Here is a 68297-nt window from a genome sequence, read left to right as displayed (position 1 = left end):
TCGAATTAAAATCTCCAAATAAGCAAATGGTATCATATTTTCTTGAAAACATGTTCAGTTCATTTTGAATTTCACAAAAAGGATCTTCTATAGAAAAATCAGAGTACTCTGGGGGAATATACACAATTCCACAGACTATATCGTTGTCTGTATTACATAGGGATTTTGATATTATAAACCACAAAGTCAATTTACTATCGGTTTCCTTAATAACTATATGCTTAGAAATATCATTTCGAACAAGTAGAGCGAGTCCCCCACTTTTGCGGCGACTCATTGTAGATTTCCTATTTTTCATAAAAATCTCGTAACCTGGAATATCAATAAAATCTAGATCATCACATTTCGTTTCCTGCAAACCTGTAATACAATATTTGTTTATAAGTTCAATAAACTCGGGACATTTTAATTTAGATTTTAACCCGCATACATTTAATGATAGAATATTGAATAAATCGAATTCTGATTCATTTGAAACGTCATGACCGCTACGTACTAGCATTGAAAAAGAGTTTTGCTCATTAGAGTTATTTCTCGTATTTACTACGTGTAAGTCACTGTTCAAAAAAGTATAATATGCCGTAGGGTAATAAGTAGGACATTCACACTGTCTGGCCAAACAAAAGTTCAAGTATTGTAAATTACTGCAATAAAAGTGCAACAACTAAATCCCATAATAGCTAGAAATCACGCATTGTGAAAAAACATCAGTATTTAGGCTATTAAACGAAGAACAATCCATACTATTTCTATACAGTTCAAGTATACAATTGTGATAATACGCCACAGCATTTAGACAATTTAGTAAAGTCCAATTATAGTTAATCCCGTTATATACATTGTACAATGCATAGAAATAATTTATGAATGAATTATGTAGTAGGCAGTTGTACAGATTATAGTGATAATAAAAGTAATATCCATTCCCTAACGTGACCATAACGTCACGTACATTACGAACCTTACCAAAAATAATAACTCTAACTACAAATAACATTTCAGATTATTATTTGATAATCGCCATATACGAAGCACTTGCGAGGCGCAACATGAAAAATACACAATTTTAACCATATTATTACAACAATTCATAATATTCAATACATTTATACATATAAATATATGTTTGGCATTAAACATATGCCTAGTAGACATTTACGGATTAAGTCTACGTGGACTGTGGACACCTAAGGCGATAGATTTTTCAAGGGGACCGTCTCAACATAGTTTAATTATATTATGCGTGATATGAAAAAGAGTTTATAACGGCAATAGGGTTTGAGTTATTATATCATCACTATGCGGTAGGTGATATAAAATTTGGATGTGCCTGTTTTTAGCTCGACTTTTCGAAGAAAAAGTAGAGCTATTGCATTCGCTCCGGCGTCGGCGTCGGCGTCGGCGTCGGCGTCTCCGTTGGTTAAAGTTTTTTGATAAAGTCAAATATCTGTTACTGTCAAAGCTATTGACTTAAAACTTAAAATACGTATTAACTATCAAAGTCTACACAAGGAAGAACAATCCCCATAACTCTGATTGAATTTTACAGAATTATGCCCCTTTCTAATTCAGCATTTTTGGTTATAGTTTTTGATAAAGTCAAATATCTCTGTTACTATCAAAGCTATTAACTTGAAACTTATAATAGTTATTAACTATCAAAGTCTACACCAGGAGAAATAATCCCTATAACTCTGATTGAATTTTGATAGAATTATGCCCCTTTTAACTTAGAATTTATGGTTAAAGTTTTGGATAAAGTCAAATATCTCTGTTACTATCAAAGCTATTGAATTGAAACTTAAAATACTTATTTACTATCGAAGTCCACACCAGGAAAAACAATCTGTGTTACTCTGATTTGAATTTTGACAGAATTATTTACCTTTTTAACTTAGAATTTTTGGTTAAAGTTCTTGATAAAGTCAAATATATCTGTTACTTCCAAAGCTATTGACCTGAAACTTAAAATACTTATTTACTATCAAAGTCTACACCGGGAGAAACAATCCCTATAGTTATTAACTATCGAAGTCTACACCAGGAAAAATAATCCCCATAACTCTGATTTGAATTTTGACAGAATAATGCCCCCTTTTAAATTAGAATTTTTGGTTAAAGTTTTTGATAAAGTCAAATGTCTCTGTTACTATCAAAGCTATTGACTTTAAACTTAAAATAGTTATTTACTATCGAAGTCTACACCAAGAAAAACAATCTTCATAACTGTGATTTGAATTTTGACAGAGTTATGTCCCTTTTTAACTTAGAATTTTTGGTAAAAGTTTTTGATATTTTTTTTTTGATTTAACGTCGCACCGACACATGATAGGTCATATGGCGACTTTCCAGCTTTAATGGTGGTGGAAGACCCCAGGTGCCCCATCACGAGCGGTCACCTGGGTAGAACCACCGACCTTCCATAAGCCAGCTTCCTCACATGAAGAATTCAACGCCCCGAGTGAGGGTCGAACCCACATCGATGACGGGCAAGTGATTTGAAGTCAGCAACCTTAACCACTCGGCCACGGAGACCCCCAAAGGTTTTGATAAAGTCAAATATCAGAGGATTGGAGCAAAATTTAAAGAACTTTACTGTTGAAGTTCTACGGAAAAAATGACAACAAAGGGAAGAAATTCCCCGAAAAAATCTTAGTCCACTAAAATTATTAACAGGTACAGATGTGTCAAAATACACCTTAACTTTGCAGGTACCATCCATGTTGTACCAAAGAAAAGTGGTCTCGGTTTTTACCTACGGCTAATAATAAAAAAGTTACAAAATAACCTATTTCTAATAACATGAAAAGGAAGTAATTCAATAAAAAATATTGTAAGGGAACAAAAAAAAAAGAATCTGCCAAATAAAAACAAGAGCACCGCAATGCAAAGCAACATAAACACAAAACAAAGTCATGTGACCTTTAACCTCTAAGTGTGACCTTTACCTTGAAGCGAGCTATGTGCTCTGCACGTCGTCTCAATGTGGTGAACATTTGTGCCAAGTTTTTTTTTAAATCCTTCAAGCAGTTTAAGAGTTACACATTGCACTCGAAACAAAGTTATATGACCTTTGACCCCTAAGATGGACACACAGACAGACAGACGGTCAGACGAACACCAAAATACGTTCCTTCGGGCGTATAATAACAACAAAGGAATGGAGACGCAAGATATTACATTTTCTACAGTTTTCACAATGTTTTACCTGCTGACCTACATTTTGATCCCAGCAGTTAAGATTTATTTTCATTTCGGACGACGACGACGATAGAATACGGATACACTGCGAACAGATAAGCTCATCTTTTCAACTTTGTCGCAGATGCGCAACTTATAATACTGAAGAACCTTACGGGAAAGTGTTATGACGCTAGATCAAATACTTTTTGCGATATGCATAACAAAACACCTCTCTGGCGAACAGACAGACGGACAGACAAATCTAAATCTTATCCTGTGCGGTAACATAATAAGCCAGACCTTACCATCATTATTGGAATGTTTTCCTACCACACATAAATTAAAATTATCATGTTGAGATGGTCCCCATGAAAAATCGATCGTCTTAGGTGTTCACAGTCCACGTAGACTTAATTCGTAAATGTCTAATAACAACATGAAAGCTTATTTCTCTCACAATGTAACTTGTATATATCGATTTACTAATCATTAGTTCATCTATCCTTACTTCACACTGCCAATAACGTCAAAACATTACTTAAATATAAAATTTAACGTGTGAACAGTTACGCTTTGCAAAGCTGAATGACCACTTTTCATAAATTATTACCGTTAATCAATGCGCTATGTATTATAGCGCATAATCAACTGTCCGTGACTATCTTACACATAAGGGAAAATAGTTTTCTTTTAATTCGTAAACTCAAACTCAGAAAACTATATTTCCCTAACGTGACCATAACGTCACGTACATTACGAACCTTACCAAAAATAATAACTCTAACTACAAATAACATTTCAGATTATTATTTGATAATCGTCATATACGAAGCACTTGCGAGGCGCAACGTGAAGATTAAAGAACGGGATTATAAATTAAATATATGTGATTATATTCTAACACATATGCAAACCGTTACTATTATATTATACAGTAAACAAAACAGAACGGAAATATTTCAATTGCCTTGCAATATTAACTGACTATATACTTTTTATAAGGAAGGACTTATATTTACAATCCCAGTGCTCTAGACACTGACAGTCTTTCCTTCAAAGAGTCCTTAATATATCTGTCCTTTGCACTGTCGCTCAACCAACGACCGTGCCTTTTAAATATTCTGTCTTTAATGCCATTTTGTGCCGCAGCAGTAGCCCCTCCTGATCTCAATGAGTGTAGACAATATTTCTTGATATTAGAAACATGAGGCGTCAATGCCAGTTTAAACTGATCCCGCAGATTTGAATAAGACATCTTTTTATTACACTCTCTACTGATATATCCGCCTTTTACTTTAGATAGATTACAAAACAAATAATCCGTTTCTTTTAAACATGCCCATTGTATCAATTTTTCTACATTTACAACAGGGCACAGTGCAGTACCGGTTCGGGATATCACAATCCAAGCTCCATCTCTGTATTTATCAGTTTTACTGGTTTCCATGAAAATACCCATGTACTCTTTGTCAAAAACAATATCAGATACTAAAATATCTAAAAGCTCAGAGCTTCTCAAAAATCCTGCAAACGCGATCAAACATGCGCTAATTATTCGCTGATTTTTAGCGTTGTTTTCTTCATAAAGACTTTTATGCAAATCAAACAAAATCGAAATGGTAATTGGTTCTTTTTTGATAACAGGTTTAGCAAGAATTCTTTTTCCAGCTTCCAATACATTTTGGACTAGCTTTGATTCTGTCGGTGACTTAAGATCATATAAATCGTGGAACCATTTGATTCCGTAAAAAGCAGCAATAACAGAACTTGAACCATTGGCACTTTGAATAATTGAACACAAATATAATGATACTGATAAAGGTTTAGCCGGCAAAATATCCCCTCTTCCCAAACCATTACAATAACCCCATTTTCTCCAACGATCAAAACTGTTTTTATACTTTTGACATGTATTTTCGGCTCTAGATTTCTGCAATAATTCCAGAAGAAGGTCCATCTTGCCCGGCAATACCTCAGGTAATTCTTCGATTTCGTCTTTATGGGCCTGGAAAAATAGATGTAAACAAAAGAACCGAAATTATTCAAAATCAATTATAGAATTATGCTTCGAATAAAATAACTCTTACATTAAACTGTTTGAATTTCGTTGTCAAAACAATTTATACAGTCATCTTAACACAGCCGATGAGACCACCTTTTTATGATTTAAAAACAGACACAGTTATCTCATCACAGGCTTTGCCTCCCTTTTTTAAATATGAACAGACGCAGTCGTCTTATAACAGCCGGTGATGTCACCTTTTTATGAATTTAAAACAGAGGCATTAGTCTCATAACAGCCGGTGATGCCACATTTTTATGAATTTAAAGAGACGCAGCCGGTGTTGCCACCTTTTTATGAACTTAAACAGGCGCAGCCGGTGATGCCACCTTTTTATGAATTTAAACAGACGCAGCTGGTGATGCCATCTTTTACTGAATTTAAATAGGCGCAGTCGTCTCATAACCGCCGGTGATGCCACCTTTTTATGAATTTAAATAGCGACAGTAATCTAATGACAGACGGTGATGCCACCTTTTTATGAATTTAAACAGACGTAATAGTCTCATAACAGCCGGTGATGCCACCTTTTTATGAATTTAAACAGACGCAGTCGTCTCATAACAGCCGTTGATGTCACCTTTTTATTAATTTAAACAGAGGCAATTTAGTCTAATGACAGTCATTGATGCCACCTTATAAATTAAACAAACACTGTCGTCTTAAAACGCACAAATGTTGCCACTATTTTCTACACTTAGTTTAATAAATCAAAATTACAAAAAAACAACAACTCATTATTAGCTCAGCATAAATATCTTTGTATTTATATAAACCATTTCAACATTAGCAATATGATAGGATATGTTTACTATCAGTTACTACAAATTTGGGTAGGACAACTCGTACAGTATCAATGTGAATTATCATTACTCGATTACCCCCCCTCTAAAGTCAATATAGAGTGCCAGCATTCTAAAAGCCAAATCAGTATTACCAAAAATACCTGATCCATTTTTACATTTAATATAACACTCTTTTCTCACTGGCAAATCAAACCATGCCAAAATATTTGGAATAAAATTCCAGTTTGGACATATCAATGGCCAAAATATCGCTGATCTCCAAAGAGGTAATACGATAACGCCGTATCCTCTATCCACTTCGATTTTTCTAATCACATTGTATAACACAGATATTGGGGAAACAAACAAGCCTGCATAATCACCCCATGGCTCTGCAAAAGCATCTATTCCCTGACAAGACTCATTCCAAAATCTTGAATAAAAAATTGGAAGCTTGGCATTATGAGGCGAAGCAAACCAATCAACCTGCAACCTTAGATGAAAATGATCTTGAATCAAGGTCAACAAATCTAAAGAAATACCCCAATCATCGTAATCAACGATTCGAGACAAATAGTCCGCTCTCTCATTTGAAGTTCGGGGTATCCATTCCATTTCCAAAGAAATAGTATTCCTGAGGCATAAACTAAAAATATCTAAAGCTACACTTTGTAAATCCCTCTTCATTGAACCTTTTTTCACAATCGAGGTAACACCTTGGTTGTCAGAATACCATTTTACTTTTTGACTTGCTAAAATATGAGAAATTGCATGTAATACCCTATATACAGCGACCAACTCTCTCCATGTGGATAATTTTAACCTTTCTTCTTCATTCCACATACCATGAGATGTTCCATTGATTGTATTTACCTCATAACCTGCATAACCCGAGCTACTACCGTCTGAAAAAACAATCTTTGAGCACTTTGTGGACTCAAACATATCCCGTTTATTTAGATAAGTCAAGTTCGACTCCCAAAACCTTAACTGAGTTATACTTTCATCGGACAATGCTATATACGAATCCCAATAAGGCGCCTTGAGAATGTCAATACTTAATGCACGTGTCATTATCTGAGACACGTGACCTGTGACAATGGACATTGATATCAATTGACCAACTATACTAGCCAATTTCCTAGCAGTCACTTTTCTATGAACTTTAATAGACAGCAAAATCTCTGAAATTGTTCGGAAAGCTTTATCTAACCTCCGTTTAGGAATACAAATGATTCCCGAATCAGAATCCAGAACAGTTCCTAGGAATTCTAACTGTTGAACAGGTTCCCATATAGACTTTAAAGCATTTGGAATAAAACCAGATAATAACAAATCTGCTTTTATTTGATTGCCAACATTTCTAGTAATTTCTATTATCTTATCACAAGCATATCAATCGTCGAAAACATTAAAACAGATTTTCCCTCACCTCGCCATTTTGAAATTAAGGGTCTTGTAATTTTGGTAAAAATATAACAAGCGCTTGAAAGCCCAAATGGTAAAACCAAAAATTTATAAAACGTTTGTATTCCGCTCTTATTAGTCCAGGAAAACCCAAGATATTCTGTGTGTGGCCTAAAAATCTCAATAAAATGATACGCTGATATAAGGTCAAACTTAATCATGCTGTGGCCCTTGTATAAAAACGACAAAGCTGTTTTTATATCTTCGAATCTAACAGATTGCTTCCAAATATGCGAATTTACGTTTCTCAAATCTAAGATGAGCCTTTTCTTATCACTGTTTTGTACAGAAACAGTTAATGGGTTCACAATATACGACTGAACATCACATTTTTCAATCAAACGTCTATCAAGTAAATCTGATAAGGCTTCTTCAACAAAATCTGCCTCTAATAAAGAAGATTTATTGTTTTTGCAATGTGTTTTTGGGGGCATTGAAAATATAGGTATTTTGTATCCATTTTGGATAACATCTAATATAAAGTCATTAGAACCAATGTCTTTCCAAAACTGGATATTTTCTCTTAACCTACCTCGAACTATAATGTGTTTTTGCCCCTGCTCGTACTCGTAATAATCGTGAGTAAATCTATCATAGTCAAATAAATACTCATCTTTTAACAAAGTCCCAACACTCTCATTCTGATTTCCCTCCGAACTGGATCCCGGCTGCACCGACTTATTTCTGCACTCGTGGACAGTACCTCCTGATGTGACCACTGTCTCCACAGGCAAAACATGGACCCGGGGCTGCACCTCTTCCGACTGCCGATCGAAAGCCGGGAGCGTTGCCGACACTGCCGTTGAAGCCTCCGTAACTTCCGTAGCCACGAAAAAGACCTCTCCCATTAGAATGTCCTGTGCTCGAGCCTGCGATGGCTGAGCTCCCCAATGTAAAACGGCTGCTGCCAGACCGACCAATACCAGACCAACCATTGCTAGAATCTCTCTTTCTCTTGAGTGCACGACTCTCTGTCTTAATGATTTTACTCTCGTCCTCCGAGTCACTTGCAATGGGATTTGCTTCATATTGTTTAACCGTCTCCCAACCTCCACTCGATGAATCAGCCAACCTTATTTATTTATTTCTTCGTTTTAACTTTTTTTGAAGTTCATCACACAGTTCCTTAGAATATTCCAATTTGTTATTGTTTATACTCCAAGCAACTTGCCCTACTGTGTCCACCAAATCTTCATTAAACTCGAATTGAATCTTATTTCCGTTGTACTTCCACACAATGTCTTTCGCCTTTTTTAACTTTTTTACTTCGCTAGAAACAGAATCTGAATTGCCCTGAACTTCCTCTCTTAAACTCTGAACTTCAATTCTTTGCTGTCTAATTTCATTCATTAAATCCTTCATAGTTGGATCAGCATTATTTTGCTCGTTTCTATCAGCCATTGCCAGTAAAAAGTATACATGTACATGTAATCGTATAAAATTTAACGTGTGAACAGTTACGCCTCGCAAAGCTGAATGACCGCTTTTCATAAATTATTACCGTTAATCAATGCGCTATGTATTATAGCGCATAATCAACTGTCCGTGACTATCTTACACATAAGGGAAAATAGTTTTCTTTTAATTCGTAAACTCAAACTCAGAAAACTATATTTCAATATAGATACACTAGTACAGTCATACGATAAAGTCACAGGTGGGTGCCCACCAGTCCGACTGTTTTGAATACACAATTGATCAACACTAGTTATTTTTGTCACTGGTCACATTTGAGGCTCCAACTGGGGTCACTGAAATCTCACTTGGAATAGAGTGCTGACTATCAGCCCAACAGATATCAATTTCATCTGGTTGAATTGCGTGTCCGCGGTCATTTAAGACATCATGGTTTTCTGCCCAATGAACGTTCGACTGGTTATCGTCGGTATTTTGTCTCTTTTATTCAGTGTCATTTTCAAGCGGGGAACGTTCTTTACGTTTATGTGAAGTTCTGTCAACGTCTGTGGGCGCAAGTACGTCGAACCTGTTTGGCGTTTCAAAGTTTAGGGTTCTACCATTGTAAGGTATGTGGTCTCTCTCGGGGTATGAACGTCCGATGGGGTGTGATCCGTTTTGTGTAAGCGGTGGCGGTGGATTATCGTTATACACTGGGGGTCCTGGATATGCTGGGGCATTGGGACGGACGTAACATTTACGGCCGTTTTTATCGGAGTATTCTCCCGTATTGATATTGTATTGTTTATTGTTAACAAACAGTCTGTCTCTGACAAGCGACACTTTCTCCCCTTGTCTAGACAATTGACGGACGATAGGATATAGTTTTTTCCTGCGCTCTTCGATTTCTCGTGGAAAATGCTCATCTATTTTAACACCCTTTTTTTACGTGTTAAGTGTAATACCTGCTTTGCGCACTGTATTTCTATCACTAGGTCTCTCAAAACGAGCTATAATAGGGCGTGGTCTGTTTGTCTCTCTCGCTCTTAGCGGATTTCCAACACGATAAACTCTTTCAAATTTGAGATTTTCCTGAGACAACGGAGTTTCATCCTGAATAGCCATGCAATCAATGAGTTTTTCAGTTAGAGTTTCTGTGAGAGTTTCTGCAACATCCTCTTTAAGGGGCTTACCTTTTTCATCAGTACGGGCCTCCTCGTTTACTCCAAATATAATGAGGTCATTCTCCATGGCCCGTGACTGTAGGTCTAAGCAACGTTGTTTCAGTTCAGAATTGAGTGTAAACAGTGTTTGGATTTGTGTATTCAGGCTAGAATTTTGTGTTTTTAAAATGCTAATATCCTGATCGGTTTGTTCCTTTGTACGGATAATTTGGTTATATTGAGCACTGTTGAACTGACAGGATTTTTCAATTTCATGCACTTTGTGAGTCAACATGGAGTTAGAGTCTTGAATATTTACCATCTGCGATTTAAGGTAAGCCATATCACGTTCCATTGGACCAATTTTAGAAACATTCGATTCAATAGATTTAAGTCTAGAGTTCATTTTCTGGAAAAGTCCAATCATGTTATTGTCTTGGCCCTGGGTTGAGTAACCGGAAAACGGTAACGGAGGACGGTATAACTCAGGCGATTGCTGTCCAGGTAATACAGGTATTCCAAAAGGTGGAAAGAAGCCAGTCGGGCCCGTATAGGGCGGAATGGTTGTTACCTGATTAGAGTCACTTTGTTGTTCTTTTCTCCTAGCACCGCCATTATTTCCTTTGTTTTGGTTATCCTTTTCGTTTGCACTCATTTTATAAAGTATATCAGCTTAAACACACTTGTAACCTCAAAACGTATCTATATCCCAAACTTTTTAATTAAAGTCCATCAAATTAATCCAGTTTAAACCACAAAAATTACTAAACTTTATTTATTTTATTTGGAAATTCAAAATTGTCAGCCATCTTGATTTAGCCTCGTTTTAGTCTCCTGGCCGCGGACGTTTTGACATGGAAGTTTTTGCCTAGGATGTTTTGGTCAGGAAAATTTTCTGGATGGGATGTTTTGGCCAAAAATAAATTGTGATTCCATAACATGCAAAATATGGTCTGGAGATTATTCTAAAGAATGGTATAGTATAATTGAGCAAATTAAACTGATAATAAAACCAAGTCATATTATTGCAATTGAAATCATCAAGTGAAACAACAAGCAAAATAAAATTTCTGTCTGATCAATACATGCAAGTGTGAAAATAAATTAATTAATTGCCGTGATTAAAGCAACCGGGAATAAATCTTCACAAAATCAATTTGTTATATTATATTTTCTTAAAATGATCAAACCCGAACTATATATCAAAATGACATGAAATTAAAGCTATTGAATATATCAAGTGAAAAAAAACAACATCAAGCAAAATAAATTTCTTTGTGATAAATACATGCAAGTGTGACAATAAATAAATTAATTGCAGTGATAAAAGCAACTGGAAGTAAATCTTCACAAAAAATTGTTAAATTGTTTTCTCTTAAAATGATTTCTAACAACCTTAATGATCAATAATACTATAACATATTAATATCCAAACCATATTTTGCATGTTATGGAAATAAAATTTTAATTTTGGCCAAAACGTCCTATCTCAAAAATTTGCCTGGCAAAACATCCTAGGCCAAATCGTCCGGGCCAAAACGTCCGCTGGCCTGAATTCGTTTTAAATAAGTTACATTTCGAAAAAGAAAAATAGTCATTTTAAGGTCAGTTTGGATGGGTCCGCCTCTAGGCTTTGAAACAGCTTCGCAAAGACCTTTCTACTCAAGAATGAAATAGAGTGCAATTCCATGAAAGTGAAAATATGCGGAATATGTGTATGTTCTATATTCCATATATACCTATTCGTTCGGGGATGCGCCAGTCGCTGATTGTTTTACAGTCTAAATAATGTAGAGGTAATATTTCATTCGTTGACTGGAAAAATGCCATATTATTTTGTCCTCTTTACAGTAATGCTCGATGGGGAGATATGTCAGATGCTAAACAGCAAACCATCCTCTTCTGTAAACAATAATGCTTGCTAGGTGGTGACACTGTAAAATTGCAATTTATCCTTACTTTTTCTACATGATTTTGTCTGAATTAATTGCATAATCATGCTGAATTAGAATATGAATTGAATTTTTACCCTAATATTTTAATTCTTTTGTAAGGTAACTGAGCTATCGCCGGGTGAGAAAGCAAGATGACCTGCAACTTATACTAAATTACATTCTGCTCAGATAACTAGATTCTTATTTCCTGTTTTCAATTCCAATATTTTATAATAGGGTTTTCCTTAATTTCACTTTAGATATAAACGATGGAGTATTTGTCATAGTTTTCATAGCAAATCAGCTAAAAAATCTACATATTTCCAATCTTTACTTATTGATAGATTATTAGAAAATTTCATGCTGTCTTAGTTACCATAACAGCTACATTTCCATATATATTGCAAGATTTCTCATGTCATGGTCCGGAATTTAACACAGGGAAACTTTTGTTAATAATTTATTTTTCAATGATATCTAAAAATATTTTAAAAAATGATCATACTATCGCTGTACGAGAGCTTTCAAATGATGTATAATTTACGTCTGCAAGCCACAGATCAAAGAGTAGTATTGCTGGAGGCGTGGTAAAATTTGAATGACAGCAGTTTGAATTTTCTGAGCTTTGTTTTCAAAAGAAGCTCTGCTTTTTAGGAAACGTATTAGTTTGTTATAAAAAAATATGGTCAATTCTATTTTTTACGACTTAAAAATGTGTAAGTTTATATACCTTCCAAATATAATAGAGAAAACAAAAAGCGAATTACTTTCCATAAAAGGTCACGATACATTAAAGATACTAGTTTCAGCCCTTCTAACGACCACTTTTTCAACTCTGGCACTAGCGAATGTTTAATCCCATATTAGTTACGTCATCGCTTATCCCTACATTCTTACGCACTTTTACTAAAGATAATAGGTAAGGGTAGATTTCTCGGAAGCACAGAGCACCCAAAACACAGTCCCAGAGTCACGCATTTACATAGTAAACCCACAACAAAAAGAAGCTGTAATGGAAAATATTTCAGACTGGTTGCTTCAAACATCCAACAAGTACATATTAATTTATGCTAAATATTGATGGCGATGAAGGAAATGGCAAGGGGCGAAATGGGGGGTGGGGTGGGGGTGGGGGGGGGGTGAGGGGAGGAATCCGAAGGGGAAAGTTGAACAAGGACGAACACACAAGGGAACGACATGCTCTTTAAAAACAGTCGCACAACAGCACAGACACCCATGCACCAAAGACAAACACACAACTACGATCAACTGAATTACATAGTAAAAACGAACAAGCAACACATAAGAAAACAGTAGGACACCGTTATAGACTCGCAAGCATACAAACGCACCCACACAAGAAGGAAAAAAACAATCAAGTACCGTCTTGGGATTCGGCTGGCAAAACACGAAAACTTACTAAAAGTAAAGAGGGAGGGGATGCAAAAAGTAGCGTAAGTGCAAGGGAAAGGAGGGGGCAATAGGGGAGTAGGGCGGAGGAAAAACGCTTACAACAAACAAGAAAACATACGCAACAGACAATACAAGACAGACAAAACAACCAGTTGAAAATAGGGGCACCGCCTTGGAAATGTCAGTAACCTAAATAAAGGACATTTGGGGTTTAAACGCGTTTAGGGCATGCCAACCTCGCACTTACCCTATTTTCAAGAAGTTAAACAACACAATGTAAATAAAATCCCCGCTGAGAAAGGCTCTAACATTAGTGCAAAAGTAACAGATAAATAAAGCAAAACATAAAATTAAGGTAAATTTTAGGTACAATTACAACAATGTACTCAACAACTTGTCTGAAGTCAGAGCAACAAGAGCCTAACTTTTAAGGGCACGACTAAAACCGGGTGCGTATATTTGCAAAGTATTAGCTTAACCTTCGCCACAATTCCATATTCAACTTATCGTCAGCTGAAACATTTTATGTCACCATCCCACTCGGAACGAGGTAGCATATAATGACTGACAATCCGTCCTCTTGGATTCCAGTTGATAACTTTAGAATGCTATGACGTTAAAACCTCAAACAAACCATTAAGTTGGTAGGCAGGTTGGTCGTAACTGGCAGATTACCTTTATTGATTTTGAGGTCAGTTGCTCAAAGCTCAAGGTCGCAGTGACCCTGAGCTGAAAATCGGTTTCAAATGAGCAGCTGAAGATTGGTTTGGCCTACAGTCGTCAAACTTTATAGGGTCAATGTCAGTGGTCACTTAAGGAGATGAACCTAATTGTTTTGGGTCTCAATAGTTCAAAGGCCAGCTAATCCAATGTGATGAAATTATATAAATAAGGTCTATTTGTAACATGCCACAGAGGCTTACCAATATCTCTATTCTCAACATTTTTCCAATGACCTCTTGTTAAAGATGTTCATCTATATCTAAATATTTTAACTCAGTATTATCTCAAACCACAGCTACCTCCAAGTTTGTATACTACTAGAGAGATAAGTCATTTCTCACATCGCTTAAGACTTAGCCTTACATTTTGAAAAATAAATCAAACAACACCAAATCATAAAAAGAAAACTTTTGTTTCACATGAAAACTGAAAGCATATAAAACATGTATATTACACTACACAACAACTGTCATTTTACTGATATCTACATTGAATTCCCGAAAAGGGCTGCATAAGGGAACCACACTTTCGGACAGTTCAGTGCTTTAAAAACTCGCCAATTTTCAAAGAACTGTTACATATCTTCGTTATGATGCATTTGCAATAATGTTCCAGTGCTGAAATTTCACATAATTAGGTTGAAACTAGTTTTCAGCAATTGTTTATTTTTATTTCTTTGCAAATGACATTCATTCTTAAAGGGGACAATTTTTTCAGAATATTTTAAGTATCCATCGTACGGGACAATACGGCAGAACATGTAATGGTCAGGTAGATTGTTGGTAAAGACGTTGTCCGTGTGTTTTGAAGATACACTCCTAAACCTTAAAGCTGAAAAATCGAAACTTTTGTTAAACTTTCCTCCTGTCCCGATATTCACGTGCTGACTAAGTCGTTATAAAATTATACAATACGGCTTAACTCCAAGGTTAAGTCACAACTTAACTTTTGAAAATTGACCAAAAGTATATCTAATGTAGTCAAGCGGAATCATTTGAACAGTTCCAGAGCGATCTATACAAGAATATTTCTCGCAAAGTTTGATGAATATTCACTCAGGAGTTCATGGGCAGATGTTGTTTGAGGGTTTTGATACATTTTGACAATGATGTAAAGTGAAACCATTCAAAGAAGCTTGATTAATGTTACAGACCACGTGTATAATGTCGTCTGCTGTCCGAATGCTGTCTAGAAGCTTGATTGATGCTACATACCACGTGTATAATGTCGTCTGCTGTCCGAATGCTGTCTAGAAGCTTGGTTGATGCTACAGACCACGTGTATAATGTCGTCTGCTGTCCGAATGCTGTCTAGAAGAATCTTGAGGGTGGTCTTATCAAAATTACACAGACCATGTCTGAGTAAAACACGCAATAATATTGACTAAGGACGATGAACAACGGACTTCGGACCATACACATTTACTAAAAGCTCCGTTTAACGTCATTTTACTACTATTGTTTATAATGTTATATTGTCAACTCTCTTTAATAAGTAAGACTTTGAACTTAATTGTCACATCATGTTCAGGAAGGAGGTCATTAACAATTCGTAAAAAAGTGACTATTAGTATTCCTCTCGTGATGAATTTGTGTTGTTTATCCTAACCATAGGATTAAATGAAAATGATCTGAAACTTGGACAAGCTATCAATGCCGCGGATTCAAGAAAGTACATATTTATCTTATTGAGCTTAAAATTGCGTTGAAGTTGACTTTAAATTAATTATTTTACTTCAGATAATAAACATTGGAATATGTGTTTTATTTGAAAAGGATGAGTAAATCCTTAAAATAAACGTACACTTAATAAATTTTGTAGTCTCTATTTTACTTCCTGATCTAAACATACTCGGAATGAAGATAAAGTTTATCATTTTCTTTTTTGAAGCCAGACAATCAAAACGGTGGTAAAGGTGGTGAAATGGCGTTGTTAACTGTAATTGCAATAGCACTGTTACATTCAAAGACACTTCTAGTTCAAGGTGATAGTGATAATGATACGGAAAATGTTTTGGATATTGTAAAAAGGCAGCTTAATTGGAATTCAAACGGTTACATAGTTTCAAGTCGAGGCTCAACCATAAAAATTGATTACTTGCAACCTCATGCTAGAAATGTTAAGGTACTGGACAATAGAAATTACATGGCCTTCACGTTATATATGAGAAACGGCCAGCCGGAAGCACCAAATACTGGAATATTTCATTTCATTGACTCGGATATAACTGATCAAAATATGAATAAGTGCAGTAGAAAGACAATGCATGCTGGCGCTTATTATCATTTCTACAGCAAATGTCCCGAAAACGAAAAAGATATGGTGGCATCGGGATATTGTTATCAAGGATCAAATAGCCGTGGTCTGGTGTATAATTCACACACATTCAACAATCCTGCAATGACATATGTAGATGGACAATACTACCTAAACAATGATCCACAAGTTGTTAATTCATATGAACAGTCACTTATACGAGCATGCTTTAGTTCCTGGAAATCGAGTGGATTCAAAGTAAATTCTTGGAAATGTCCAACCAGTGGAATTCCTCTTGCGTCAGGCCTTACAAGTCATTCCAGAGATAGAGCCAAACGTTCTGCGGAGCAATGTAATGACTGTGAATGTACTCCTGTAAATGATTCGCCCATTGCCATGAGTTTGTATGTTTTCGCTTGAAAAATGTCAACATTAACTGAGTACTAGTTTTGTAACTACTTCCACATACTTTGTACTGAAATGTGTATTGTTTCTCTATTTTTCAGTGATACATGTGTTTTTGAAATAATCATCAAATTGAACTTGATCTGGTAAATGGTCGGAACTACTTCATAGAATAATATCATTATGTGAACAGATTTGTACTGATTATATACAATGTTTGAAAGAAAGTTCCCAGTCTTAGAAGTGTTTGTACAATGCAAATCCGTCGAGAGGTTTCCCAAACGCTATGGTGTACACCTTGTATTTTGCCTGCTCAAGAGTTGTTATAATATTTGCTCAGAACGTTAGTCAAACGTTTACAAGATGAATACATTACTTGAAAGTAACCATTGTTACAAAATAGTATTGACTCTTGCTATTAATAACAAATGTACAGAAGTGCGTGATAATATTATTACTAATTACTTTCTATCTTCTACTTTGACAATTTTCATCCATATTTATGTTCGTGAAAACCAGGCCCCAATTTCACGAAAAAAACTTAAGTAATTGCTTAGCTAAGTCTGTTATTTCAAATGTTTGTTTTTGCCCATTATGCGTCTTTAATGTTGACTTTTTAATCTATATCAGACCCGTACATGACTATTTCATAGATCAAAACACAACAATTCTGAATTTTACAGAAAATGAAGTATAAAAATAAGAAATATACTTAAGCAAATACTTAAATTCGTTATATCGTGCTTAAATAAAAATATCATATTTGCGTGACTGAAATAAGTACTGCAGACAAATACTACTAACCATAGTTTAATTTAGCTATAAATACATTGGTATAGAAAAAACCAACATTAAATAACAATAGCTTAAGCAATAGCATGATTTTAAAACAACAAACTTAACTAAGTAATTACTTAAGTTTTTTCGTGAAATTGGGGCAAGAAACTGATAAATTTGTGCAATAAGTTTAAATTCTGTCTGATAATTTACTATATACATATTAGTCTGCCAATATTTTGGGAAAATGTGACTTCTGATGGCATTTTTTGTTAATGCTCGGATATTAGTATAAAAGTGTTCCTTAGGATCGAACATGAAATTTAAAAGGGGCTGTCGCCTTCTTGGGTTCCTAATTACAGTATAATGGGGTCAAAGGTCAAATAAGTGCATTTACAAATAAACTATACCGCTGTGCTGTCGTTTTATTTTCATATACCACCAAAATTGGTTTAAATATTGTGTCTCAATGCCCTTTAGTATTTTGTAAAATAAAACTAATGATAACATATATATGATATATATATAATATATATAATATTAATATATAGAATAATATATAATCTTGGAAAAGTGGCATACGATGGCAAAGTGTGTTTTACTTGACATGTTTGCTTATCTATCATGTGGACGAACTGGAGAAACATTTTAAGAACTGTCGTATATAAGGATTATTTCAATGTAATTTCAAGGTCACAGATATGTCAAGTCAAAATTGAACTTTTAAAAATGACTTCTAAGTTATTAAAGGTAGCAAAATGGTGCGTATATTAATAATATACTCAACAACTTTTCTAATTCCACACCTGTGTTTTCCGTCATCGCCAAATTTTGACAGATTTGAATGAATGTTTTACACAATGTTAAATGATTATAATATCATAATGTAATGTAATGTCATAATATAACATAAAAAGATGTAAATTCGTTTAACTGTATGGGTAACAATAAGGTAACCCTAAAATTAAAAGTCACATAATTAGTAAATTCCAAATCACAGTAGAACACTTTGATCCTATTAATTCAATGAAATTCAAATTATTATATTCTGAAAGTTCAACTCTGATTGTAACGGAACATCCGTCAATATTTTCAATATGAATATGTTAATTTTTTATCAGGTTTGTGACGTCATTAATGACATCTCATTAATGACAAAATTGTTTAATCCCGCAGATGGCAGTACTTGCCGCATACAGACCAGCACCAAGTTCCATTCATTCTGTGACATTTTCCTAGAAGGGGGGAGGGGATACCTTATTTGAACTGTCATGGCACAACAAATGTACGTACAAGTGATATCGCTTTTATTTAACTGAACAGGACATTAAGCAATTTGTCCAATTTTAATTCAAATCAGTCAAAATTTGGCAGAGATATAAACAAAAGTCAGGTGTGGAATTAGAAAACTTGTTGAGCAAATGATTATAAAATGCATTTCAGGCAGCAATGAAATTTGAATTAAACCATATTTGAACTGACCATATAGAGAATATTTACATATTGTACACCTTTGAGAAATGGGTGCGAAAGAGAAAATATGATAGGTTTTGAAGAAGAAGACTACAGCGGAAAATGAATTACATATAAATGTATAAAATTCTCACGTAAATAGTTAAAATCACTTTACTGTCAGGTATACAAACAAGTATTTTTAGCTCAATCAGTAGAGTTTGATCCCCGGGAGAGGTGAATGCCGATTTAATAATAGACATTGTCAGGAGTAATTTCGTCCTCCACGTCTGAATCATATGGAGAAGTTGGCAGTTACTTGCCGGGAAAGGGCTTCTACTTGTACAGACTCCAAGCCCCGTGTTCAAAAACATTTTCAGTCTCAGCTGAGTTTGATAAGGAATTTTTATTTGTCATTTTCATCTAAAAGGCATGTTCTAAACTTAATTTTAAGTTATTAACAATTTTGAAATGTCTATTCAGTATTGATGGTCAATGCCAGGTGGTATTCAACCTTGAAGTTTCAGTAAAATTGTTATTGAAATTTAAAACTCCAACTCAGTTGAGACCGATAAATGTTTTGTGAACAGGGGGTCAGAACACTGTTCATGTTAACTGAACGCCGTTAAATGACTTAAATACTGTTGAAAAGAACATATATGATATTATGTGGAGTCCAGCCCGTAAAGAAAGGATTTCAAATCTAGTGATTATTCATTATATGATATATATCTATGTTAATTTGTCCACGCGGTGATGGTTAAATAGGACCATTGAAGAAGAATAACTGAAATATTGGTCACAACGTATGTGTACACAGTACATTACTTGTATAATAATAATCTAAACAGAGAAAATCTGTAGGATTTCAACTGGTTAATCTGTACACTGTTCCCTTAATTTGTTGTAATTTAGTTCTTTTTTATAATTGGTCAGGCAGTTATCATCATAGTTTATGTATTTGCAATTAAGTAGCACATTTCAAGATCTAAATTTTCTATTACCAAAGCTCTTAATGCGATATTTGCATCATTTTATTCTGAAAATTTAGCACGCTATTTCTGTTTCGATCCTTATTATCTTTGGTTTTGCATCTACACTCTCTCTTCCTGTTCAAAACAAAGTTGAAAACGAATCAGACCAGATAAGTTTGCTCTACCCAGTTCTATCACGAACCAATCACTCAGATGCCTACAGGTGTTGTTACAGGAAAACAAACATGCTTTACCCTTATACTCATTCATAAAGATCATACTAATAACATTTGATACACTATCAAATTCACTGACTATTATCAAGCCGTTTTGAATTTATTACATCCATAGAACCAATATAAACAAACAGTTACAAAATTGTAGACTGAAAACTCTTGAAGAGGGGTTACCAGTTCTTTTAATAGCCTAATGTTAATGTGCAAAGAAATATTTTTTAGCTGATTAAAAAATGATAAGTACCATTTTCATGCTATGATGGAATGTAAAAATGAAAAGAAAACACAAAAGACACACACGCACAAAACAGAATATTTGCGGTTATATAATATTTATATTTACACTTTGATATCGCTTGATTTTTATACATAACTAGTATTTCTAAACGCCCACACATTTATGAAATTGCCACAGCACATGCGTAAACCACTGAAATAGAGTTTTGATTTACAGCACAGACATTTTAGATAATGCTTGAGAGAAGTTGCACATTTCATACTATGTCACAAACAGACTTAATCAAACCGTGTTTGCTATTTTTACGTCCTTGAGTTCTTTGCTTCCGAAGGAATCTTTAGATCTGTCAACAGTTAGTACAGTTAAACTATATTTGCTAGAGCTCGCCGGGACAAGCAAAATGTGTTCGAGATATCAAAAGTACAAGCTAACGTGAAGTATACATAATATAGACCTGACGTTGAGTTCGAGCCAAAGGAAGTAATTGGATAATCCGAATTCGAGCAAATGAAGTTTGACTGTACTAGTCTTTATAAAATACGCACAATAGATTTTTCCCGCATGCACTGTTCATACACACAGTCATACAGTAACCAACCAGCCTTTATGGAAAGTTTTAGCCTGAAAACGGAAATTTTAGAAACATGCGAAAGATTATTCTCATAAATGAACAAAATATCAAAGCGTTCGAAAAGTTAAGCTTATACTATGGAAATAACTTTAGTCGTTTTGAATTTTTCCAGTCTCAAATGCAATAAATCTATTTGAAGAAATCTATTTTACTTCTCAGATATCATAATTATCACCAAAAAATACAAGTTTGTATTAGAATGTAGCAAAAATTGCGAAAATCTTAAGTTTACAATAAAAATGCACTTATTGACCTTTGACCTTGTGCTGTGACCTTACTATGACCCTAAGAAGGCGACAGCCCCCATGAAATGTTTCTAATTTTTATGAAGTTAACAATGAACATGGCTGTCGGGCATTAACAAAAAATGCCATCAAAGGCAATTTCTAGGCTTCTTTTTTGGATATATAGGCAGACTGGATAGACAATCAAAATCTACACCTCTTCATCCTTACGAGAGATAATTGCTCGTTTGATAAATATAAGATAAACATTTATTTTTGTGACTTAAAATGAAAATAAATTATATCATTTTATTGAAATTGTAATACTTACATGTTATTTAAACGGGTTTTTTTGTTGGTTTTTTTTTTGGTAAACCGTGTAAATTCCATTAATGTATTTTGATATTGCAATATGAATTGTTTAGTTTTTGTAAAGTTTTGTGTCACATCGACAATATGCTATATCGTAATTTGGTGCCGTTTAAGGACGGATTACACCAAACCGGAAGTGACTACTCAGTGTTACATGTGAAGTAGTCCAAAATGTAGTTCCATGCTATGGATGAAATCTGGTATAATGAGTGACATGAGGAGGTGACAGTTAAATTTTTGGATTATGTTTATTGCTTATAGTATTGAGAATAGATCTAGACCATTTTCATTGTAAATTTCTTGGAATAAGTTTTATTCTTTGCGAAAAATGTCTACCTACGCGTAATTGCTAAACGGCTGTTTTCATGGGGGCATTTTTAGAGGGTGATGTTTCTCAGAAGAGATTATTTTTCTTATATACAACATAACATGTCAATATTTTCCTATTTTTGATAAGAAGACATGTTATACTAAATGACCATATATGGTTTTTATATCATTGAAATGCTCTAAAGTGCTGAAAATGAGGTCTGAATGTTTTGTTATTAATATGAAATAAATAAGGAATTGAATTGGTAGAATGTAACCTATAAGTTGTGCAGGGGTAAAAATTGAAACTTGTTTAGATGTGGCTGTAAATAGGCTTGTTTGGCCAGATTATGATAGAAAATGACAATTTCAGTGCAATTTAGCAGAGAAAAAGAAGAAAAACTAAAACTATTTCAAAATCACTGTTTTGGGTGTATTTTTCAAAAAATGCATATTTATTGACTAAATATTGGTAAGTTTTAGGTGTCAGGGGTGAGTTTGGGTATATTTTACAGTAACAGTGTGTGATTTGAGTGCAGTTTATGGTAAAACTTGATAAAATTTGGCAAAAATAAGCTCAAGCAAGGAAAAGTGGTCAAATATGATGTCGCGACAGCTTTTTTCCAGGAAATTTGGCGCGCTCGCATACGTTACTGAAAAAGCCATAAAACCTTGAAAATTGATTGTATCAAACTGAAACTGGTATTTTTATCATGCATTTAGGTTACTGGTACAATTTAAGTGAAAATAACACATTTTGAGTATGAAAAATTTTCCTTTAAGGACGGATTACACCAAACCGGAAGTGACTACTCAGTGTTACATGTGAAGTAGTCCAAAATGTAGTTCCATGCTATGGATGAAATCTGGTATAATGAGTGACATGAGGAGGTGACAGTTAAATTTTTGACTTATGTTTATTGCTTATAGTATTGAGAATAGATCTAGACCATTTTCGCTGTAAATTTCTTGGAATAAGTTTTATTCTTTGCGAAAAATGTCTACCTACGCGTAATTGCTAAACGGCTGTTTTCATGGGGGCATTTTTAGAGGGTGATGTTTCTCAGAAGAGATTATTTTTCTTATATACAACATAACATGTCAATATTTTCCTATTTTTGATAAGAAGACATGTTATACTAAATGACCATATATGGTTTTTATATCATTGAAATGCTCTAAAGTGCTGAAAATGAGGTCTGAATGTTTTGTTATTAATATGAAATAAATAAGGAATTGAATTGGTAGAATGTAACCTATAAGTTGTGCAGGGGTAAAAATGAAACTTGTTTAGATGTGGCTGTAAATAGGCTTGTTTGGCCAGATATGATAGAAAATGACAATTCGTGCAATTTAGCAGAGAAAAGAAAAAACTAAAACTATTTCAAAATCACTGTTTTGGGTGTAATTTTTCAAAAAAGCAATTTATTGACTAAATATTGGTAAGTTTTAGGTGTCAGGGGTGAGTTTGGGTATATTTTACAGTAACAGTGTGTGATTTGAGTGCAGTTATGGTAAAACTTGATAAAATTTGGCAAAAATAAGCTCAAGCAAGGAAAAGTGGTCAAATATGATGTCGCGACAGCTTTTTTCCAGGAAATTTGGCGCGCTCGCATACGTTACTGAAAAGCCATAAAACCTTGAAAATTGATTGTATCAAACTGAAACTGGTATTTTTATCATGCATTTAGGTTACTGGTACAATTTAAGTGAAAATAACACATTTTGAGTATGAAAAATTTTCCTTTAAGGACGGATTACACCAAACCGGAAGTGACTACTCAGTGTTACATGTGAAGTAGTCCAAAATGTAGTTCCAGCTATGGATGAAATCTGGTATAATGAGTGACATGAGGAGGTGACAGTTAAATTTTTGACTTATGTTTATTGCTTATAGTATTGAGAATAGATCTAGACATTTTCGCTGTAAATTTCTTGGAATAAGTTTTATTCTTTGCGAAAAATGTCTACTACGCGTAATGCTAAACGGCTGTTTTCATGGGGGCATTTTTAGAGGGTGATGTTTCTCAGAAGAGATTTTTTTTCTATATACAACATAACATGTCAATATTTTCCTATTTTTGATAAGAAGACATGTTATACTAAATGACCATATATGGTTTTTATATCATTGAAATGCTCTAAAGTGCTGAAAATGAGGTCTGAATGTTTTGTTATTAATATGAAATAAATAAGGAATTGAACTGGTAGAATGTAACCTTAAGTCTTTTATGGTGGAGGATGACCCCCAGGTACCGACCCCTAGCATTCATTATTTCTTGGAATGGATGGGTACATACGTAGAAGCACCGACCTTCCACGAGGCAGCTAGATAGCTTCCTAGCATGAAAGGGCTCTACCTCACGAACAATTTTTCAACCCTTGCAGCGGTGAGGATTGACTGTGATTAAAGTTGGCGACCTTAAGAGGTCATTAGATCACGCCTGGGAAACAACAGAGCTACCACGTAAATTTTTGGCTTTTTCATAAGCATTTTATCGAATCATCAAAAATCGGGGAATGGTAGGCGATGTAGATTTAAGTTTACAAACAACTTAAATTGATTTGTTGCCGAGGCGCTATTTACCAACAAGCTGATTTAGGGGTGAACTAACACATTTTGTCATGACAGCACTGTCGTTATCACATGTTTACCTTTTAACTGATAACAAGAAGCCAAGAGAGTTGACGTGAGATAGCCCTATAGTACATTTGGAGTTGAAATTTACACTTAAATTCGTTGGGGAGTAGAAATATTTACTTTCTGTTGCGAGAGACAACCCTGTCGTGAAGTGAAAGAGATAGTCATGTCTCCAAGGAGATAGCTCTGTTTTAAAAGTTACTACGACTCATTAACGTTCCTTAACTTTCTAGGACACTAGCCATTTCCAGTTATGAAATACAGTTCAGTTATATTCCTTTTATATTCACTCACTATATGTAATATATCTTGCTATATACTTTCTTAGATTTATTTGTTTGCCGTTTTCCATTAGTCTTTCAGTTATATAACCTGTCCAGTGTACCTGGATTTGTACCAGCACTTACTTGTTCTCCAACTACCGACTTCTCCACATGAATCATGGTATCAATGTTGGAAACGAATGATTTCAGCCACAATGTCAAATCGTCATTGAGAACATAAGCCTCGTCCGGGAATCGAACTCACGGCTCTACGATCCACAGATCTGCGTCCTCCCTACTAAGCTATGCGGACGGGCTATATTTTCTTAGAATGTATATGTGCTCCTCGTTCTCTGAAATGAATTCAATAAGAAAAAATTTATACACGAAATTAGCTTGTGGAACAATGTGTTGGTTAGTTCCTGCGTTCTAAACTCTGACAGTCAATTTTACCCGTTAATTTTTTAACCCTATCTACCTATAAATATGTCTCGTAGCAGTGGCTCTGAACTTCGTATACATTTCGAATTAAACTAGTAAAGTCTAAGCCGGAAAATAATCATACTAAAATTGCTTTCCTTTGCTTAAATAACTTCTCCCTTTTATCACATTTTTCCAATAATATAGACATTTATAATAAAAATAAAATGAATATTGAAGATTAATTAAGATTGTACTTCTGTCTCAGTATTGAAAAGAAATAAACTGTCACTGATGTATTTGATGTAGATATGCTGTATTTATTGGAAATAAAAATATATTACAAAAAAAAATTGCTTTTCGTGGAGTACAATGCACCTATATACATGTATTTTTTACTACTACTAACATCTGGAACAGTCAAATGCACTTGTAAATCTAAGATTTTAACGAGATAAAATTATCAGACAATCTTTAGCTGAGGCTAATTATTAAGTATTTTAGTGTGTTAACGTACGCATTGAAATAGCAACATCTGAATTACTCATGCAATAATTGGCGCAAATTAGACCCACAACAAAAAAGAAGCTGTAACGGAAAAATATTGTAGACGGGTTGATTCAAAAGTCCTACAAGTACATTTTAATTATAAGGGGTAGAAAAAAAGGTCGGGTGTTGGGTGTTGAATTCTGCCCGCTTCAATACAGCCATCTGGAACGAAACCAATCGTAAAGACTTTTCAATATGACCTTCATTATAATTCAGAAAAATAAACAGAATGTATAACTTTTCAAAACGGTGCAATATAGCCTTATGAAACAAATTCTGTTATTTCAAAAAGAGGACACCAAACGTCCATATATTGCACTAACTTGTACGTACATATACACAAATCGGACGAGTACAAACGATATTAGCGTATGATTCAAACCTATGAAGACAGGGCCATCTCCTTGGCAACATGACTGTCTTCAGAAATTGATCTGAAAAAACCATTATTCGGTATTTTATTTCTGATTTAGAAAAGGCGGGAAAAAACACTAAAAATTAGTTTTTTGCCTCTCCTGAAAACCACCTTTTCATTTTTCGGGATATAATTCAGAAAAATAAACAGAATGTATAACTTTTCAAAAGTGTGCAATATAGCCTTATGAAACAAATTCTGCTATTTCAAAAAGAGGACACCAAACGTCCATATATTGCACTAACTTGTACGTATATATACACAAATCGGACGAGTACACACGATATTAGCGTATGATTCAAACCTATGAAGACAGGGCCATCTCCTTGGCAACATGACTGTCTTCAGAAACGTCCATATATTGCACTAACTTGTACGTATATATACACAAATCGGACGAGTACAAACGATATTAGCGTCTTAACAACAGGGATATCTCACAATAAAAACACATATTTCTATTCCAAAATGCTTTTCGCTGCAGATTGTAATTCCAAATGTATTATATACCTTACAGCTATTCACGCCTACTCGCTGTGCTTCTTGATATCAGTTAAAAGGCAAAGAAGTGATAATGAAAGTGCTGTTATTACAATGGTCATGTTCACCGCCAGGTCATCGGCTTGCTGTTAAATACCATCACGACCACAAATTAAACTTTAAGTTGTCTGTAAAGTTAAATCAAATCTACAACGCCTACAATTCCCCGATATTTGATATTCAATAAAAATGCTTGTAAAAATGCCAAAAATATGATGACACTCAAATATGTTTACGCTTTTACTCACAACATGCACTAGCTCGGTAAATTGCGACAGAACAATTAACCGCCTACATCTGAAAGGTGTAGCTCTGTTGTTTCATAGGCGTGTGCATGTTTTGATACCTGTAAGTACAACTTTTGAAATAATCATGTTGCCACTGTTTTCTACTCTGAAAATTGATACCGGATAAAAATCTAACTTCTATATACCACAAAACTAAATATTAGGTTATGAGTTGGTTAATGCTCAATAAAAAAAAATGATCAAAGAATCTTAAAGGTATGTGCCAGCTTCAGATTGAAATTGAATGATGTATAATGGTGTAAAGACTTTAAGATCCATAAAAGGAATTTGGCTTGATAGCATGAAAACGAACAAATACCTAGAATTCGTGATTTAACAAGAACAGTATATTTTTCTCAGTTCATGTTCAAGTGTCATGATTGCCTCAATAAAATTGTAAAAATACAACTAACCTGTTTATAAACTGAAAATAAAATAAAAAAAGTTCTATTTATTTCGTTTCCAAAGCCAGAGTCCAATTACTGATGCAGAGTTGAAATGGATATGGCCATACTATGTCCTCATAGAGTAAGTAATTAAACCACTGTTACCTCATGCTATGATTATTTATTTATTTATTTATTTGGGTTTTACGGCGCACCAACACAGTATAGGTTATCATGCTATGATTAATATTTTAAAGGTCCCAACTTAAAGATTGAGTGGTGAAGTATTAAAAGACATTCCCTGTATACTTCAGGAACGGCAGAGCTACCAAAGTTTTTCATTTCAGCGACCAAGATGAAGCAATATGGAAACTATAGGGATACAAACTGGGACTGAAAATGGGAAGAAATATATGATAGAATTGTGAACTGATATCAAGGATCATATATATGTGTATGGTCTTGTTGAAATGATTTCATATTTAAAAGGGTGGATGGACAACGCTACTCCACGTGATTTACTAGCCTGTCTTCCGACTGGTTTTGAGATTAACGCTCTTCAATGGTTTATGAACGGTAGAGTGTACACCAGTCTAGTGATTAACCTGCACAGTTATTTTCCTCAATGATGTTTACCGAATTTACGTCATATCTATTTGTGACCATATTTATCCGCACATTAACACCCACAATTGCAAACAAGGTAATTTAAATCGAAAACGAAAGAAGGAATAGGTCAAATAAATCAAATAAAAGGTAAATGATTTATATAATTGTTTTAATAATTTGGATTCATATAACTGATGACATTTGTTTAGTTTAATAGCTCTTACATGTATACACGGAAACACAGTTTAATAGAATGTGAAAGCGAAACAGCTAATCAACATCGACGAATAACAAAATGTCCCGAGATGTTGAATAGATTATTCGAATTACATTTTCAAACTAAATGAAAAATGTATGAACATTGGATGTTTAAATTACTGTTTATAGAAATCTACAGTATTTTCTATAGCTGATACATATCATTGTTTAGTTTCAGTTTTCAAATTGGCGTCACAACTTTATATTCATTTGTTATTGAATAGCAATTGCTTTATATTTGTTTAAATATTAGCTCATAGTTAAAGAAAATTATAGGAAAGAAGCAATTCATCGTATTTTATTTCATTGAAAGACGTAATTGAGACATGACCGCTTTGCTATCCAAACCAAAAGTATAAGTTCCCAGAGTTTACACGTAAACAAAATAAACGCGTTTACCCCCTTATCTCAGTTGTTGTATATTATTCATGTAATGACTTATAAATAAATAAAATATGTTTAAACCAACCCCCAGTTTTCATTATATAGGTTACTGACCGTTCCAAGGCGGTGCCCCTATTTTCAAATGTGTTTTGTCTGTCTTATATTATCTGTTGCGTATGTTGTCTTGTTTGTTGTGAGCCTTTTTTTCTCCTCCTCACTCCCCCTTTCGCCTCCTCCTTTCCCTTGCATTTACGCTCCTTTTTGCATCCCCTCCCACTTTGCTTTGAGTTAGTTTTCGTGGCTCCCCTTTATTTTGACTGTCGGAATCCTACGGTACACTATTGCTTTTCCTGCTTATAGGGTGCGTTTGTGTGCTTGCGAGTCTAAAGCGGTGCCCTACTGTGTTCTTGTATATTACTTGTCTGTTTTTCTATGTTAGTTAATTGTGGTTGGGTGTGGTTGTGTGTTTATCTTTGGTACATGAATGTCTGCGCTATTCTGGTTTACGTTGTAGTGTAAGTGTGATTAAGGAACGTGGCATTCCCTTTGTATATTTATCCTTGTTCTACTTTCCCCTTCAACTTCCTCACCCCCACCCTCCTTTACCCCTTACTACTTCATCCCCCTAATCTATATTTGGCATAAATTTAAATGTACTTGTTAGATTTTTGAAGCAACCCGTCTGTAATATTTTTCCATTACAGCTTTTTTTTGTGGACCTACTTTGCAAATGCGTGGCTCTGAGGTTGTGTTTTTAGTGCTCTGTGCTTCCGAGAAATCTACCCTTACCTACTATCTTTTATAAGAAAGTGCATGTATTAGTATAGGGCTGATAGTTTCCATTTATATTTAGGCGGTATGCTTTTTTCTATTCTTTACTTTTGTGTTATGATAGGGCGCCACTAAAAATAACGAGACTAATTTGCAAATGAACTAGATTATTGATACCAGTGTATTTTAATCGATTTCACAAATGTAACTATATTAATGTTGAGTTTTTTTTATTATTTTTACATACGAAATATCACCGCAACTGTGACGTGTCAATTTATTAATGTCATTTTAAATGAAGAAATTTTCAATGACCCGTTAGAAGTTTACATAGACTCATTTAAATTGTATTCTGGATACAATCGCAAATATAAAAAACCATTTATGATAAGAGAATGCAAATCAATAAAATACAATGAGTAAGCGTTGGTACATGTTACCATGATATGAACGGAGGGCACTCTTTTTTCATATTTATTTTTATATTTATATTTGCATATGTACAAATGAAATGTGTTGTTTTTCTGAACCTGTCCCGTTATCAAAATCAAATTAGATAATTAGCTTTTTGAGAAGTTGATAAACTTCACATATATTTGACAAATTGACATTCTAATATAAGTTTAAATGACAAGTTGCATATCCCAGTGAGAGAAACAATAGGCCTTAAACAATTCTTTGCACAGATAAAATAGTTGACTAACACATTATTTCTTTTAAACTTATATCCTCGCCCACAATGTTTAGACAATTTAAGAAGAATGTTTCTGCACAGTTTGTGTTTTTTCTAATATAGTTAGACATGTATATGTATTGCTTACATTGCGCTTTCCAAGTATCCTTTTGCGATTTGAAAATTCTGTCATTTTAGATCAAGTGTTCCCCTAAACTGTAAACCAACCGTAATATTTTGACACCATTGTGCACAAATTTAGTAAAAGATTGTTTAGGTGAGGTCTTCAAATTTTGAAAGCTATATACATTATGTAATTAAAACTATGGCACGTCATTCATTTTTTAAACTTAAATTTAAGATTAAAGTTAAAATTTCATAACACAGACTGATATAGCAACACATGCTGAAGGCACTCAGATTTCAAATTTCACACATATCTTCTACATCATTAAGCAATGCCAATCAGAGTGAAAATAATGTATCTTGAACATAGATTATACATATTACAACTTAATTAAACATTTCCAAGATGAAACGACGGCGGTGCCCCGATTGCGGACTGTCTGGTGAATTTAGCAAGTCAAATATGAGAAGACACCGCCTACAGACCCACGGTTTTGTGACATGTGAATGTGGTAGACAGTTTTGTAAAGAAGAACACATGGCACAACACAAGAGAGAGAACAGGATTCATGCAGGGGGTTTGCAACATTCATCCTCGGCGTTGTATCGTGTAGGAATGCAAGGATTATATGGGGCATTTGGAGGCTTAAGCATATCAACTCTTTCATCAGACATATACACATTGAGTTCTGGAACTTTGGAAAGTTTCATTGCTGACAACATTCAAGCTAATACACAATTTCTCGGATGTTGTGGTGAAGTTATTGATAGCCTTGTTCGCAAACTACAGGACACAGATATGGTACCTTCAAAACTTCGCCCGAGGCGAATAATCAAGGTAACTATTTCACGCAATAACTTAACGGGCGGCAACTTTGAATGAGTTAAATGTTTGCTGCAAGTAAATGTTGATAAAAAAAAACTAATTTTTATCAAAAAGATGTATCATGTGCATGTATATTTAATCATATTTTATGAAGAACTATCTTTCAATGCTATCTGCATTTTTTAAGTCCGGTTCACTCGGAAAAGGTACAGCTGTGAAGGACAGGTCTGATATAGACCTCATACTGATGCTCGTTAAGTACGATAATGTTGAAGTTCTTATGAGGGATATGCGTGACCTACTCCGGAGTCTAGAAAAACACCTGAAGGAGAATACTACAGCAAAGCACCAAAGGACAACACGATACTCAGTACAAGTAGAACTAACATGTCGTTCTGGGCATAAACATGATGTTGATATACTTCCTGCTGTTGACCTGCTCGAAATAGGTTATCTTTTCTTTCTTCTGTAAGGCTTATATACATGTTATTTTTTTTGTGAATCGAGTATTAGCTGACTACATGCTTTCTTTTCTGATACTATACCAGTCAAATTAGGTCTATAGATATTCTACGTGTTTATCAAAGAAATTCAGTAAAGCTGTTTACATAAAATACATCGAAAATTATATAATAATTATTTCATCAGTTTATTGATAATTTTCCATGTAATTATCTAGGTTTTAGACACACTTCCTTTTATTTTCAGGCAACGTACCTTCAGATGTGTATAGAATGATGAAAGGGGTTGCAGACAGTATTATCCATGAATACTCGGTTAGTCTGGCTCCTTTACAGTTAGATATCATTGGAGAATTGCCTACCAAAGTAAAAAGCTTAATTAAACTTATCAAGTACTGGAAAGACAAGAAACTAAAGGTAAATATTGCAAATTAGAGACAACCTACCAGAAACAATTAATATCGGACTGTATTATCAACGGCACAGGAAGAAAATCTTCGAACAGAAGAACTTAACGCTAAAATACTTTCTTGTATCACCTGCTTGGTTTTACTTACATCCTGTCCAGATTATCATCTCTTCGGTTTTGAATGGATAATAAAACGAAATATACTTGTTACAAAAGCCAGCAGTTTTTGTATCAAAATACAATAAGGACGTAACTTTCAAGTCATATACAAGTAATACGAAATATTTTATGTTGGACTATATTGTCCCTAAAAGGATTTTGAAAAAAAGGAGAAAAATACCTTTACGGGGTTCCTTATTTTATATTTTATCTAACTATTATACAGGACAATATAAGCGATGGAAATATATAGGAACAGTAACTGAAATCAATGTCGCTTAACTCGAATCACTTGCACCGTTGTGGGTTCGAAACCTCGCTTGGTGTGTAGAATTCTTTCATGTGAGAAAGCAATCCGGCTGAATTACGTATACCAGGTGCCCGCCCGTAATGAAATATTGCTGGGTGGGGTACTTAGGGTCTTCTTCCACCGTCAAAAGCTTTAGAGCCGCCGTATGACCTATTATTTGCCAGTGTGACGTATAATCAAGCAATGGCCATCTTATCTGAAATAAAATTGCAGAGCCTCCGTATGAGTGATTAATAAAAATGTGAGTTACCTTGAAAACGTATAAATAAATATCTTACTGCTTGATCAGTATATGTTGGCTTCAGAAAATTTGTCAGTTATTCCCTTTATTTACGTTTGATAAGCACACTCGTTTATAATTTGAAAAAATTTTTCGTACGAAGTAGACCAAGATCAAATAATATCATTGATATCTAAATGTCATACGTATAACAAAAAAAAGAGGCCAGTCTTATGTCAGATTTTCAGCTTAAAATGTGTGTTCACAGAATCATTTTATCAATATAGGAACAAGATGAACCAGAAATGCCGAGTTTTGCTGAGAAACGATATGGAAAGCCAAACTGGCCGAGTTCATATGTTCTAGAACTGGTGATTTTGAATGCCTGGACTGAAGCTAATGCACCTGTGAGCTTTGACATGACTCGGGCTTTACATGCAATTCTGACTTCTCTGGTTAACCATAGACAGTTTAAAATCATTCTAAGAAGACAAATAAGGTACAACATGACATTGATACAGGCAAGGTAAATATATATGATTCATATTTTGTTCAAAATTCATATTTTTAAGTTATCAGTTGTGCGAACATAACATGTACGAGATAACTGGTGTTCTAAAATGCAAAATACGTAAAATATTCAAACAATATTTTTCCAATTGTTAAAAAATAAACAATATTTTACCAAAACTGTATAATAACATTTGACTGCACTATGCTTTACTGATAATTTCATTACAGAGAAATGTTTACTCATTATAATAAAAATCGGTGACAATACAGTCTTCTTCAGCTTTAAGTAAAAACAAACAAATGCAAAACACTTGTGAAATTTATGTTTACTAAAGAAATTTCTCCCTCTCAAAGCTCAGTAGAATGCAAAAGTAATATTGTAATCTTAAGCATTTAAAACACCAACATCCGGGGAAGGAACCACGTAATATACTCGCAGGATTAGGTGTTCCCCACAATAGTCTCCTTTACCTTTCTCCTACACACGTGGTATACATACATATATAACACTGGGTATACTGTCTGATTCAGGGGAGAACCTAACTCACCAACCTAAAAAATGGAGCGCATACTTTTTTGAGTGCCTAAAGTTCAGACCTAAGATCATTTTAAGAAAAACATGGTATAAGAATCATTCTAACACGACCAGCGAATAACCTCGAACATGTAGAGCAAAATCTATCTTGGGATATTCTGCAATAACCCACGGGCATGCAATGACGTCATCCGATCCAGGTGTGTTGCACGGTCGTAAAAAGTAGTTACCATTTTTTTCTAATACTGTTTATTCTAGTATGTCGCGTTAGAATCGAAATAACAAGTTCCCAAGTGTGATTTATCGTAGAATAACCCGAGGATTTCGTTCTTATGCGAAACAATATATCACTCAGGCCTACGGCCTTCGTGATATATTCTTATGCATAATAACTCAAAACACGGGTTATTCTACAATAAACCACGATTGGGAACTTATTATTTCTTAATTATAAAATAAGCTAAGTTATGTGAGAAATTAGGCGAAACATCAACTGTCTGTTAGTTGTAAAATAAATGTTGCTTTTTCTCAATTCTCACCCATCATATTGTTTGTCTTGCATTAGCTCTAGGTAGGTAGTTATGTTTTACCTAAAAGCAATTATTATTGCAAGTATATATGTGAGCTTTATCAACTAGTTTTACTTTCATGTAATAAGCGACACAGGTTTGTATAGCGAAGCCATTAGCATAGTTAAGTCTAAAGGTCTGGGAATGCGCATTATATTCACAGATATAATTTATTACATTAATGCTTTTCAAATGTAGGGGGAGAACATATCTCCAAATACACATCAAAATGCACCAGAGCTGTTCTATAAACCTTTTCCTGGTTAATACTCTTGTGAACCCACTACATTTGACCCTGAATATTCAGTTTGGCTGGCTATGCCCCTGGTGACTCATTTATCCTTATGGTATCAATTATATATATCTAAATTAATAGCAGATTTGAACAATATGGCTTATAGAAGTATATGACGTTGGTCAAAAGTAAAAACTAACATTTGGATCAAACTGCTTCTTATTTAAGATACGTGCATTAACTATTCCATGTATTTATGCAAACTTCTCAATACAATTTTTATCATGCATAACGAAAGTATATTAAAAATATCTTTAAAGAAAAGAAATTATCTTTGGTATGCTCTCAAGAAAGAATTCTTGACTCCAAGAAATATCCCTGCCACCCCACAACACTGCCATCACCCCAAAAAAGTTCAAATGGTCGACCTGTAAATGAAATTTCGCTAGAAGTTGAAACTTCGCATGTATATAATACACACATATCAAATTACGGCCTTTTTCGATGTAGTTTCTACGTAACGCCATTACACTAGTGAATCTTCCTTGAAATATTGTATTTCATGTCAACGTAATCAAACACATCATGGTAAAAGCTGATAGATCTGTTTATATTTCAGATCGGCTCCGTATATTATGGATCCTGCAAATCCTTTCAACGACATGTATCATGGACTTGTCGATGGTCAGGCGTTTGACTGGGACAGAGTTGTACCAGAAGCCCGACTTTGGCTCAGTAAACCACTATTTTACGGGGTTTCAAATACAAAACATACATGGAACTAGAATGATGTAGTTCTGGCGTTTTTTGACTTTGTTTTGGTCAATAATGATGCAAAAATTGTTTTGCTGTGTTTGTTTATATTTTCGTGTGAACTTTTCATTGTCTTAGAGAAAAAACATGATAACATAGCATATTGTACTTGTGAATACTAGACAAGTTTAACTCATTCTATGGAAATAAAACAGGAGTATTCAAAGTCATTGTATTCAGTCAAACAATAAAAGCGTTGCATCAATGTATAAGTAAAACAGTGTATTAGGATTTTGTGATATTACAATACATGTATAACAGAATTGTATCTTAGATTACCATTAGCGCGCAGAACAAAAATAAAGCAGAAATGCACTTGTATAAAACCGTGAAAATACTAGATGACTGCATAGACATTATAAATCAATTCAATTCGTTTCGTTTTATTAGTACCCTACTGGTTGAAAATCAGTTTCGGGGACTATAGGAATGCGCTTTTCCGTCCGTCCGTCAAAGACATACTTCAGATCTTTGAAATCAAGTTTGTATTTCTTTCATTTTATACTTGCTCCTTTCTTTTGAAATTATGTAAAGGAAGACATAATAAAAGTAATTTTTAAATTTGTGTTTACTTTATATGAGCGTATGGACTTTATTTGCTTTCAAACAGCAGTCCTTGCATTAGTTTAGTTTACTTTGAGGCGATAACTCAAAATACTTCATAGACATATAACAAATTATTCAGTTTTGCAAATTCGATATACGCAGATATGAAAGTACTGTATCTGCTGTATTCACATACGAATATCTGTTAAATCCATGTAAGACATTGCCTTGCTTGCGTTGAACATATATCAACTGTTTTTTAATGATGGATTCAATGACATAAAATCTACTGACTATTTTTATAAAATCGTTTTCGACCTTTCTGCTTACCGGAACATTGTGTCAATAGTCGACGCTCATTCGTTTACGTAAGAGTCGGCACATACACGCTAGAGCAAACGCTATAGAACAGAAACGACAAAAGTTATCATCCTAACATAGAACAAAATAGTTCCGTCTTGACGACCCTGATTATTATATCAAAAGAAAAATCAAAAGACTTGAATCACACTGAAATATATGCATGACGTACTTCTAGGTCTTTGATTATGTCTTGTTTATTTTACATACACGGTTTTATATTAAACAGAAAATGTGGTATTGTACCTTAAAATAGCAGTGTCTATTAGATCTCATTTTGTTGCATTCGTTGGTTTGTTTAGAATTTAGTATGTTTTTTTTTCATATAACATCAGATAATGAAATGAATATCTGGAAACGTAATAAACGACTATTATTTATTTTTCATTTTAAAGCAATCGTTATCATTCGCTGTTATTTAGTTAATACTAACTGTACACTCGCGACCTTTTCAGCTTCAAATAACGATTGTACGTGTAAGCCAAAACATTAACACTACTGTATGTATTGTAAATCTTAACTAATAAGAATTTATAATAAAACTGCTATTATCAATTTTGATACAATGAAATGCAGTCTGATGGAAAGCCATACCCCCATCGCTGTACTTCATAGTGAAAGAGGAGACAAATCAGTAAAATTCGTACCTAAAATTATGGTTTTGCACTTCCACTCATTCCAGTCTACCAATATATCATTTAGTTTCATTCAGAAGATGAAAAGTTACTTTGCGCTTTCTTTTATTGTCATTTATTATTGTTATAAGTTCCCCTCAGCTGAAAATATATACATAAAGTGATATAATAAAAAAGATTCATGATGGTTTTTGTATTCTTCACATCCTCTACATTATTAGGTAAATGTATTTTGAATATAAGATATATTTCAATTTTCAATTTTATGTCTCATATTAATGCTTTTATATTGATATATCATTTTATTTAATTAAATGTTTTTATTTATTTTAATACTGGAATTTAAATGTTTGGCCAAAATAACGTTTTGTTACATCTTCAAACTGTTAACAAAATATTGTTAAAAGGCACTGAGCAGTTTATTTAATTATACAGCATATCGATATTATATTATCTAGTCCATATCATTTACGAGTAAACTCTGTTTAGGTATGTCATATAACTTTACCCCAGCCACTGTTACAGTTTTTTGCTCTAGACATCGTTTTTAAAGACATCAATTGTGGAAATTAATCAAACCGGAACAGTGGGCCTGTGTCCCCCAGTTGGCTAAGAAGTGACCTATACTCATCAAAGATGCACCCTACTGTTTTGACAAAAGAATATTATTTTCTCGAAATTTAGACCCAGAAACGCACCAGAGGCCACCATTTTATACCTGTATTTCAAACTTTTCCAGGGGGAGAGTCCCCTGACCACTCAAGCAAGAGGAGAGTAACATACCTCTGCAATACCTCAAAATTTAGACCTAAAAATACACCAGAGGCCACCATTTCATGCCTGTATTTCAAAATTTTTTGGAACTTCCAAGTAAAATACGAGCAGCAGCATTCTTAGTATATTAGAGATGACAAACCTAGTCTATCAAAGCACAAAGTATGCCTTATACCATGCCTAAAGTGTGCCTAATATAATGCCAAAAGTATGAATAATTCCTTGTCTAAAGTATATGTTAAAATGCACCTAATGCATGCACCAGTTACATTTTTTGACAGGAGTGGGGTAGGGGCAGGTGGGGGAGCATGCCCCCGGAACCCCCCCCCCCCCCCCCCCTAGAAGTGCCCTTTTCATTGCCAGCACCCTGCCCTTTTTTAATCCTAGCTAGAGCACTGGGAAGTATAGAGGATATATACCAATAAAAGAAATTGTTCTTTGTTTCATATAAAATTCAGCTACTTCAGAACAATTTTGTTACAGTTTCTAGATTTTCACTCCGTCGTAGACCTATTTTCCAGAAGATATCCATACATTTGCTTCAAGAAAACGAAAAGAAAAGGGGTGTTGAGTAGTATGCAGTAAAATGCAAGTCAACTGAAGTCAGGTACCCTCATATTGCCGCATTTCAGAAAATGGTCCGCAGAATAAACACCCTACTTTCGTTTTCAAGAAAAAAAAACTCGAAAACATGCGAATATTAGCATGAAAAGTGTCCTATTTTATGTAAAATTCATTCCAAGAGTGAAATAATGCCCATTTGGCCCCCGATTTTTGCGCAAATGCGCGAAAAATGGAAAAATTAGGATCTATTTATTAGGCACATTTTTGACCGAATTACTGAAATATAACCTAGACGCCTCACGTACCGTGACATTGCCATAATCGGACCTCTCTGTTTTCTAGTATTTAATACCTCAATGACAGGTAAACAAAATCAGACATAATAATATGACATTCAAAACACTGGTATTAATTTTCTATATTTATGTAATGTAACACTGGCTGTCTACCTGAATGTTGTCCAATATGTATGACCTTGAAATAAGTCATTTAGTTTGAAATACCCTGAATAAAAATTGAAATTGGCCTACTTGTGTTTAAAGATTTTTTTTTTCTCGCACGCACAATATACAGCCATTTTGTACAAATAAAGGACGGCAATGTTGTGATTAATAGTATTTGGGAATGTCTAAATTTGGGTAAATCGGGGCAACAGTTAAATATTTCCTTTTAAAACTTATTTATCATCCAACCTGTTTGTCGTATAAACATTCGTCAATTTTTTCAAGCAGGTCTTTAGCCAGGGAGGAAGCATTATTCAAACTTTACTAGAGAGGTTCGGGTGCTTCCGTTTGGTATCCTGTCAAGTTCGTGTTTACTATACGTGCGAAATGTATCAACATTATCCGTTAATAAGTTGTTTTCTCGTTTTCAAAGAACCATAATTATAAATTATAAATATTCTTCTGCTATCAAGTATCTAGGCTATTGCGTTTTAAAGTTGAAAGTGAAGGACACTATAACCAGTTGTGTATACAATATCTAAAGAAATCTGGAGTTCGGAGACTATTAATGTTGAACAATAAAGATTATTTTCTTTTTGTTGTGTATGGAAACGGGAATTAATACCCTTCAGGTAGAAAGTGTTAGTTATAGTGACACAATTTAAATTAAATCACATGATGTATATCTAGCTAGCTATGTTGCGATCTTTGACCAATATTTCAGACCTTACGAGACCTGCATCAGATGTGAAAGTTCTTGACAGAAATGCAAAACTTTGTTTTCTTTTACTTTTACTTAGTCTGTTGTAAAGTTCTTAAAGTCAGCACTGTTCTTATAGATACTTCACACATTTTGTTTATTTTTGTGATTTTTAAAAATTGGGTTGTTGTTTGTTTGTTTGTTTTGGGTTTAACGCCGTTTTTCAACAGTATTTCAGTAATGTAACGGCGGGCAGTTAACCTAACCGGTGTTCCTGGATTCTGTACCAGTACAAACCTGTTCTCCGGAAGTAACTGCCAACTTCCCCACATGAATCAGAGGTGGAGGACGAATGATTTTAGACACAATGTATTTTATCAAATCGTCAAAATTGGGTTGAGAATGTGGATTAAGTAAACTGATATCCCAACATCACACGATTATGTCGACGTTTTCATATGTTGTTTTGAATATCTTTTTCTAAATAAGTGAAAAAATGTCCAAAAAAAAAAAACCGTCCAATAAGTAACATAAAGATATTTACAGAGATATCGAGGGAGCGTTATAAGTTTCGTTTTATAAACTGTATAAACTGTGAAGAATAATGTCTAAAGTAGGTAGCGTACATAAAATTGCACACTGTAGGAGTAATGAGATCTATGTTTACATTTCCGAAATGTTTATGTAACGGATAATGTATTTCTTCCTTTTTACTACTCGTGAAGATATGTCCTTGTTGGTAAACAAAAGTATATGATATTTTAGGAATACCCGGAATTGAAACCGAAAGCGTCCTATTTGTCAATGTGTTTATTTGAAATTGGCTGCACACGGTTTATACGTAATTAAACATTAAAACCGGTTTACAGTTGTTTAATTTCAAATCAAAGGATTATTCTAGGTATATTAAAGAAAGAGTTTGGTTCATTTTAGTACAGTAACATATGAGAAAGATAGTTATCTTGATTAACTTTTTTATATGTAAACTTGTACAATTTTACTCCAGTGTTCTATTACCTGTATAGGGCTAAGGATATTGCGTTTTAAATGCGAAGTCAAGATTAAATGATTAGAACACAGATAATTGTTCCTTCTCATGAGAAGGAACACTTATGGTGAACATGTCACACTTGACTGAGCAGGTAATGGATACAAGGGTATCATCAAAGGCATCCGAATTCCAGTAAGCGCCGCCATTTTGTACTCATGCATATTCATTACAAATAGCCTCTTTGCCAATGTGTTTTGACGCATCTTTAAGTTAATCTTTAGTGAAATACAACTACGTAATAAACAGACCTACAAAAACAATGATTTAGTTTAAACTATCTAACTCCTAAATCTTACATGTCATATTGTAGAATCGAGATTAACTAAATGAATATTCATCATCTAAAAATAGACTCCCGCCTAAATTATCGTCTACTATTATTCTTCTCGGTTTCATTCTTTGCTGCTTCCAGAGGTTGGCAGAACAATTGTTTTTACATTGTTTATGTATGGCATCGGAATTTTTAATTTTAATAACTTTTTCGTTTATTGAAGGATTTTAAAAATTCAAAAAGTTTTGAAATGCTTACGATTTTCATATTTTCCTATGCAATTATCTTTTTAAAATGAATTACCATTATAAATGACATATGATTTTAATAGCGCCGTAGCGATGTTCAAACTTAATAGAAAAACACTGTAAGTTAAGCGTTCATAATTAATCCATTTTACTTCGAAATAATAATTAAAAGTTATTAATAAATTGCTTGTTTTATAACCTTTCCATTGATCAAAAAATTATTGATATAATTTGTGTTTTAAGGAAGTTTAAGCCGTTAGAAAAACATCACTGTTTACAAAAAAAAAAAAACATCGTCGCTCGGCGTCTGCCCACCCGATCTCTGTCTTATCAGTACTAAAAATAGAAAATGCAACGGATTTGTATACAAACACGATCTCTCCTATTGCACGATACGTACCGTCACCGGATAACAACATTTCAATTACTTTCCTTGTTTTTATCTAGAATTGCATGTATAATGCATTTCTTCACTTTACTGAGCTATAAATATTTCGAACTTGGTAATTTCATACCTTTTGATTAACTGTTTTGTAATGGTCAAGTTGTGAACTTTTTATACGCACTTTTTTAAATCCATCAGTTTGTTGGTGCCGACTTATATAAAAGCCCGTTTTGGAGCTGTAAGTATCCATTCATGCAATGCAATTACTGGCATATGGCAGAACTATTCTTCCATTGTATTGCTAATTAAAATTAGGCAAACATACGACAAAATTCTGATCTGTGCCACTAGGACAGGTGTCGATATTGGTTCCCTAAATTTTGACAGTTATGGTATTTATTGTCCGCTAATAATATTTAGGTAGGATCGCTCATCTAAAGGTGTTTGTTTATTATTTTAAGTTAAATAAATGTTTGTGTGAAATAACTTTAAGTATTCTTAAAATAAATAGATAAGAATGCACGTAAACTAGCAAAAAGCATAGTTCAGAATTATTTTATTAAAGATCCCTTAAAAAGAATATTTAATGTGCGCAAGAAGGAACCTTTTGGTAAGCTAAATCTTGTTTTAAGTCAATGTTTGTTAAATTTTGTCTCTTGTTATGTAATATGTATTTGCATTAAGGACTGTATACCCAATACTGAAAAGTAAAGTTTGTTTCAGACGGAATATAAGACTTGTGGATGATGGATATGGATTTATATAGTGTAACCAGTGGTAAGCTTGAAGAGTTTGTCGCTGAGACAATACAGCCAGATGCTGCCTATTTAGATAGCTGTGGTGCGGTCGTTGATCGACTTGTACATTTTCTTCAGAACAATGTGCCTGACCGTATAAGACCTGCACGTGTTGTAAAGGTTAGTTTCATAAATTATTATTTTTGTCCTTTAAACCTTGCAGTTTGACATATTAGAACTAATCGTAATTAATATTGTTGTTTTGATCCGTTCTGCAGCTGTTTCTCAAAGAAAATTTGCCTGAGAACATAAATAGAGGTCGACCGACCAAATAGCATCTGCTCATCCATTCAATTTTGGGTTTTGAGTTATTGACATGACCCACATGAAAAAAGCGCGATAAAATGGCGCGTGGAAGCAGAAACATAGTAGTGTGAATCAACCTTAGAAGGTGTTGAGAAAAGCGTCAATAATTTGCGACAAAAAAGTAAGTCAAATTGACCACTCCTGTAAATAAAGTTACCTTTACGGATGTATTTTAAACGAAAACTTTGAAAAACAACTTTATATGTTATAATCACACAAACAAATCAGTCGATTACTCTGATTAAAGTGATCCGTTTTTGCAGGGTGGCTCTCTTGGTAAAGGTACTGCGGTAAAGGGCAAGTCCGATATTGATTTAACACTGATACTAGCCAGGTATAGTGAGGTTGAAGCAATGATCCATGACATGCCGTCTATCTTACACCAGCTGGAACAGTACCTAGAGAAATACGGGCATGTCAAAGTTGTTGGAAAGACTGGTCATGCGGTTCAAGTAGAGCTTTCTTGTCATTCGGGTCATACACACTCTGTAGACATCCTTCCAGCTGTTGACATTCTTCCTAATATGTCAGAAGGAATTAAAGGTATTCGATGATAGAAAAAAACTTTTGAAATATATTAAATCAGTACTTGCATCATTACACTGTCTTCTGTGTCATCTTTAGTATGTCGGAATTGTTTTATTTCATATTTGCTTTTATAATATCATAGTCAACAATCTGTGCTCTAGTCCTGTTCCATATTTTTTGGGATATTTCAATTATTGATGGTTATATCTTAAAGTACATGATCAAGTAAATGATAATATTTTACCTTAAAGTAACTTATGAGATTGATATGTTTAGAAAACTATAATTATAGTATTACGTTTAAAAAGCAACCAATGAAAATGATACTTCTCACAATTGTCTTAGAGTATGTCCAAAGTTCGTATTTGAAAGAAATGAAAAGTATATACAGTATATTTTAACGATAACAGAATTGTTTATTATTAATCTTTGCATAGTATGTTATGATTAATGCGTTTTTGTTTTTAAGCGGAAAATATTCTAACAAATTATATGTATCAATTTGATAGCAAGGCTTGGACCAGTTTATCACAAACTTGGACAAAGAAACAAGAAAACACGAGAATTCTACTCGGCATCACTTGGACCATTGCAGATTGAATTAACAAAACGTTTTCCAACAAAGCTGAAAAGTTTAATTAGACTCATCAAATACTGGAAGAAGAGTAAACTGACAGTAAGATTTAAAACTGCTTAAGATATTTACTTCTATTTTAGCTCACCTGTCACGTAGTGACAAGGTGAGCTTTTGTGATCGCCCTTCGTCCAGCCGCAATTTCTTGTGAACATGATAGAGACCATATTTTGCAATTGATTTTAATCAAACTTGCACATAACTTGTATTGGCATAATATTTCGGTTCCTTTCCAAACCAATGAGCTATTTTGGCATTTGCAGCCATATAAAGACTTCATTTATGGTTAGATTTGATACAAACTTTCAAAATATCTTAAACAACAAAATATCTTGGATTCCAAGATTAATCAGTCAGATCCAATCATAGGTTCCGGAGTTACGGCCCCTGATTGACCCCCGAAAGAGCCAAAATTCGTTATGTTTTTACCTTATGAACACGATAGTTCTAAGTAACATTTTACATTCGGTTTTAACCACACTTACACACAACTTAGGTTACAATAAGATCTCATTTCCTTTCGAAAACCGGCTAGATTCCGTCATGCGTTCTATAATTACTGCCCCTGAAAGGGGCAAAATTTTCTATTTTGGCCGTTTCAGCCATATAGAGGTTTCATTTATGCTTTGATGTATAACAAACTTGCACAGAATGTTTATCTTGATGATTCCTATGCTAATTTCGAAACAGGGTCATATTAGATCAAAAACCAGGTCACCCGGTCAAATCAAAGGAAAAGCTTGTTAACACTCTTGAGGCAACATTTATGACCAGTTTTTATGAACATTATCTTCAGGACCCTCTTGTTGAAGTTACAGCATAGAAATTTAGTCCATGTATAATTTTGATACAAATTTTAATACTTATCTTAAATAGTCTTAATCTTGACCTACTGACCTACTTTCTTGTTACTGAAGTTACAGCAAAGACATTTGGTCCACATGTATATTTTTGATACAGATTTCAATACTCATTGAATAAATAAAAAGAAAATTTGTTTGTTCTTCGTGAATATTGAATATATCTCACCTCGAAGTGAGAAAATGTTCACATTTCCTCACTTCTCAGTGAGATATATTTCATATTCACTCAAAACAAACAAATATCCTCTATATTTTTCTAAAACAAACTATGTTAAGTGAGAGTAATGAACTTTGTAAGGAATAAATGGTTCAAACATTTTGCAATACAAATAATTCAACAAATGAAGGAAAAATACCTTACGTACAATTTATGAATCTTATTCTCGTCTACAGGTGACTAAAGGATCAAAATTACCAACATCGTACGTTTTTGAGTTAGTGGTTTTAAATGCTTGGGTGGATGCAGGGCAACCAGAGAGCTTCAATATGACACGAGCATTACATGCTGTTTTAAATACAGTAGTAAACCATCGTCATTTCAAAGTGACCTTTGATCGCTCTCTTGCCTATTACGATACCGCATACCCAGAGTATGTTTTTCATTTCCATATTTTTTGTCACATTTTACCTAGTTCGTTTGATAAGATGTTTTTAAATTAGCGTATTACGATCTTATATAATAATATTTTAAACGTGTTTAAAGAAATGTAATACAATCTTCTGTAGTCAATGTTACAAGTTATTTTCATTGTAACACAATCTGATATTTTTATCTTGCATAATTTCTTCGTTTTTTTATTGTCAGAAAATCTCCTCACATAATTGATCCATGTAACCCATACAACGATGTGTATCATGGATATTTCGGCAATGCATGGGACTGGGATGATGTTGCAACAGAGGCCAGTAAATGGTTGAGGACACAGCTCTTCTCTGGTGTTAGCAATACAAAGCGGCAGTGGTAGAGAACTTGTAAACGTACACCGAACAACTGTGATCTTTTTTTGTACATTGCTCTTTGATTTGTATATAGACTTCGAGTATTTTGTGTGCAAAAAAGTTTCGTTTTTGATTGACTCTTTGTTTTTGTTGACAAAGCTGTAGTGGTAAAATGTTTGTTACTGTGTTGTTGGTTCTAGATTTACATCTTATCATCCGTTTATTATATAATTAACTGAATGTACTACATTTGTTAAATTTGGGCACATTTATTTTTTTTTTTTTGGTCTGTGGTAAGATTTTTTTACGCCCGAAGGGACGTATTATGTTTTGACGCAGGTGTTTGTCTGTTCGTCCGTCCGTCAATCTGTTAGCAATTTCGTGTCCGCTCTTGAACCCCTTAAAGAATTTTCAACAAACTTGACACAAATGTTCACCGTGACGACCTGCAGAGCGCATGTTTCGGATGGCTTGTTTCAAGGTCAAGGTCACAATTAGGGGTCGAATGTCATATGACTTTGTTTCATGTCCGCTTTGTAACTCTTGAACTGCTTGAAGGATTTTAAAGAAACTTGGGACATATGCTCACAACATCAAGGCGACGTGCAGAGCAAATGTTTTGGATGGCTCGCTTCAAGGTCAAGGTCACACTTGCGGTGCTGTTGTTGTATTACTTGCTTGCTTGCTGTTGTAAAGAATACCAGAAAAAGATCTATGTAAAAGGGTACAGAATATAATAGTTTTAAGTATTGTTTTTGGAAAAACATGAATTTAGTTAGTGTTATACATTAAATTCTAATTATTGAATAAATTGTTTCGTGTGTTGGAATGTTGTCGACGCACATTTTGTAGATTTTCTGTATACATTCAAGCAACAAGGTCATAACAACAGGCGTGTCTCAGTTGGTAAATTAATAATACATTTTTTAATCTCTTAATGTACCGTACAGTTTGAATATTGATAAAGCGATTTTTGTATTATGATATTTATATTGTTTATACGGATCTGTTAAAAGCAAAAGTGACGTTTTATTTGAAACTTGTACGTGTTATGTTTCATGTTTGTACATTGCAAAAAATGATAATAGTTTAGTTTTGGGTTTTAGGTTGTTAATTTACTTATTTTATATATAATTGATTTGCACACTGTTCCGAAGCAGAATTTGAACTATATACAAAAGAAATTTTGCTGAAATATTATTGTAACTTGAAAAAATGATGTTACCTTTGAAAATAGTTCTTGCAATTAATACAATTTATTCATCTATGTCAGAACAATATTTCAGAAAGAAAATGTAATTTGTTTTGTACTTAAATCAGATCATTGTAGATATTTCAACTTGTAGTAATATATTATATATATAAAAACATTATATTTAAAAAATCAGATTCAGAACAGTTTTACGAAAAAAGCTGAATAGGTTGGACATAATGTTTTTCAACACTAATGAAAATCATAGCAAAAACAAATACAATATAAGCAATATTTATATTTTTATTTGATATAAAACCTTGTAAGAAAAAAGAAAAGTGTTGTAAGATATTGAAGAGGATTATGACACAAGGATAAAGTATAAAAATAAGAACAACACCGGGTTGTGGATCATCAATGATTTATGCAATTATCGTTCAAAACATCTAGTATTATCTGATAACATTTAATACAGTTAAAAGCTCTTTATTTTCTTCTGGTGAACGCTCATTACTGTAGAATAATAAATAGTCTCAGAGACTGAAAGTATGAGTATGCTGAGCCAGCCTTAACAGATTTATGCGTTGGTCGTTTTAGATCGGACACTGAAGAAAGCGCTAGGGATCTTAATATAAGGCACCACACTGGTAAGGCGGAGCTTCCATCAAGATGATTTAAGAAAAGGTCAGTATATAAAGTACTTTAAGTTCTTATTCTTATAATTCATTTCCAGTTTCGTTCATCTTGTGCAATTTGAAGATGAATTGTAGTATCTAAACCCCTACCCCGATGACTCACACCCCTACATAATGTTATATGAAAGTTTAGTCCTTAATTTCCATAGAAGGTCACACGAAACATTAAAGATACTAGTTGTAGCGCTTCTAATGGCCAGTTTTTCAAATCTGTCACTAGCGAAGGTTGGTTTTACCCCATCGCTTAACCATGCATTCTTACGATTTTTTACTAAAACCGGGCAAGTATATTTGCCAAGTATTAGCATAGACTTCGTCACTTTCCATAAACCTGTTAATGCATTCAGCGAATCGTGTAAACGCTAAAATACATGTACAAACAATTTAATATTTAACTTAAATTGTATCATATCATACCCTTGAAACATTTTATTCCACCACACCGATCAGAACGAGGTAGCATATAAGGACTGTCAATCCGTCCTCTTCGATTCAAGTTAATAACTTTAGAATGCTTTGGCGTAAAAAACCCAAACCTTAAGCTTGGTAGGCCTGCAGCTTGGTCGTAACATGAGCCTTATTTTAAGGTCAGTTGCTCAAAGCTCACGGTCGCGGTGTCCCTGAGCTGAAAATCGGTTTTAAATGAGCAGATGAAGAATGGTTTGGCCTACAGTCATCAAACTTGATGGAGCGATTGTCAGTGGTCAAGTGAGAAGATGAACCAAATTGTTTTGGGGCTCAGTAGTACAAAGATATAGATCACAGAAACGTTTGGGTCATTGTCTTCTTACAGGAGCCGTTCTGTCAACATGTTGTTGAAAACAAAACAATAATAGTGTGCTAATGCTATCTCACCATATGCAACGTTATGTACAAACATTTCAAAGAAACTTCAAAAATGAAAAGTAAAGAAAACTTTGGTGCAACTGTTTATAAAATATTCCTGTATATTCAGTGCAGTCAAGCGTTCCCATTTGAACAGTTTCTAGAAAAATCTATACAAGAATATTCTACATCTACATCTACTGTGTACTGCCCAACAATCAATTCTAATTATAACTGGGAGGCGCTTGTCTGGGTCAGACTGTTAAAAGATGAGCAAGCTCATAAGGTGCAAAGTTAAAAAGAATTACAATTACTAAGATATAAACATCCAGCCTCGGTGAATAGAATAAAACTGGGGCTGGACTGTATGTATAGGGGGAGACCATTCCAGGAACGAATTGTTTTTTGACAAAAGGAGTTAGAATGGTATTGCGTATGAGATTGTTGGATCAAGTAGTTCAGGTTCCTTGTAGGTATGAGGTGGTTATGGTCAACTGCTACAAGACTATACTTCATTTTAAAAAATATGATAAGGGAATTTTTAATGCGGCTATGTTTAAGGGGTTGCCAATTGAGATTTTTAAGCATTTTGGATGACACTGCTTGTTTGACCATAGTTGTTACATACGTATCGAGCTGCAGATCGTTGTACTCGTTCAATTTTGTGTGTAAGGGATTTTTGCCGAGGGTGCCATATATTGGAACAATATTCAAGCTATGGGTGGACATAGGTGTTGTAAGCTGTTTCTTTTACTTCTCTGTTTTTTGTTTTGACATATTTTTTATGAATCTAAGTGAGTTATTTGCTTTCGATGTTATGTTATCAATGTATTTTGACCAACTGAGATCTTAACTTAGTGTAACGCCCAGGTATTTAGCAGCTTTTGTAGTTTTTAGTGGTAGATGACAGGTTTTTTCTTTCGAGTAATCCTCAGCACCTCACACTTATCCGGACTGAACTCCATTGACCAGTCCTTTTCCTAGGCTTCTAGAGAATGGAGATCATTTTTGTAGGGATTGAGAATCAAAGATGGATTTACCATCAGATAGACAATACTGTCATCTGCAAAAAGTCGTAACTTACTTTTGATGGACACAAGGAGGTCATTTATGTAGGCTTGGAAGAGACAGGGGCCAATGACTGATTCTTGTGGAACCCCGGAAAGAACAGGAAGTTCATCTGAGGTAAAGCCATCCACAACAACTCTTTGGGAACGGTCCTTGAGAAATGATTTGATCCACTGGGACGCTAATGGGTGCGAGCTTATGCATCAATTTATGATTGTCAATCTTGTCAAAGGCTTTACTGAAGTCCATGACGATGACGTCAGTCTGTTTGCCACTCTCAAGACTGTCAAATACCTCTTGTGTGAAACTTGTAAGTTGTGTTTCACAGCTATGCTTTGACCTGAAGCCATGTTGATACTGACTAAGGAGATCATTTCTGTCAAAGTGGGACATGATATTTGAGACAAGAATATGTTCCATTAATTAAGAGGCATGCAATACATGTTAGGGATATGGGCCTATAGCTACTAGCCTTGGATTTTGGACCTTTCTTGTAAACTGGTGCAACGATTGCTCTCTTCAAGTCTTTTTGGGACTTGACCTGTTTCAAGACATAGTTGTAATAGGAGAGATCGCCATGACGTCACGCATTAACACCAGTTTATCTGGTGGTGGGCAAAACAAATGTGTTTACATCGTTTGTATATGGGATCGGAATTTTTAAATTTTGATAACTTTTTCGCTCATTTATGGATTTTAAAAATTCAAAACGTTTTGAAATGCTAACGATTTTCATATGTTCTCATTCAAATATCTTTTTAAAATAAATAACCATTTTAAATGACATATGATTTTGATAGCGGCAAAGCGATGCTCCAAACTTTTAGAAAAAAAAAAAACACTTTAAGATAAGCGTTCATAATTAATCCATTTTATTTCGAAATAATAATCAAAAGTAATCAATAAATTGCTTGTTTTTATATCCTTTCCATTAATCATAAAATTATTGATATCATTTGTGTTTTAAGAAAGTTTAAGCCGTTAGAAAAACATCACTGTTTACAAAAAAACATGGACTCTCGGTATCTGTCCACCCGATCTTTGTCTTATCAGTTCTAAAAATAGAACATACAACGGATTTGTATACAAACACAATCTCTACTATATCTTTGTGATGATTAGGGCTATCTCTTGGTGAAGCTCCTTTAGTAACCTTGGGTAAATTTCATCTGGACCAGAGGCTTTACTGGATTTAGCCCCATTAGTAACTTATCCGCACCCTCAATAGTTTTGAGGAGTTATGGTGCTCATTTGGGGTTTGTTGCATTTTTGTTTCCGGATTAGGGGATGGGGCTTTAAAAAGACAGATTCAAACTGTTTATTGAGGATGTTTGCCTTTGTGGCCGGGTCGGTATGAGTTAAGCCCTCATATTTCAAGGGGGCTACACCACAACTCTCTATTTTGTTATGTTTAACTTCCGCTATGTAGAACGTTTTGTTCCTACCACGTTGGGAGTCGCCTGTAAAAATGACCGATTCCAAATAAGACCAATAGGAAGTTCTTCTTTTCTTTTGGATCCTACATTTGTGGGCCTTAAATGCTTGGGCAATGGTTAATTGTTTACGTTTCTTTTTTATGTTTGAATACATTTTGTCCCGTTTACGTATAAATCAAATTAGACCAGTTAGTTTTCTTATGACATGTAATCAATCCTTTGGATTGAACTGATCTTCCTATGTTAATATTTAATTCATGAAAAACTATGTCATGGTCTGATTTACCAAAGCTTGGGGGTGTTTTAGTGACGTTGACTTGGGCAGAATAATTTGTAAGAAAAAGATCTAGTGTGTTTTCTTTCCTAGTGGGGATTGTGACCATTTGTTGAAGGTTAAAGTTAACAACATTGTCAAGGAAAGTGTCGTATAGGCATTTGCAGTTGGCCTTAGGGGATTCAGAAGATTTGTCGATAACAGGTAGGTTAAAGTAACCTAGTATCCAGACAATACTGTTTTGGGGAATTTTGATGACAGATGACCTTAACTCTGCAAGGGCATCTTGGTCGTTTTCATTCGGCTTATAAAAGGAGCAGATATATATATCTAGTACTCCTTTTATACTGATTTTGACCCAGCATTGGTTGCAATTCGGTGTAAGGTCAGGTTTTTCTTGACTGGTCGGGTTTTTGGATATGGCAGTCAGAACACCTTTTACTCTGACTTGAGACTCTGTCGTTTCTGAAGACCTGGTAGTTAAGGTTATCTGGGAAGATTTCTGCTGTGCGGAGCTCTGGTTTTAACCAAGTTTCCGTGCAGCAGATGATGTCTGGCTTAATATGTTGGATGACCTGGTGTAGGTCTTGGATTTTGTTTTTATTGACCTGCAATTAATGTTAAGGAGAGTGAGCCTTTTAAACTACTCGTAAGTTTCGGCATTTTCTTGGAGGAGGCTTTTGGTGGGGCTAACATTTTGCATTTCCTACAGGGATACTGTAGGGATGAGGTGTATGGGCCAGGGTTCAGTTCGATATATGATGCCTGGCAGGCTAACAAGCAATAAAGAAATATAATTGATGTTTTACTTGGTACTGGCTTTGACCTGTGTTTGTTCGACTTGAATGCCATGGCCATTGTGATGTTTTTAGATTTCAACTGTAGTTCAGAATTTACAAGGAAGTCTTTGTTTTCATCGGGTGACGGTTTGTTTCTTACTGAGAGATTCCTGCTGAGGATACAGATATGTATGATAATCGAGGTCACGAAAAGCCTAATTTTGAAGATATAATTCACAGAACTAGAGTAGGTCTATGTGTGAAGAGGATAATATTATTTGACTATCAATAGGTTCTTATCAACAGATAAGTGCAGAGTGTATTGGTTACCACGATTTCTCAATAATAGACACCATAGGAAGCGAGTCCCTTACACACAAAATGATTCAAAAATGTAAACAAACTCAAACCGGAAGTAGCCAGAAGTAGGGGTAAAAATGGTGGTACGGCCTATGACTGAAAGAAAAATAGTGGTCACTGACCTACGAGATCTACAAGATCAGAAAATTTTGGAAAACTTGCCGATCTAGCTGCAGGAAAGTTGTTAATTGTTATAGGGCCTGTTAAACTTACTGACTGTAACAAAATAGGACCCTAAAATAAGTGAATTTTAATTATTTGTGAAGAGGAAGAAAAACAAGTGTGCTCTGTCCCGACGCATGCGCATACATTTCTCACAATGCTTGATGAATATCCACTCAGGAGTTCATGGGCAGATGTCTTTTGCAGGATTTTTTTTTACATTTTGACCATGATGTAAGGTGAAACTATTCCAAAAAGCTTGAATAATGCTACAGCTCACGTGTATTCAGTATAGAGAAAATGGCGTTAAATGGCGTTAATTGTAGTTAAGTCCGAATCCGAATGCTGTCAGGAACAGTCTTGAAGGAGGTCTTTTCCAAAATGACACAAACCATTTCAGAAATAAAACACGCAATACTGATGACTAAGGACTTCGGACCCTACACATTTACTAGAAGCACGAAAGTTTACTGAACTGAGCCAAAATCATTTACACTAATTTATAATGATAGATTATCAACTTTCTGTAATAAGTAAGTTGTCACATCATGTGCCGGAAATCATTAATAATTCGTACATTAATAACTATTAGTATTTCTTTTGTGTTTATCATAACCATAGTGTGAATCTTGGATTGACTATCAATGCCGCGTATTTAAGGAAGAGAAAGATCTTATTGACCATAAAATTGTGTTTAAGTTAGCTGTAAATTAATTCAATAAACATTGGAAAGTATTTTTTTTGCAGAGAATGAGTAAATCCTAAGAATAAACGTACAGCAAATAAACTTGAAACGCATGTGTAATCTCTATTTCACTTCCTAATCTAACAAGGCAGTCTGAACGACAGCTAAATCCCCCGCCACTGCTATGGATAGTGAAAGGGTAAACCTTTGATTTTAGCTGTGACCTTGACCTTGAACTGACATGGCTTACACATGAATTCTGCACAACGTCTTGATGAGGTGATCATTTGACCCAAGTTTCATGAAAATCCTTCAAGGGGTTTATGAGATACAGAGCTGAAACCTTTGACCTTCAGTTGTGACCTTGACCTTGAGTTGACATGGCTGACTCATGAGTTCTTGATGAGGTGATCATTTGACCCAAGTTTGATGAAAATCCTTCAAGGGGTTTAGGAGATACAGAGTGGACACCAAATGGAAGGCTCAAACCTTCTACCCTTAGTTGTGACCTTGACCTTGAGCTGGCATGGTTGACTCATAATTTCTGCACATCGTTCTGATGAGGTAATCATTTGACCCAAGTTTTATAAAATTCCGTCAAGGGGTTTAGGAGATATAGAGCGGACACGAAATGGAAGGCTCAAACCTTTGACCTTCAGCTGTGACCTTGACCTTGAGCTGACACGGCTGACTCAAAAGTTCTGCACATCGCCTTGATGAGGTGATCGTTTGACCCAAGTTTGATGAAAATCCTTCAAGGGGTTTAGGAGATATAGAGCGGACACAAAATGGAAGGCTCAAACCTTTGACCCTAAATTGTGACCTTGACCTTGAGCCGGCATGACTGACTCATGGGTTCTGCACATTGTCTTGATGAGGTGATCATTTGACCTAAGTTTTATAAAATTCCTTCAAGGGGTTTAAGAGATATAGAGCGGACACAAAATGGAAGGCTCAAACCTTTGACCCTGAGTTGTGACCTTGACCTTGAGCTGGCATGGCTGACTCTTTGGTTCTGCACATCGTCTTGATGAGGTGATCATTTGACCCAAGTTTTATAAAATTCCTTCAAGGGGTTTAGGAGATATAGAGCGGACACAAAATGGCAGGCTCAAACATTTGACCTTGAGTTGTGACCTTGATCTTGAACCGACAAGGCTGACTCATGGGTTCTGCACATCGTCTTGATGAGGTGATCATTTGACCCAAGTTTGATGAAAATCCTTCAAGGGGTTTAGGAGATATGGAGCGGACACGAAAGTGTTACGGACGGAAGGACAGACGGAAGGACGGACGCAGACCATTCCTATAATCCCTCCGCCACGACGGGGGATTAAAAATACTCTGAGTACAAATAAAATTTATCAGCCAGGCAATCAAACAATCAAATCGGTTATATAAGTGGTGAAATGGCGTTATTTATTATCCCCCGCCGATGAAATCGGGAGGGGGGTATTGAAATGGTGTTGTCAGTCCGTCCGTCCGTCCGTCCGCAGCCATTTCTCAGTAACTATTTGGTAGAATTTCATGAAACTTGAAATAAACATGAACCAACATACTGCGCTGATGCCCGTCAAGTTTTTTTTTTGATAGGTCAATTTCCCTCAGAGTTATTGCCCTTGATTTAATGAAAAATGTCCGTCTGCAGCCATTTCTCAGTAACTAGCAGGTAGAATTTCATCAAACTTGAAATAGACATGAACCAAGATACTGCGACGATGCCCTTCAAGTTTTTTTTCGATTGGTCAATTTTCCATATAGTTATTGCCCTTTAATTGTTTAAAAATCCACAGATCTGTACATAACAAACCAACCAATTGGAAGAATTTCATTAAACTTCTTTCATTCTTTTCCATGAACATTTATTATAAACATGTGATGTTGTGTACCTACACCTGGTCACCACCTTACCTTGGTCACCCCCCCCCCCCTCACACGCCCCCCCCCCCCCCCCCCCCCCCCCCCCAATTTTTTTTTTTTTCGTTTTCTATCAATATTTATAATCAACATGTAAACTGTTGTATCCTCACCCCACCCCCACCCCCCCTACCCTCACCCAAACAAACCATTCATTTTCTTTTAATTTGATTTTGACTAATGAAATTATTTTCTTCTTGGTAACATTCTTAACTTTTTGCTGGATATATTTTTTTGCCGTTCCTCAACTCTGACCCTTTCGGCGGGGGATTCAAATTCATCGAATTTGCTTGTTGTTATTGCAATAGCATTCTAACATTCTAAGCATTTTGTGGTTCAAAGTGTTAGTGATAATGATACAGAAAGAGTTCTGAATATTGTGAAAAGGCCGCTTAATTGGAATTCAAACGGCTACATAGTGACTCAGATATAGCTGATCAAAATAGGAATAAATGCAGTAGAAAGGCAATGCATGCTGGTGCCTATTATCATTTCTACAGCAAATGTCCTGAAAACGGAAAAGATATGATGGCATCGGGATACTATTATCAAGGGTCAAACGGTCGTGGTCTGGTGTGTACTTCATCACATTCAACTGTCTTGCAATGACATATGTAGATGGACAATAATACCTAGATAATGATCCACAAGTTGTTAATTCATATGAACAGTCACTTATCCGAGCATGCTTCAGTTCTTGGAAATCGAGTGGATTCAAAGTACATTCGTGGAAATGTCCCACCAGTGAATTCCTCTTGCGTCAGGACTCACAAGTCATTCCAGAAAAAAGATACAGTTCACGGTAGAATGAAATGACTGTGAATATACTCTAATTCGCAAAGACTCGGTTATTTGAATATTTTAATTATTGTCATCAGTTTGCATGTTTTGAAATCTTTTAACATGAAGTGGCAGTAACAAAAACAAATTTATTACTTTTTAAAACATCTTTTACTGAAATGTGCATTGTTTCTGTACTTCATATTTCAGCGTTTCTTGTGTTTCGTCCATATAAATCTTAATCTTCATCTGCAAAATTGTCGGACTTACTGTAGAACATAGTTTTTCTTATTCTATACAGTGTATGAAAGAAAGTTTCTTGTCTTGGTAGTATTTGTATAGGGATAGTTCATCGAGTGCATGGTTTCCCATGCTGGGTTGTGTACACCTTTTTGTCTGTTTAAGACTTGCTACAATAACTTTTCAAAACGTTAGTTTTATCTTTACAAGAGACACGTGCATTATTTGAAAGTAAGAATTGTTGCAAAGAATAACTGTGTATATATATATTGTTTTAAAAACATAGTCTTTTACTGATTTACTATCGTCACATCACCAATGTATTATCTCTTTTGAAAATATTCATGTACTGCCTGTGCGCCATGATATGTTTATATTTGCAATAGACATTGCAAGTACATGTTTTATCCTAAAAAACATTTTGAATTAAATTGAATTGAACAGAGTTGAATTCAATATAACAAACATACGAAAGTGCATAAATTTTTATTTGATTCAGACATTACTCCGTGTAATTTTAAAGACCATGTTTCTTATTATGATATCAAATACTGTGAAATCATTAATATTCGTGGGGGACTAATTTTCATGGATTTCGTGGTTGAGTGAATCCACGAAATTTAATCCCAACGAACAAGTAAAATTCCCATTCATTTCATGTTCAAAACTTGATATTCACGAATTCATATCCCCACGAAATTGCCGTTTTGACAAAAACCATGAAATTTCATGCCCACGAAATTAAATGATTTCACAGTATCATTGTTTTAAACAGGAAGTATATAAACTGATAATCTTTAACATAAAACGAAAGACAAATATCAACCTGAAAACTATGGCAAGCCGTATTATTAGCTCACCAGAGCTCAAGGTGAGTTTTTGTGATCGTCATTGTTCGGCATCCGTCGTGCGACGCGCGTCGTCCGTCGTGCGTCGTCCGTCAATATTTGCCTTTCGAACACTCTAGAGGCCACAGTTGTGGCTCAATCTTTATGAAACTTGGTCAGAATATTAGTCTTGATGATCTCTAGGTCAGCTTTGAAACTGGGTCATGTGGAGTCAAAAACTAAGTCAGCAGGCCAGATCAAAGGAAAAGCTTGTGAACACTCTAAAGGCCACAGTTGTGACCTAATTTTTATGAAACTTGGTCAGAATGTTTGTCTTGATGATTTCTAGGTCGAGTTTGAGTCTGAGTTATATGGCTAAAAAACTAGGTCACCCGGTCAGATCAAAGGAAAAGCTTGTGAACACTCTAGAGTCCACAGTTTTGAACCAATCTTTATGAAACTTGGCCAGACTGTATATCATGATGATTTCAAGGTCATGCTTGAAACTTGGTTAAGTGTGGTCAAAAACTAGGTCAGTAGGCTAGATCAAAGGAAAAGCTTTTGAACACTCTTAAGGACACAGATTTGACCTAATTCTTATGAAACTTGGTCAGAATGTTTGTCTTTATGATTTCTAGGTCGATTTTGAATTTGGGTCATATCGAGTCAAGAACTAGGTCACCCTGTCAAATCAAAGGAAAAGCTGGTGAACTCTTAAGAGGTCACATTTTTAATCCAATCTTTATTAAACTTGGTCAAAATGTTAGTCTTGATGATCTCTAGGTTAATTTAGAAACTGGGTCATGTGGAGTCAAAAACTAGGTCAGTAGGCCATATCAAAGGAAATGCTTGTGAACACTCTTAAGGCCACAGTTGTGATTTAACATTTATGAAACTTGGTTAGAATGTTTGTCTTGATGATTTCTAGGTCGAGTTTGAATCTAGGTCATGTGTGGTCCAAAACTAGGTCACCCGGTCAAATCAAAGGAAAAGCTTGTGAACACTCTAGAGTCCACAGTCGGGACCCAATCTTTATGAAACTTGGCCAGAATGTATATCATAATGATTTCTAGGTTAAATTTGAAACTGAATTATGTTTTTCTTGATGATTTCTAGGTCAGGTTTGGATCTGGGCCATGTGAGGTCAAAAAACAAGGTCAGTAGGCCAGATCAAAGGAAAAGCTTGTGAACACTCTAGAGGCCACAGTTATGACTCAATCTTTATGAAATTAGGTCACAGTATTTGTCCCGATGATTTTTAGGTCAGGTTCGAATCTATGTTATGTGGGATCAAAAAAAATAGGTCAATACGCTAAATCAAAAGAAAAATTTGTGAACACTCTAAAGGCCACAGTTGTGACCCAATATTTATGAAACTTTGTCAGAATGTTTGCCTTGATGATCTCTAGGTTAAGTTCAAATCTAATTCATTTGGGATCAAAAACTAGGACACATGATCAAATCAAAGGAAATGTTTGTGAACACTCTAAAGGCAACAGTTGTGACTCAATCGTTATGAACCTTGACCAGAATGTTTGTCTTGATGATCTCTAGGTTAAATTCAAAACTGAGTCATGTGGGGTCAAAAGCTAGGTCAGTAGGCCAGATCAACTCTGGTGAGCGATATAGGGCCATCATGGCCCTCTTTTCATTCAGTTACTAGAGCAAATTTAATCTATAGCGATGTCTCTTCGCCTTGACAGTTGCCTGTATTCTAAAAGAGCTATACTGTTCTTTTACTTCTGTTAATTTTCTTAATATATAAATATATATTTTAAAAAAGGAATAGCAGTAAGCGAAAAATGAGTGACCAGTCAGACTTTAACTTGCTCAATGTTCTATAAATATTTCCTTTTAGATTTAAAAGAAAGTCCTTAAACTGAGATACATTTTAAGCAAAAGTACTCTTCCCTGCCCCCCCCCCCCCCCCCCCCCCTCTCTCTCTCTCTCTCTCTCTCTCTCTCTAACAAACTAAAAGATATATCTTGAAAAAAAAATAGAGCAAGTGCTATCTTTTTAATCAATAGAGATATTTGCTTAACATATTATTTTAACATTACTTTATCTTCAAACGCTTAACAGCTAGTTCTTTATTTCAATAAGCGAGGAAAACAACAACCGCGTCCCAAGTCATGACGCGGACGGAAGCAAATTTCTTTGATCGTGTTTCATAATGATATCTTTTGGCATTAAAATATTTTGATCCGCTAATTCTAATATACTTATAGAGATTTTTCTACAGAAGAAACAGTAAAAGGGCTTCAAATAAAAAGTAACAATCCAACCACGAACTTCGCTGAAAACGAAAAACGACAACGAATGTGTAAAGGCTTAACACATACTGAAAATACAAAGTCAAAGTAAAAATCATTTTTTGGTTTGAGGTTACCAATAGAGCAGTAATAACAGTTGTAGCAGTTACAAGAAAAGATTAGGAAAATGTTTGAAGTTGTAATTTTACAGCTTTAGTAGAAGGCAGAAATAACGGGAACACCAGTATAATTTCTCTTGACTTTATAATAATAACAGAGGTATTACTACTTCCTCTGCTGACAATGCCAGTGTTCATATTGTTACTTCTGCTGGAATATTGTTGTTTATAGTGTTAAAACTTTCACTTGCTCTTCATTGCATTTAGAGTTACATACGGCATACATTCAATGTACAGGGATACAACATTTTATAAGACATTGCGCGTTTCTACACCAATGTTAAACCTTGTACATTTTTGAAGTAGTACACTTTAAATGATTTCGTAAAGTCTTGCTCTAAATACAGTTATTATATTTCCTCATTGGAATGTGTATGAGCACACCATGTCATTGTTGATCACATCTTCAATTCTGTATTCTTTACCTTTCTGAAACAGCTATCTTTTCTGAAGAAAGAGGTCCTCTACGCCAACTGACATCGAATCACTTGCCCTTCACTGCTTCATGTTTGAAACCTCGTGTTGGTTTTAGAATTCTTTCACGCAACATACTAAATATCTAAGCTCTGGGTCTTAAGGTTTAAGACAATATTTTTTATGGTTTTTCCCTATACAAATCTATTTAAGCCATGTGCCCTCCGGGGCTGGGTCATTTTTAACACCAGGAGGGATAATTTGAACAATCTTGGTAAAGGACTACTATACAATGCTACATTCAAAATATCAAAACCCTCGGCCCTGTGGTTTTCAAAGTTTTCCCTATATAAGTCTATAACCATGTGACCCCCAGGGCGGAGCCATATTTGTCCCTAGGAATCTTGGTAGAGGATCACTAGATTATGCTACATACCAAATATCAAAGCCCTAGGCCCTGTGGTTTTGGACAAGAAATAAAGAAAAAAATCTAAGTTTTTCCCTATATAAGTCTTAAACAATGAGACCCCCCTGGCGGGGCCATATTTGACCCTAATGGGAATAATTTGAACACTCTAAATATTGAAGTCCTAGGACATGTGGCTTTTGACAAGAATATTTTTAAAGTTTTTCCTTTCGGCTGCCTTGGCAACCAGAGTTCTGTACGGAATTCAATTCTTTGAACAATGTTTAAAGAAGACCATCCAAAAACATTCGTGTGAAGTTTCATCAACATTGTCTTGGTGGTTTAGGAGCAGATCTTGATTTTATTGAAAATGTTGACGGACGACGGACGATCACTGACCGCAATAGCTCACCATTGAGCACTTCGTGCTCTGATGAGCTAACAATGTAAAGATGATCCAGATACCAAATTGTATCCAGGTTATATACATACATGTACGTGTATTGTCCGGAAGTAAGAGCTCGAACTAAGAATAAAGCCTTCAAGATAGGACCAAAATAGTGGCAGAGTCTAACACTATCTGGTCACCTTCAATCACCTCTTCTAAAAATCTAGTACTACCAAGTACCCTACTTTGGTCGGACTAACTACTAAATGTTCATGTAGGTTATGTCTATTATTCCTTTCAATCTGTGCTGAAACAGGATAGAAACCTTCCAGAATTAAAAATGCTAAGTCCCGCTAATGCTAATGCTAAGTCCTTAAAAATGCTAAGTCTGATAAGTCCCGCTAGGACTACACAAGGTGTCTGATCTTGGCTAGGACGTACTACGGTAGTTAGTTAGTCGAAATTTGTTATTAGTAACTCGAAATTAATAACTCAGAATTTTGAGACATTTATATCGAAATTTCATGTTTCGAGTAAATAAAAAAAGTAATGCTGTGTAATAGACACACTACATAAAAGAACACAGATTAAATTTAAAGAGATACCAAAACACTGTGATTCTCTTCCCACAAATAGACAATAATGTATAAAACGTTGTATAACTTTGTGCAAGACTAACAGCACCGTACAGACAAATATATATCATGGGTGAGGATTTAAATCCAACAAATGAGCTAATTTTTGCACCGAATGTAACTTAAATATATGTATTTTCTCTTTTGTGACCACCTTTGTACTCTTAATATAACTTCCTGGTTAGAAATACGTGGAATACAGATAATATCATAAACATGAGACGTTCTTGGAACCCGGTTATTGTTATTGGGTCGTTGTTCTTGTTTTTAATCATTTTTGTTTTTTAAGCCGAACGGTAAGGTCCGTGACAAAAGTTTGAAATGGCGTTGTTTATTACAATTATATTTGCCCTTTTATATTCGAGGATTATACTGGCTGAAGATGCTAGTGATAATGGAACAGAAAATGTTTTGGATATTGTAAAAAGGCAGCTTAACTGGAATGTAAACGGTTACATAGTATCAAGTCGCGGTTCAACCATAAAAATTGATTACTTGCAACCTCATTCTAGAAATGCTCAAGTACTGGACAACAGAAATTACATGGCCTTCACGTTATATATGAGAAACGGTCGACCGGAAGTACCAAAAACTGGAATATTTCATTTCATCGACTCAGATATAGCTGATAAAAATAGGAATAAGTGCAGAAGAGAGTCAATGCATGATGGTGCCTATTATCATTTCTACAGCAAATGTCCCGAAAACGAAAAAGATATGGTGGCATCGGGATATTGTTATCAAGGATCAAATGGCCGTGGTCTGGTGTATAATTCACACACATTCAATAATCCTGCAATGACATATGTAGATGGACAATACTACCTAAACAATGATCCACAAGTTGTTAATTCATATGAACAGTCACTTATCCGAGCATGCTTCAGTTCCTGGAAATCGAGTGGATTCAAAGTAAATTCGTGGAAGTGCCCCACCAGTGGAATTCCTCTTGCGTCAGGACTTACAAGTCATTCCAGAAAAAGATTCGCACGTTCCACGGTGGAATGTAATGACTGTGAATGTACTCCTGTAAATGATTCGCCCAGACTCAGTTATTTGAATATTCTAATTATTGTCTTGAGTTTGCATGTTTCTCTTGAAAAATATTAACATGAACTGACATCAACAACAACGTTTGTAACAAAAAAAAATGAATACTTTAATATCTTTGTACTGAAATATGCACTGTTTCTGTACTTCATAATTCAGTGATACCTGTGTTTTTATCCATATAAATATCACATTGATCTTCTTCTGCAAAATGGTCGGACTTACTGCAGAACATAGTTTTACTTTTCTATATAGTGTATGAAAGAAAGTTTCTTGTCTTGGTAATATTTGTACAGGGGTAGTTCGTCGAGTGCATGGCTTCCCATGCTGAATTGTGTACACCTTTGTGTCTGCTTAAGAGTTGCTATAGTAATTGTTCAAAACGTTTGTTTTTCTTTACAAGATACACGATTCGAAAGAAAATGTTGTTGCATAGAATCACTGTGTATATATAGTGTTTAATAAAACATAGTCTTTTACTGATTTACTATCGTCACATCACCAATGTATTATCTCTTTTGAAAATATCCATGTACTGCCTGTGCTCCATGATATGTTTATATTTGCAATAGACATTGCAAGTACATATTTTGTGCTATAAACATTTGAATTAAATTGAATTAAATTGAGTTGAATTCAATTTAACAAACGTACGAAAGTACGTAATAATGTCTTTACAAATTCTTTCACAGTTTATGTTATGACAAACTGCTGTTTTTATTTCAATGATTCTGACATTACACCGTGTAATTATAAAGACAATGTTTCTTATTATGATATCAAATATCATTGTTTTAAACAAGATGTACAGACTATATAAACAGATAAACTTTTAACCCTAGGATATGTCTTTAGAGACAGTACTATCATTACAATGATTCTTTTTAGAGATATGTGAGATTTTCATTTTTAAGTCACCGTTTTTGAAAAGCATTTCTACAACAAGAGGCAAAGAGCCCGAACTTTGAACAAATATTACATTGTTTGTTTTTCGCCCTACAGGAAAAAGGAGCACAACCACTTGTTAATCCGCATTTGTTACATCTAGGTAAAACAGCTCTTCTAGGTGTAGTTACATTTTGTTTTATTATTTAAGGTTTTCTATATTCAGTGTTTCGGGTCTTTGGTATAATTCTCTGTTGGAATTATTACGAAAATTTGCTGGAAAATTTGGATTATATTTATGCACTTGATGTACTCGTACTGGATGCATTTGTAAATTATGATAGTTACCTATATGCATTTCATATGCATTTTCTGACATGCATTCATATCTAGAAATAAATCTTTCATCCTGTGAATTATAACTTACTGGCACTCTTTCATAAATTATTTGAGAATCTGCATTAGGCCGTCTCTGAATATACTGTGTTGGTTCGAAATTATACTGCTAATATTGCTGGTATTTAACTTGTAATATTGCCCGCGAATTTACTTGCTTTTAATTGCCTATGAATTTGTCGAGGGGTGTTCAACATGCTTACTGCATATGTTTAAAGAAACCCTAAATATGAAGTTTTCTGTTACTTTCTACACCAACGTTGTGGTCTCGAACCCTCGGCGTGACATTATCGCAGTAAACTACCCATGATCTAATATTCAAATTTAAACTGCATTCACCTGCATTGGGATATGTGTCAACACTACATGTTAAATGTTTTGAAGGCTGTATTTCATAATTGTATCATTTGCAATGTATAAACATAAACAATTACTATCTCCGTAGATAAATACATCCTCTTACTTTAGTTCATGTGTTACGGAAAACATATTTATTTAAGGCAATTATACAGAGAGTATTTGTTTACTTCAGTGAAAGATCGAAATATATTTCACATCTAGTGAACACCAGAATTTACATTTTCATGAATGGTGTAGTCACGAAAGAAAATGTAGACCTAGATATTGTGTTCAAAAGAGAAAGCTGTTTTAATCTAACATCTAGAACAAACAAAATGTCTTTTTATTTTAATGTTAAAAGGAAATTTACCCATTATATACTTTTTTCACCTATCAAAAGTACATTTAACACTTTTCAATGTCAAAATGCAGGAGATATTGTACTTTAAAGGTGCACAATCACATTTAAACAAAACCTAGTATTTAGTCCTACGTAGGAGATACTAAGTCCGTAAGATACATTTAAATCTCTCTGCTGGCATACATACACTTTCGGCTACTGTTGTGAAACTCTTAATATACTCATAGTCTAATGTAGAAAGTATTTCTGACATTAGAAAATAAAACAGGTAAAATCCTAATACTTACCAAACATTACGCAAATGATCATTATACTCATGTAATGAATTGTATGGACATACAATAAATAACATTCCAAAACAGCACCTGACTCTCGGCCTTAAGTCACATCACCTAACAAAGAGTAAAGAAAATACTATTATACTATTATAGTGAAATAACTATAAATAGATATTGCAGACATGCAATGTATGTTTAGTAAAAGACACATCAATGGGAAAGAGAGTGACAGTAGTATGAGCAGTAATTCAATAACCTATGCCATTTACTAGTCTATTAAAACTGTAGGATAGAACAATTGAAGAAAAATATCTTACATTTTAACTGGTATGATTACTCTTAGGTCTTTGAATAGAATATGTAAGACTCAGTGAAAAGTATTGTCTTATTCGTTCTAAACAAAAACCCCAGGAATAAAATCTAAAAGACGATCTGTAAGTTTATTTGTTATTCAAGGCTAATAAGTTATGATAATTAACTTTAAAACTATTTTCTGATATTGAAATAACAAATTTTGATGGTAATTCGTTGGTTTCAAATCGTTTCTATAGAATGTTAAATCAGAACAGGAGTTACGTGTATCTAATATCATTTTAAAGCAAAACAATTTTTTTGGTTTTCAAGATATAACATTGAGAGGTACACAAATATTTATTTATAGAATACCCTGATTTTCACTGAAATTCTTTTGTCCTATTAATCAAAACATTTAAGTTGCGTAAATGTAATACTATATAAATATGTGTTAAGTAAAGTTCTATTATTTTGTTGGCTTTTTTGTCTAATTTGATAGTAATTCATTTAAAGTACGTAAGGAATAGTAACTCATTCATTTCACTTAATGTAATAGGAAATAATTAATTAAAATAAAGAAGGACTAAAATTCAAAACGACTAAAACACATTTAAATAAGGAACGCTAGTTCACTCGGAATTAGGGGTACGGGTAAATGTATTTCATCCGCATCGTCTGAGCATCCATACAGAGAAACAGAAATGAACATAATAAAGAACATAAAAGTAACAACCAGACACTAACATAACATCATACATCTCCCGTCTTAAAAAGAAACCCCGGGCATATGGCGATTGAACTGTCCATCCGTCCATCCTTACGTACCAGATTTACCGTATCGCCTACAGGCCACTTTAAATGAGCCAATTTAGTTCATACTCTCAATCAACAATCAGTATGGCAAGACCTACAAACTGACCTATATATAAATGACATTGAACCTCATATGAATTTCACGTTCAAACATAAAACCTTAAAAACAACCATTTTTGGTCCTACAACTCCCACAAATGACCCAATTTAGTTAACACTCCCACTCTTTAAGAAACCTTGAGGCAAGACCAACAAACAATACAGATGACCTTTACTTTCACATGACAATCACCTTTAAAATTAAAACCTTAAGAAAACAACATTTTGATTAATAGCCAGATTACACAATAATGACGCAATTAAGTTCATACTCACACTCAACAGTCCTTAAGGCAAGACCTACAAAAAGAGTAATACATAAATAACATTACATTATTGAAGTTCATACGAACCAGACTTTACTGTTTCGACTACAGCCCACATTTATGATCCGATTTAGTTCATACCACACTCATTAATCCTTGTGGCAAGGCGTACAAACTGACCTTTATAAAGATGACATTGAACCTCATACGACCTTCACCTCTTCAAACTTAAAACTTTAGAAAAATAACATTGTATGGTCATACAGCTCGCATAGAAATGAAAACAAAAGTTAATACCCACACTCTCTAAACCTTGAGACAAGACCTACAATCTGACCTAATATTGAAGACCTTGAAATTCATATGACCATCACTTTCAAACTTAAAACTTTAAAAACAACATTTTGGTAAATCATATTTTACCGTTTCACCTACAGCCAAATTAATGATCCAATTTAGTTCATACTCACAATATACAATCCTTGCGACAAGACCTACAAACTGCCTTCTGTATGAGTGATCTTCACCTTTATATGACCTTCAAACTTAAAATCTTTATAAACAACATTTTTGATCTTACAGCACACAGCTTAGTTTATACTCACACTCAAAAATACCTTTTGACGAGACCTACCAACTGACCTATATATAGATGATATTGACCTTCATAATTATGATCTTCACCTTTAAACTTAAAACCTCAGAAAAGCATTTTGGGCATACACCCGGAGGCATGATTTTGCGTTTTGAAAACGCAGCACCTTGTTCTAATTGAAAATGACGCTGCATGATTTAATGTATTTTATAATTCTAAAATGTTGTCAGTATCCTAAAAATCTATAAAACTGACCTACCTTTTTCTTAGGTAAAAATGAGTATGTGTCAAAAGGATCATGACTACCTAGCGGATACCAATGTGAAATATATTGAGTGTGTTAGAAAAAATATTGTATCAAAAGCTTATTACAAAGAGTGAAATTAAAAGAAACGAAAACTTTTAGCTATTATACCTGTTTTCTTATTTCAAAACACACGTATTTAGAAGATTCTGAACCTATACAAGTGGTATGCTCTCACAACTATTTAGCAGCACAAAAGCAAATCCTTAAATACTCTGCAGATCCAACCTGTGAACTCGCAAGTCTAATCATGGTTATTGGATATCGCCTTGATGTCAAAAACTACGGATGATAACATTTTTATCTATGCTGTACCGAAAATATTACTCAGAGAAATTGTATACCAATAGCCTGACTCCCTGGCTGAATGGTTATCTTTTTTTAAGATACTGCAAACATTTTATAAGTAAATTGTAAGCCTCTAGTATAGCACATTTTATTTGATGGCTAAACCATACACCTATGTTCGGAGCCAGGAGCAATTAAAATGCCAATACAGAAACAACCTGCTGGAATTACTTCCACTGTTAATGAAGAAAAATTATATATGAGAAATAAGACAGAACAAACATACGGACGGAAGCCAGTCTAGTATACCAACTACAGATGAGAATGTAGCACCAAAAATGAATGGTGTAAAGATATTAAAATTCAGATTAAAGGATTGTGATTTTAAGCAAAAACTAAAAAAAATGCATATTTTTTGTGTTGTTTATCCTTTCCTATTCACAGTCTTAAAATAGGGACAAATACTTCACGTTCTGTTTATGTTCTAAATTTAACAAAGGATATCATTATACACTGAACAAAATCTGAAACTAAATCTAGCCTATGTTTCGTAGTTAGGTGTGTGGCCTTGAAGTTTACAGATAATATTTTGAAGTACCCTGAACAGAAACTGAAACTTACATACTTACAAGACCACGTGTAACCGACTTAATGTTGCACAATGAGCGCACAACTTTAACAGATATAAGACAGGTGTGGTGTTATTTATAGTAACTGCGGATCTTTTACCCAAAACCAAACTAAGGGGTTATCTGGTGATAGATTTAATTTCGTTATAGAATTCGTATGTATTCTAAAGCAAGAATATATCTAGTTATGTTGTCGCCATCCAAGAAGTTTTTGATTTGATTTAGTTCTGTTTTACCATACTTTGCATTTTGTGCTTTGGGGTAACCCTTAAAAACCAGTCTTGGTAGAAAGCCCTGGTATGGATCTTTTAGCTTTTTTTAAAATTATATGTGGGGTTGGTTTACCCGCTCGTTTTCCAAACAATTTAAAAAAACTGTCTTTTTTTTCTTACGGAAAAACGAAAATTTTTCCCTTTCATTTTTTTCTATTTTTAATCAAAAAACCTTTTAACCCCCATTTTTTAAAAAGTTTGTTTTCAAATGTGAAATGTTCGTCTAGAAATAAAATTATAACTTTTTTTTTTTTTTTTAAACCCCTTAAAGACCTGAGAATATTTTTAATTTGATTTTTTTTTTTGAGAAAAATAAAAATTGTAAAAAAACCATATTGTTTCTTTGAAAAAACCCTAAATTTAAGCGACCAAAAACACTAAAAGAAAATAAAAATTTAAATATATGCATTGTACACAACAAAAAGGGGTTGCATGCGACCAAAAAAAAAATTAGATTTTTTGGGGGTTTTCCCAAACGAGTGAATTTTACAACACGAGT

At 34.4% G+C, this 68297-nt stretch overlaps 2 protein-coding genes across 3 annotated transcripts; both read left to right on the top strand.

Annotated features, from left to right (window-relative positions):
- Window positions 1-27985: 27985 nt before the first annotated feature.
- On the top strand, window positions 27986-37098 carry LOC128554349 (2'-5'-oligoadenylate synthase 1A-like). The gene is made up of 6 exons (XM_053535630.1): window positions 27986-28256; window positions 30728-31159; window positions 31335-31596; window positions 31856-32025; window positions 32994-33232; window positions 35178-37098. Exons 2-6 carry the CDS (start codon window positions 30728-30730, stop codon window positions 35341-35343), a joined length of 1269 nt encoding a protein of 422 aa, XP_053391605.1. The 5' UTR covers window positions 27986-28256; the 3' UTR covers window positions 35344-37098.
- Window positions 37099-39058: 1960 nt separating this feature from the next.
- On the top strand, window positions 39059-46901 carry LOC128554350 (2'-5'-oligoadenylate synthase 1A-like). Of its 2 annotated transcripts, none has more exons than XM_053535631.1 (6): window positions 39059-39325; window positions 42072-42265; window positions 42715-42994; window positions 43489-43655; window positions 44870-45066; window positions 45282-46901. In XM_053535631.1, exons 2-6 carry the CDS (start codon window positions 42092-42094, stop codon window positions 45439-45441), a joined length of 978 nt encoding a protein of 325 aa, XP_053391606.1. In that variant the 5' UTR covers window positions 39059-39325; window positions 42072-42091; the 3' UTR covers window positions 45442-46901. The 2 variants fall into 2 exon arrangements, with proteins under 2 accessions (XP_053391606.1, XP_053391607.1); XM_053535632.1 differs by lacking the exon at window positions 39059-39325 and adding an exon at window positions 40139-40294.
- Window positions 46902-68297: the final 21396 nt, after the last annotated feature.

This window comes from Mercenaria mercenaria, unplaced genomic scaffold (assembly GCF_021730395.1).
Source record: "Mercenaria mercenaria strain notata unplaced genomic scaffold, MADL_Memer_1 contig_4961, whole genome shotgun sequence".
NCBI classification, from domain to species: Eukaryota; Metazoa; Mollusca; class Bivalvia; order Venerida; family Veneridae; genus Mercenaria; species Mercenaria mercenaria.
Note: the sequence above shows the minus strand (reverse complement) of the source record. Positions and strands in the feature narration are given on the sequence as shown.

Excerpts from the sequence above, each read along its gene's own strand:
- LOC128554349 (XM_053535630.1), top strand. The coding sequence starts at position 30,728 with ATGAAACGACGGCGGTGCCCCGATTGCGGACTGTCTGGTGAATTTAGC. Across the intron at positions 31,597-31,855 it reads TGTTGACCTGCTCGAAATAG|GCAACGTACCTTCAGATGTG; the intron begins GTTATCTTTTCT and ends TTTTATTTTCAG. Across the intron at positions 32,026-32,993 it reads GGAAAGACAAGAAACTAAAG|GAACAAGATGAACCAGAAAT; the intron begins GTAAATATTGCA and ends TTATCAATATAG.
- LOC128554350 (XM_053535631.1), top strand. The coding sequence starts at position 42,092 with ATGATGGATATGGATTTATATAGTGTAACCAGTGGTAAGCTTGAAGAG. Across the intron at positions 42,995-43,488 it reads TATGTCAGAAGGAATTAAAG|CAAGGCTTGGACCAGTTTAT; the intron begins GTATTCGATGAT and ends TCAATTTGATAG. Across the intron at positions 43,656-44,869 it reads GGAAGAAGAGTAAACTGACA|GTGACTAAAGGATCAAAATT; the intron begins GTAAGATTTAAA and ends TCTCGTCTACAG.